A 64219-nucleotide genomic window follows, 5' to 3' on the forward strand; every position below is an offset into this window, starting at 1 on the left:
CTTTAAAATTTTCATTCTAGTGTCTTTCGTTTGGGAGAAAAATGCAAAGGTACAATACAGTTTTTCCTTGCCGATATCTCTCTTTTGCAAAGAGATAGGCATTGGAAAATTCAGGGCTATAACGTGTAGATGAAGCACTAACAGGAGGCTTTACAATTTTTATTCTAGTGTCTTTCGTTTGGGAGAAAAATGCAAAGGTACAATACAGCTTTTCCTTGCCGATATCTCTCTTTTGCAAAGAGATAGGCATTGGAAAATGCAGGGCTATAACGTGTAGATGAAGCACTAACAGGAGGCTTTAAAATTTTCATTCTAGTGTCTTTCGTTGGGAGAAAAATGCAAAGGTACAATACAGCATTTCCTTGCCGATATCTCTCTTTTCAAAGAGATAGGCATTGGAAAATTCAGGACTATTACGTGTAGATGAAGCACTAAAAGGAGGCTTTAAAATTTTCATTCTAGTGTCTTTCGTTTGGGAGAAAAATGCAAAAGTACAATGCAGCTTTTCCTTGCCGATATCTCTCTTTTGCAAAGAGATAGGCATTGGAAAATTCAGGGCTATAACGTGTAGATGAAGCACTAATAGGAGGCTTTAAAATTTTCAATCTAGTGTCCTTCGTTTGGGAGAAAAATGCAAAGGTACAATACAGCTTTTCCTTGCCAATATCTCTCTTTTGCAAAGAGCTAGGCATTGGAAAATGCAGGGCTATAACGTGTAGATGAAGCACTAACAGGAGGCTTTACAATTTTCATTCTAGTGTCTTTCGTTTGGGAGAAAAATGCAAAGGTACAATGCAGCTTTTCCTTGCCGATATCTCTCTTTTGCAAAGAGATAGGCATTGGAAAATGCAGGGCTATAACGTGTAGATGAAGCACTAACAGGAGGCTTTAAAATTTTCATTCTAGTGTCTTTCGTTTGGGAGAAAAATGCAAAGGTACAATACAGCATTTCCTTGCCGATATCTCTCTTTTGCACAGAGATAGGCATTGGAAAATTCAGGGCTATAACGTGTAGATGAAGCACTAACAGGAGGCTTTAAAATTTTCATTCTAGTGTCCTTCGTTTGGGAGAAAAATGCAAAGGTACAATACAGCTAATCCTTGCCGATATCTCTCTTTTGCAAAGAGATAGGCATTGGAAAATTCAGGGCTATAACGTGTAGATGAAGCACTAATAGGAGGCTTTAAAATTTTCAATCTAGTGTCCTTCGTTTGGGAGAAAAATGCAAAGGTACAATGCAGCTTTTCCTTGCCAATATCTCTCTTTTGCAAAGAGCTAGGCATTGGAAAATGCAGGGCTATAACGTGTAGATGAAGCACTAACAGGAGGCTTTACAATTTTCATTCTAGTGTCTTTCGTTTGGGAGAAAAATGCAAAGGTACAATACAGCTAATCCTTGCCGATATCTCTCTTTTGCAAAGAGATAGGCATTGGAAAATTCAGGGCTATAACGTGTAGATGAAGCACTAATAGGAGGCTTTAAAATTTTCAATCTAGTGTCCTTCGTTTGGGAGAAAAATGCAAAGGTACAATGCAGCTTTTCCTTGCCAATATCTCTCTTTTGCAAAGAGCTAGGCATTGGAAAATGCAGGGCTATAACGTGTAGATGAAGCACTAACAGGAGGCTTTACAATTTTCATTCTAGTGTCTTTCGTTTGGGAGAAAAATGCAAAGGTACAATACAGTTTTTCCTTGCCGATATCTCTCTTTTGCAAAGAGATAGGCATTGGAAAATTCAGGGCTATAACGTGTAGATGAAGCACTAATAGGAGGCTTTAAAATTTTCAATCTAGTGTCCTTCGTTTGGGAGAAAAATGCAAAGGTACAATACAGCTTTTCCTTGCCGATATCTCTCTTTTGCAAAGAGCTAGGCATTGGAAAATTCAGGCCTATAACGTGTAGATGAAGCACTAACAGGAGGCTTTAAAATTTTCATTCTAGTGTCTTTCGTTTGGGAGAAAAATGCAAAGGTACAATACAGTTTTTCCTTGCCGATATCTCTCTTTTGCAAAGAGATAGGCATTGGAAAATTCAGGGCTATAACGTGTAGATGAAGCACTAACAGGAGGCTTTACAATTTTCATTCTAGTGTCTTTCGTTTGGGAGAAAAATGCAAAGGTACAATACAGCTTTTCCTTGCCGATATCTCTCTTTTGCAAAGAGATAGGCATTGGAAAATGCAGGGCTATAACGTGTAGATGAAGCACTAACAGGAGGCTTTAAAATTTTCATTCTAGTGTCTTTCGTTTGGGAGAAAAATGCAAAGGTACAATACAGCATTTCCTTGCCGATATCTCTCTTTTGCACAGAGATAGGCATTGGAAAATTCAGGGCTATAACGTGTAGATGAAGCACTAACAGGAGGCTTTAAAATTTTCATTCTAGTGTCTTTCGTTTGGGAGAAAAATGCAAAGGTACAATACAGCTTTTCCTTGCCGATATCTCTCTTTTGCAAAGAGATAGGCATTGGAAAATTCAGGGCTATAACGTGTAGATGAAACACTAATAGGAGGCTTTAAAATTTTCAATCTAGTGTCCTTCGTTTGGGAGAAAAATGCAAAGGTACAATACAGCTTTTCCTTGCCAATATCTCTCTTTTGCAAAGAGCTAGGCATTGGAAAATGCAGGGCTATAACGTGTAGATGAAGCACTAACAGGAGGCTTTACAATTTTCATTCTAGTGTCTTTCGTTTGGGAGAAAAATGCAAAGGTACAATGCAGCTTTTCCTTGCCGATATCTCTCTTTTGCAAAGAGATAGGCATTGGAAAATGCAGGGCTATAACGTGTAGATGAAGCACTAACAGGAGGCTTTAAAATTTTCATTCTAGTGTCTTTCGTTTGGGAGAAAAATGCAAAGGTACAATACAGCATTTCCTTGCCGATATCTCTCTTTTGCACAGAGATAGGCATTGGAAAATTCAGGGCTTTAACGTGTAGATGAAGCACTAACAGGAGGCTTTAAAATTTTCATTCTAGTGTCTTTCGTTTGGGAGAAAAATGCAAAGGTACAATACAGCTTTTCCTTGCCGATATCTCTCTTTTGCAAAGAGATAGGCATTGGAAAATTCAGGGCTATAACGTGTAGATGAAGCACTAACAGGAGGCTTTAAAATTTTCATTCTAGTGTCCTTCGTTTGGGAGAAAAATGCAAAGGTACAATACAGCTTTTCCTTGCCGATATCTCTCTTTTGCAAAGAGATAGGCATTGGAAAATTCAGGGCTATAACGTGTAGATGAAGCACTAATAGGAGGCTTTAAAATTTTCAATCTAGTGTCCTTCGTTTGGGAGAAAAATGCAAAGGTACAATACAGCTTTTCCTTGCCAATATCTCTCTTTTGCAAAGAGCTAGGCATTGGAAAATTCAGGGCTATAACGTGCAGATGAAGCACTAACAGGAGGCTTTAAAATTTTCATTCTAGTGTCTTTCGTTTGGGAGAAAAATGCAAAGGTACAATACAGTTTTTCCTTGCCGATATCTCTCTTTTGCAAAGAGATAGGCATTGGAAAATTCAGGGCTATAACGTGTAGATGAAGCACTAACAGGAGGCTTTACAATTTTCATTCTAGTGTCTTTCGTTTGGGAGAAAAATGCAAAGGTACAATACAGCTTTTCCTTGCCGATATCTCTCTTTTGCAAAGAGATAGGCATTGGAAAATTCAGGGCTATAACGTGTAGATGAAGCACTAACAGGAGGCTTTACAATTTTCATTCTAGTGTCTTTCGTTTGGGAGAAAAATGCAAAGGTACAATACAGCTTTTCCTTGCCGATATCTCTCTTTTGCAAAGAGATAGGCATTGGAAAATGCAGGGCTATAACGTGTAGATGAAGCACTAACAGGAGGCTTTAAAATTTTCATTCTAGTGTCTTTCGTTTGGGAGAAAAATGCAAAGGTACAATACAGCATTTCCTTGCCGATATCTCTCTTTTGCAAAGAGATAGGCATTGGAAAATTCAGGACTATTACGTGTAGATGAAGCACTAAAAGGAGGCTTTAAAATTTTCATTCTAGTGTCTTTCGTTTGGGAGAAAAATGCAAAAGTACAATGCAGCTTTTCCTTGCCGATATCTCTCTTTTGCAAAGAGATAGGCATTGGAAAATTCAGGGCTATAACGTGTAGATGAAGCACTAATAGGAGGCTTTAAAATTTTCAATCTAGTGTCCTTCGTTTGGGAGAAAAATGCAAAGGTACAATACAGCTTTTCCTTGCCAATATCTCTCTTTTGCAAAGAGCTAGGCATTGGAAAATGCAGGGCTATAACGTGTAGATGAAGCACTAACAGGAGGCTTTACAATTTTCATTCTAGTGTCTTTCGTTTGGGAGAAAAATGCAAAGGTACAATGCAGCTTTTCCTTGCCGATATCTCTCTTTTGCAAAGAGATAGGCATTGGAAAATGCAGGGCTATCACGTGTAGATGAAGCACTAACAGGAGGCTTTAAAATTTTCATTCTAGTGTCTTTCGTTTGGGAGAAAAATGCAAAGGTACAATACAGCATTTCCTTGCCGATATCTCTCTTTTGCACAGAGATAGGCATTGGAAAATTCAGGGCTTTAACGTGTAGATGAAGCACTAACAGGAGGCTTTAAAATTTTCATTCTAGTGTCTTTCGTTTGGGAGAAAAATGCAAAGGTACAATACAGCTTTTCCTTGCCGATATCTCTCTTTTGCAAAGAGATAGGCATTGGAAAATTCAGGGCTATAACGTGTACATGAAGCACTAACAGGAGGCTTTAAAATTTTCATTCTAGTGTCCTTCGTTTGGGAGAAAAATGCAAAGGTACAATACAGCTTTTCCTTGCCGATATCTCTCTTTTGCAAAGAGATAGGCATTGGAAAATTCAGGGCTATAACGTGTAGATGAAGCACTAATAGGAGGCTTTAAAATTTTCAATCTAGTGTCCTTCGTTTGGGAGAAAAATGCAAAGGTACAATGCAGCTTTTCCTTGCCAATATCTCTCTTTTGCAAAGAGCTAGGCATTGGAAAATGCAGGGCTATAACGTGTAGATGAAGCACTAACAGGAGGCTTTACAATTTTCATTCTAGTGTCTTTCGTTTGGGAGAAAAATGCAAAGGTACAATACAGTTTTTCCTTGCCGATATCTCTCTTTTGCAAAGAGATAGGCATTGGAAAATTCAGGGCTATAACGTGTAGATGAAGCACTAATAGGAGGCTTTAAAATTTTCAATCTAGTGTCCTTCGTTTGGGAGAAAAATGCAAAGGTACAATACAGCTTTTCCTTGCCAATATCTCTCTTTTGCAAAGAGCTAGGCATTGGAAAATTCAGGCCTATAACGTGTAGATGAAGCACTAACAGGAGGCTTTAAAATTTTCATTCTAGTGTCTTTCGTTTGGGAGAAAAATGCAAAGGTACAATACAGTTTTTCCTTGCCGATATCTCTCTTTTGCAAAGAGATAGGCATTGGAAAATTCAGGGCTATAACGTGTAGATGAAGCACTAACAGGAGGCTTTACAATTTTCATTCTAGTGTCCTTCGTTTGGGAGAAAAATGCAAAGGTACAATACAGCTTTTCCTTGCCGATATCTCTCTTTTGCAAAGAGATAGGCATTGGAAAATGCAGGGCTATAACGTGTAGATGAAGCACTAACAGGAGGCTTTAAAATTTTCATTCTAGTGTCTTTCGTTTGGGAGAAAAATGCAAAGGTACAATACAGCATTTCCTTGCCGATATCTCTCTTTTGCAAAGAGATAGGCATTGGAAAATTCAGGACTATTACGTGTAGATGAAGCACTAAAAGGAGGCTTTAAAATTTTCATTCTAGTGTCTTTCGTTTGGGAGAAAAATGCAAAAGTACAATGCAGCTTTTCCTTGCCGATATCTCTCTTTTGCAAAGAGATAGGCATTGGAAAATTCAGGGCTATAACGTGTAGATGAAGCACTAACAGGAGGCTTTACAATTTTCATTCTAGTGTCTTTCGTTTGGGAGAAAAATGCAAAGGTACAATGCAGCTTTTCCTTGCCGATATCTCTCTTTTGCAAAGAGATAGGCATTGGAAAATGCAGGGCTATAACGTGTAGATGAAGCACTAACAGGAGGCTTTAAAATTTTCATTCTAGTGTCTTTCGTTTGGGAGAAAAATGCAAAGGTACAATACAGCTTTTCCTTGCCGATATCTCTCTTTTGCAAAGAGATAGGCATTGGAAAATTCAGGGCTATAACGTGTAGATGAAGCACTAACAGGAGGCTTTAAAATTTTCATTCTAGTGTCTTTCGTTTGGGAGAAAAATGCAAAGGTACAATACAGTTTTTCCTTGCCGATATCTCTCTTTTGCAAAGAGATAGGCATTGGAAAATTCAGGGCTATAACGTGTAGATGAAGCACTAACAGGAGGCTTTACAATTTTCATTCTAGTGTCTTTCGTTTGGGAGAAAAATGCAAAGGTACAATGCAGCTTTTCCTTGCCGATATCTCTCTTTTGCAAAGAGATAGGCATTGGAAAATGCAGGGCTATAACGTGTAGATGAAGCACTAACAGGAGGCTTTAAAATTTTCATTCTAGTGTCTTTCGTTTGGGTGAAAAATGCAAAGGTACAATACAGCATTTCCTTGCCGATATCTCTCTTTTGCACAGAGATAGGCATTGGAAAATTCAGGGCTATAACGTGTAGATGAAGCACTAACAGGAGGCTTTAAAATTTTCATTCTAGTGTCTTTCGTTTGGGAGAAAAATGCAAAAGTACAATGCAGCTTTTCCTTGCCGATATCTCTCTTTTGCAAAGAGATAGGCATTGGAAAATTCAGGGCTATAACGTGTAGATGAAGCACTAATAGGAGGCTTTAAAATTTTCAATCTAGTGTCCTTCGTTTGGGAGAAAAATGCAAAGGTACAATGCAGCTTTTCCTTGCCGATATCTCTCTTTTGCAAAGAGATAGGCATTGGAAAATGCAGGGCTATAACGTGTAGATGAAGCACTAACGGGAGGCTTTAAAATTTTCATTCTAGTGTCTTTCGTTTGGGAGAAAAATGCAAAGGTACAATACAGCATTTCCTTGCCGATATCTCTCTTTTGCACAGAGATAGGCATTGGAAAATTCAGGGCTATAACGTGTAGATGAAGCACTAACAGGAGGCTTTAAAATTTTCATTCTAGTGTCTTTCGTTTGGGAGAAAAATGCAAAGGTACAATACAGCTTTTCCTTGCCGATATCTCTCTTTTGCAAAGAGATAGGCATTGGAAAATTCAGGGCTATAACGTGTAGATGAAGCACTAACAGGAGGCTTTAAAATTTTCATTCTAGTGTCCTTCGTTTGGGAGAAAAATGCAAAGGTACAATACAGCTTTTCCTTGCCGATATCTCTCTTTTGCAAAGAGATAGGCATTGGAAAATGCAGGGCTATAACGTGTAGATGAAGCACTAACAGGAGGCTTTAAAATTTTCATTCTAGTGTCTTTCGTTTGGGAGAAAAATGCAAAGGTACAATACAGCATTTCCTTGCCGATATCTCTCTTTTGCAAAGAGATAGGCATTGGAAAATTCAGGACTATTACGTGTAGATGAAGCACTAAAAGGAGGCTTTAAAATTTTAATTCTAGTGTCTTTCGTTTGGGAGAAAAATGCAAAAGTACAATGCAGCTTTTCCTTGCCGATATCTCTCTTTTGCAAAGAGATAGGCATTGGAAAATTCAGGGCTATAACGTGTAGATGAAGCACTAACAGGAGGCTTTACAATTTTCATTCTAGTGTCTTTCGTTTGGGAGAAAAATGCAAAGGTACAATGCAGCTTTTCCTTGCCGATATCTCTCTTTTGCAAAGAGATAGGCATTGGAAAATGCAGGGCTATAACGTGTAGATGAAGCACTAACAGGAGGCTTTAAAATTTTCATTCTAGTGTCTTTCGTTTGGGAGAAAAATGCAAAGGTACAATACAGCTTTTCCTTGCCGATATCTCTCTTTTGCAAAGAGATAGGCATTGGAAAATTCAGGGCTATAACGTGTAGATGAAGCACTAACAGGAGGCTTTAAAATTTTCATTCTAGTGTCTTTCGTTTGGGAGAAAAATGCAAAAGTACAATGCAGCTTTTCCTTGCCGATATCTCTCTTTTGCAAAGAGATAGGCATTGGAAAATTCAGGGCTATAACGTGTAGATGAAGCACTAACAGGAGGCTTTACAATTTTCATTCTAGTGTATTTCGTTTGGGAGAAAAATGCAAAGGTACAATGCAGCTTTTCCTTGCCGATATCTCTCTTTTGCAAAGAGATAGGCATTGGAAAATGCAGGGCTATAACGTGTAGATGAAGCACTAACAGGAGGCTTTAAAATTTTCATTCTAGTGTCTTTCGTTTGGGAGAAAAATGCAAAAGTACAATGCAGCTTTTCCTTGCCGATATCTCTCTTTTGCAAAGAGATAGGCATTGGAAAATTCAGGGCTATAACGTGTAGATGAAGCACTAGCAGGAGGCTTTACAATTTTCATTCTAGTGTCTTTCGTTTGGGAGAAAAATGCAAAGGTACAATGCAGCATTTCCTTGCCGATATCTCTCTTTTGCAAAGAGATAGGCATTGGAAAATGCAGGGCTATAACGTGTAGATGAAGCACTAACAGGAGGCTTTAAAATTTTCATTCTAGTGTCTTTCGTTTGGGAGAAAAATGCAAAAGTACAATGCAGCTTTTCCTTGCCGATATCTCTCTTTTGCAAAGAGATAGGCATTGGAAAATTCAGGGCTATAACGTGTAGATGAAGCACTAATAGGAGGCTTTAAAATTTTCAATCTAGTGTCCTTCGTTTGGGAGAAAAATGCAAAGGTACAATGCAGCTTTTCCTTGCCGATATCTCTCTTTTGCAAAGAGATAGGCATTGGAAAATGCAGGGCTATAACGTGTAGATGAAGCACTAACGGGAGGCTTTAAAATTTTCATTCTAGTGTCTTTCGTTTGGGAGAAAAATGCAAAGGTACAATACAGCATTTCCTTGCCGATATCTCTCTTTTGCACAGAGATAGGCATTGGAAAATTCAGGGCTATAACGTGTAGATGAAGCACTAACAGGAGGCTTTAAAATTTTCATTCTAGTGTCTTTCGTTTGGGAGAAAAATGCAAAGGTACAATACAGCTTTTCCTTGCCGATATCTCTCTTTTGCAAAGAGATAGGCATTGGAAAATTCAGGGCTATAACGTGTAGATGAAGCACTAACAGGAGGCTTTAAAATTTTCATTCTAGTGTCCTTCGTTTGGGAGAAAAATGCAAAGGTACAATACAGCTTTTCCTTGCCGATATCTCTCTTTTGCAAAGAGATAGGCATTGGAAAATGCAGGGCTATAACGTGTAGATGAAGCACTAACAGGAGGCTTTAAAATTTTCATTCTAGTGTCTTTCGTTTGGGAGAAAAATGCAAAGGTACAATACAGCATTTCCTTGCCGATATCTCTCTTTTGCAAAGAGATAGGCATTGGAAAATTCAGGACTATTACGTGTAGATGAAGCACTAAAAGGAGGCTTTAAAATTTTAATTCTAGTGTCTTTCGTTTGGGAGAAAAATGCAAAGGTACAATACAGCTTTTCCTTGCCGATATCTCTCTTTTGCAAAGAGATAGGCATTGGAAAATTCAGGGCTATAACGTGTAGATGAAGCACTAACAGGAGGCTTTAAAATTTTCATTCTAGTGTCTTTCGTTTGGGAGAAAAATGCAAAGGTACAATACAGTTTTTCCTTGCCGATATCTCTCTTTTGCAAAGAGATAGGCATTGGAAAATTCAGGGCTATAACGTGTAGATGAAGCACTAACAGGAGGCTTTACAATTTTCATTCTAGTGTCTTTCGTTTGGGAGAAAAATGCAAAGGTACAATACAGCTTTTCCTTGCCGATATCTCTCTATTGCAAAGAGATAGGCATTGGAAAATGCAGGGCTATAACGTGTAGATGAAGCACTAACAGGAGGCTTTAAAATTTTCATTCTAGTGTCTTTCGATTGGGAGAAAAATGCAAAGGTACAATACAGCATTTCCTTGCCGATATCTCTCTTTTGCAAAGAGATAGGCATTGGAAAATTCAGGACTATTACGTGTAGATGAAGCACTAAAAGGAGGCTTTAAAATTTTCATTCTAGTGTCTTTCGTTTGGGAGAAAAATGCAAAAGTACAATGCAGCTTTTCCTTGCCGATATCTCTCTTTTGCAAAGAGATAGGCATTGGAAAATTCAGGGCTATAACGTGTAGATGAAGCACTAACAGGAGGCTTTACAATTTTCATTCTAGTGTCTTTCGTTTGGGAGAAAAATGCAAAGGTACAATGCAGCTTTTCCTTGCCGATATCTCTCTTTTGCAAAGAGATAGGCATTGGAAAATGCAGGGCTATAACGTGTAGATGAAGCACTAACAGGAGGCTTTAAAATTTTCATTCTAGTGTCCTTCGTTTGGGAGAAAAATGCAAAGGTACAATACAGCTTTTCCTTGCCGATATCTCTCTTTTGCAAAGAGATAGGCATTGGAAAATTCAGGGCTATAACGTGTAGATGAAGCACTAATAGGAGGCTTTAAAATTTTCAATCTAGTGTCCTTCGTTTGGGAGAAAAATGCAAAGGTAAAATACAGCTTTTCCTTGCCAATATCTCTCTTTTGCAAAGAGCTAGGCATTGGAAAATTCAGGGCTATAACGTGTAGATGAAGCACTAACAGGAGGCTTTAAAATTTTCATTCTAGTGTCTTTCGTTTGGGAGAAAAATGCAAAGGTACAATACAGTTTTTCCTTGCCGATATCTCTCTTTTGCAAAGAGCTAGGCATTGGAAAATTCAGGGCTATAACGTGTAGATGAAGCACTAACAGGAGGCTTTAAAATTTTCATTCTAGTGTCTTTCGTTTGGGAGAAAAATGCAAAGGTACAATACAGTTTTTCCTTGCCGATATCTCTCTTTTGCAAAGAGATAGGCATTGGAAAATTCAGGGCTATAACGTGTAGATGAAGCACTAACAGGAGGCTTTAAAATTTTAATTCTAGTGTCCTTCGTTTGGGAGAAAAATGCAAAGGTACAATACAGCTTTTCCTTGCCGATATCTCTCTTTTGCAAAGAGATAGGCATTGGAAAATTCAGGGCTATAACGTGTAGATGAAGCACTAACAGGAGGCTTTAAAATTTTCATTCTAGTGTCCTTCGTTTGGGAGAAAAATGCAAAGGTACAATACAGCTTTTCCTTGCCGATATCTCTCTTTTGCAAAGAGATAGGCATTGGAAAATTCAGGGCTATAACGTGTAGATGAAGCACTAATAGGAGGCTTTAAAATTTTCAATCTAGTGTCCTTCGTTTGGGAGAAAAATGCAAAGGTACAATACAGCTTTTCCTTGCCAATATCTCTCTTTTGCAAAGAGCTAGGCATTGGAAAATTCAGGGCTATAACGTGTAGATGAAGCACTAACAGGAGGCTTTAAAATTTTCATTCTAGTGTCTTTCGTTTGGGAGAAAAATGCAAAGGTACAATACAGCATTTCCTTGCCGATATCTCTCTTTTGCAAAGAGATAGGCATTGGAAAATTCAGGACTATTACGTGTAGATGAAGCACTAAAAGGAGGCTTTAAAATTTTCATTCTAGTGTCTTTCGTTTGGGAGAAAAATGCAAAAGTACAATGCAGCTTTTCCTTGACGATATCTCTCTTTTGCAAAGAGATAGGCATTGGAAAATTCAGGGCTATAACGTGTAGATGAAGCACTAACAGGAGGCTTTACAATTTTCATTCTAGTGTCTTTCGTTTGGGAGAAAAATGCAAAGGTACAATGCAGCTTTTCCTTGCCAATATCTCTCTTTTGCAAAGAGCTAGGCATTGGAAAATGCAGGGCTATAACGTGTAGATGAAGCACTAACAGGAGGCTTTACAATTTTCATTCTAGTGTCTTTCGTTTGGGAGAAAAATGCAAAGGTACAATGCAGCTTTTCCTTGCCGATATCTCTCTTTTGCAAAGAGATAGGCATTGGAAAATGCAGGGCTATAACGTGTAGATGAAGCACTAACAGGAGGCTTTAAAATTTTCATTCTAGTGTCTTTCGTTTGGGAGAAAAATGCAAAGGTACAATACAGCATTTCCTTGCCGATATCTCTCTTTTGCACAGAGATAGGCATTGGAAAATTCAGGGCTATAACGTGTAGATGAAGCACTAACAGGAGGCTTTAAAATTTTCATTCTAGTGTCTTTCGTTTGGGAGAAAAATGCAAAGGTACAATACAGCATTTCCTTGCCGATATCTCTCTTTTCAAAGAGATAGGCATTGGAAAATTCAGGACTATTACGTGTAGATGAAGCACTAAAAGGAGGCTTTAAAATTTTCATTCTAGTGTCTTTCGTTTGGGAGAAAAATGCAAAAGTACAATGCAGCTTTTCCTTGCCGATATCTCTCTTTTGCAAAGAGATAGGCATTGGAAAATTCAGGGCTATAACGTGTAGATGAAGCACTAATAGGAGGCTTTAAAATTTTCAATCTAGTGTCCTTCGTTTGGGAGAAAAATGCAAAGGTACAATACAGCTTTTCCTTGCCAATATCTCTCTTTTGCAAAGAGCTAGGCATTGGAAAATGCAGGGCTATAACGTGTAGATGAAGCACTAACAGGAGGCTTTACAATTTTCATTCTAGTGTCTTTCGTTTGGGAGAAAAATGCAAAGGTACAATGCAGCTTTTCCTTGCCGATATCTCTCTTTTGCAAAGAGATAGGCATTGGAAAATGCAGGGCTATAACGTGTAGATGAAGCACTAACAGGAGGCTTTAAAATTTTCATTCTAGTGTCTTTCGTTTGGGAGAAAAATGCAAAGGTACAATACAGCATTTCCTTGCCGATATCTCTCTTTTGCACAGAGATAGGCATTGGAAAATTCAGGGCTATAACGTGTAGATGAAGCACTAACAGGAGGCTTTAAAATTTTCATTCTAGTGTCTTTCGTTTGGGAGAAAAATGCAAAGGTACAATACAGTTTTTCCTTGCCGATATCTCTCTTTTGCAAAGAGATAGGCATTGGAAAATTCAGGGCTATAACGTGTAGATGAAGCACTAACAGGAGGCTTTACAATTTTTATTCTAGTGTCTTTCGTTTGGGAGAAAAATGCAAAGGTACAATACAGCTTTTCCTTGCCGATATCTCTCTTTTGCAAAGAGATAGGCATTGGAAAATGCAGGGCTATAACGTGTAGATGAAGCACTAACAGGAGGCTTTAAAATTTTCATTCTAGTGTCTTTCGTTTGGGAGAAAAATGCAAAGGTACAATACAGCATTTCCTTGCCGATATCTCTCTTTTCAAAGAGATAGGCATTGGAAAATTCAGGACTATTACGTGTAGATGAAGCACTAAAAGGAGGCTTTAAAATTTTCATTCTAGTGTCTTTCGTTTGGGAGAAAAATGCAAAAGTACAATGCAGCTTTTCCTTGCCGATATCTCTCTTTTGCAAAGAGATAGGCATTGGAAAATTCAGGGCTATAACGTGTAGATGAAGCACTAATAGGAGGCTTTAAAATTTTCAATCTAGTGTCCTTCGTTTGGGAGAAAAATGCAAAGGTACAATACAGCTTTTCCTTGCCAATATCTCTCTTTTGCAAAGAGCTAGGCATTGGAAAATGCAGGGCTATAACGTGTAGATGAAGCACTAACAGGAGGCTTTACAATTTTCATTCTAGTGTCTTTCGTTTGGGAGAAAAATGCAAAGGTACAATGCAGCTTTTCCTTGCCGATATCTCTCTTTTGCAAAGAGATAGGCATTGGAAAATGCAGGGCTATAACGTGTAGATGAAGCACTAACAGGAGGCTTTAAAATTTTCATTCTAGTGTCTTTCGTTTGGGAGAAAAATGCAAAGGTACAATACAGCATTTCCTTGCCGATATCTCTCTTTTGCACAGAGATAGGCATTGGAAAATTCAGGGCTATAACGTGTAGATGAAGCACTAACAGGAGGCTTTAAAATTTTCATTCTAGTGTCCTTCGTTTGGGAGAAAAATGCAAAGGTACAATACAGCTAATCCTTGCCGATATCTCTCTTTTGCAAAGAGATAGGCATTGGAAAATTCAGGGCTATAACGTGTAGATGAAGCACTAATAGGAGGCTTTAAAATTTTCAATCTAGTGTCCTTCGTTTGGGAGAAAAATGCAAAGGTACAATGCAGCTTTTCCTTGCCAATATCTCTCTTTTGCAAAGAGCTAGGCATTGGAAAATGCAGGGCTATAACGTGTAGATGAAGCACTAACAGGAGGCTTTACAATTTTCATTCTAGTGTCTTTCGTTTGGGAGAAAAATGCAAAGGTACAATACAGCTAATCCTTGCCGATATCTCTCTTTTGCAAAGAGATAGGCATTGGAAAATTCAGGGCTATAACGTGTAGATGAAGCACTAATAGGAGGCTTTAAAATTTTCAATCTAGTGTCCTTCGTTTGGGAGAAAAATGCAAAGGTACAATGCAGCTTTTCCTTGCCAATATCTCTCTTTTGCAAAGAGCTAGGCATTGGAAAATGCAGGGCTATAACGTGTAGATGAAGCACTAACAGGAGGCTTTACAATTTTCATTCTAGTGTCTTTCGTTTGGGAGAAAAATGCAAAGGTACAATACAGTTTTTCCTTGCCGATATCTCTCTTTTGCAAAGAGATAGGCATTGGAAAATTCAGGGCTATAACGTGTAGATGAAGCACTAATAGGAGGCTTTAAAATTTTCAATCTAGTGTCCTTCGTTTGGGAGAAAAATGCAAAGGTACAATACAGCTTTTCCTTGCCGATATCTCTCTTTTGCAAAGAGCTAGGCATTGGAAAATTCAGGCCTATAACGTGTAGATGAAGCACTAACAGGAGGCTTTAAAATTTTCATTCTAGTGTCTTTCGTTTGGGAGAAAAATGCAAAGGTACAATACAGTTTTTCCTTGCCGATATCTCTCTTTTGCAAAGAGATAGGCATTGGAAAATTCAGGGCTATAACGTGTAGATGAAGCACTAACAGGAGGCTTTACAATTTTCATTCTAGTGTCTTTCGTTTGGGAGAAAAATGCAAAGGTACAATACAGCTTTTCCTTGCCGATATCTCTCTTTTGCAAAGAGATAGGCATTGGAAAATGCAGGGCTATAACGTGTAGATGAAGCACTAACAGGAGGCTTTAAAATTTTCATTCTAGTGTCTTTCGTTTGGGAGAAAAATGCAAAGGTACAATACAGCATTTCCTTGCCGATATCTCTCTTTTGCACAGAGATAGGCATTGGAAAATTCAGGGCTATAACGTGTAGATGAAGCACTAACAGGAGGCTTTAAAATTTTCATTCTAGTGTCTTTCGTTTGGGAGAAAAATGCAAAGGTACAATACAGCTTTTCCTTGCCGATATCTCTCTTTTGCAAAGAGATAGGCATTGGAAAATTCAGGGCTATAACGTGTAGATGAAGCACTAATAGGAGGCTTTAAAATTTTCAATCTAGTGTCCTTCGTTTGGGAGAAAAATGCAAAGGTACAATACAGCTTTTCCTTGCCAATATCTCTCTTTTGCAAAGAGCTAGGCATTGGAAAATGCAGGGCTATAACGTGTAGATGAAGCACTAACAGGAGGCTTTACAATTTTCATTCTAGTGTCTTTCGTTTGGGAGAAAAATGCAAAGGTACAATGCAGCTTTTCCTTGCCGATATCTCTCTTTTGCAAAGAGATAGGCATTGGAAAATGCAGGGCTATAACGTGTAGATGAAGCACTAACAGGAGGCTTTAAAATTTTCATTCTAGTGTCTTTCGTTTGGGAGAAAAATGCAAAGGTACAATACAGCATTTCCTTGCCGATATCTCTCTTTTGCACAGAGATAGGCATTGGAAAATTCAGGGCTTTAACGTGTAGATGAAGCACTAACAGGAGGCTTTAAAATTTTCATTCTAGTGTCTTTCGTTTGGGAGAAAAATGCAAAGGTACAATACAGCTTTTCCTTGCCGATATCTCTCTTTTGCAAAGAGATAGGCATTGGAAAATTCAGGGCTATAACGTGTAGATGAAGCACTAACAGGAGGCTTTAAAATTTTCATTCTAGTGTCCTTCGTTTGGGAGAAAAATGCAAAGGTACAATACAGCTTTTCCTTGCCGATATCTCTCTTTTGCAAAGAGATAGGCATTGGAAAATTCAGGGCTATAACGTGTAGATGAAGCACTAATAGGAGGCTTTAAAATTTTCAATCTAGTGTCCTTCGTTTGGGAGAAAAATGCAAAGGTACAATACAGCTTTTCCTTGCCAATATCTCTCTTTTGCAAAGAGCTAGGCATTGGAAAATTCAGGGCTATAACGTGCAGATGAAGCACTAACAGGAGGCTTTAAAATTTTCATTCTAGTGTCTTTCGTTTGGGAGAAAAATGCAAAGGTACAATACAGTTTTTCCTTGCCGATATCTCTCTTTTGCAAAGAGATAGGCATTGGAAAATTCAGGGCTATAACGTGTAGATGAAGCACTAATAGGAGGCTTTAAAATTTTCAATCTAGTGTCCTTCGTTTGGGAGAAAAATGCAAAGGTACAATACAGCTTTTCCTTGCCGATATCTCTCTTTTGCAAAGAGCTAGGCATTGGAAAATTCAGGCCTATAACGTGTAGATGAAGCACTAACAGGAGGCTTTAAAATTTTCATTCTAGTGTCTTTCGTTTGGGAGAAAAATGCAAAGGTACAATACAGTTTTTCCTTGCCGATATCTCTCTTTTGCAAAGAGATAGGCATTGGAAAATTCAGGGCTATAACGTGTAGATGAAGCACTAACAGGAGGCTTTACAATTTTCATTCTAGTGTCTTTCGTTTGGGAGAAAAATGCAAAGGTACAATACAGCTTTTCCTTGCCGATATCTCTCTTTTGCAAAGAGATAGGCATTGGAAAATGCAGGGCTATAACGTGTAGATGAAGCACTAACAGGAGGCTTTAAAATTTTCATTCTAGTGTCTTTCGTTTGGGAGAAAAATGCAAAGGTACAATACAGCATTTCCTTGCCGATATCTCTCTTTTGCACAGAGATAGGCATTGGAAAATTCAGGGCTATAACGTGTAGATGAAGCACTAACAGGAGGCTTTAAAATTTTCATTCTAGTGTCTTTCGTTTGGGAGAAAAATGCAAAGGTACAATACAGCTTTTCCTTGCCGATATCTCTCTTTTGCAAAGAGATAGGCATTGGAAAATTCAGGGCTATAACGTGTAGATGAAGCACTAATAGGAGGCTTTAAAATTTTCAATCTAGTGTCCTTCGTTTGGGAGAAAAATGCAAAGGTACAATACAGCTTTTCCTTGCCAATATCTCTCTTTTGCAAAGAGCTAGGCATTGGAAAATGCAGGGCTATAACGTGTAGATGAAGCACTAACAGGAGGCTTTACAATTTTCATTCTAGTGTCTTTCGTTTGGGAGAAAAATGCAAAGGTACAATGCAGCTTTTCCTTGCCGATATCTCTCTTTTGCAAAGAGATAGGCATTGGAAAATGCAGGGCTATAACGTGTAGATGAAGCACTAACAGGAGGCTTTAAAATTTTCATTCTAGTGTCTTTCGTTTGGGAGAAAAATGCAAAGGTACAATACAGCATTTCCTTGCCGATATCTCTCTTTTGCACAGAGATAGGCATTGGAAAATTCAGGGCTTTAACGTGTAGATGAAGCACTAACAGGAGGCTTTAAAATTTTCATTCTAGTGTCTTTCGTTTGGGAGAAAAATGCAAAGGTACAATACAGCTTTTCCTTGCCGATATCTCTCTTTTGCAAAGAGATAGGCATTGGAAAATTCAGGGCTATAACGTGTAGATGAAGCACTAACAGGAGGCTTTAAAATTTTCATTCTAGTGTCCTTCGTTTGGGAGAAAAATGCAAAGGTACAATACATCTTTTCCTTGCCGATATCTCTCTTTTGCAAAGAGATAGGCATTGGAAAATTCAGGGCTATAACGTGTAGATGAAGCACTAATAGGAGGCTTTAAAATTTTCAATCTAGTGTCCTTCGTTTGGGAGAAAAATGCAAAGGTACAATACAGCTTTTCCTTGCCAATATCTCTCTTTTGCAAAGAGCTAGGCATTGGAAAATTCAGGGCTATAACGTGCAGATGAAGCACTAACAGGAGGCTTTAAAATTTTCATTCTAGTGTCTTTCGTTTGGGAGAAAAATGCAAAGGTACAATACAGTTTTTCCTTGCCGATATCTCTCTTTTGCAAAGAGATAGGCATTGGAAAATTCAGGGCTATAACGTGTAGATGAAGCACTAACAGGAGGCTTTACAATTTTCATTCTAGTGTCTTTCGTTTGGGAGAAAAATGCAAAGGTACAATACAGCTTTTCCTTGCCGATATCTCTCTTTTGCAAAGAGATAGGCATTGGAAAATGCAGGGCTATAACGTGTAGATGAAGCACTAACAGGAGGCTTTAAAATTTTCATTCTAGTGTCTTTCGTTTGGGAGAAAAATGCAAAGGTACAATACAGCATTTCCTTGCCGATATCTCTCTTTTGCAAAGAGATAGGCATTGGAAAATTCAGGACTATTACGTGTAGATGAAGCACTAAAAGGAGGCTTTAAAATTTTCATTCTAGTGTCTTTCGTTTGGGAGAAAAATGCAAAGGTACAATACAGCATTTCCTTGCCGATATCTCTCTTTTGCAAAGAGATAGGCATTGGAAAATTCAGGACTATTACGTGTAGATGAAGCACTAAAAGGAGGCTTTAAAATTTTCATTCTAGTGTCTTTCGTTTGGGAGAAAAATGCAAAAGTACAATGCAGCTTTTCCTTGCCGATATCTCTCTTTTGCAAAGAGATAGGCATTGGAAAATTCAGGGCTATAACGTGTAGATGAAGCACTAATAGGAGGCTTTAAAATTTTCAATCTAGTGTCCTTCGTTTGGGAGAAAAATGCAAAGGTACAATACAGCTTTTCCTTGCCAATATCTCTCTTTTGCAAAGAGCTAGGCATTGGAAAATGCAGGGCTATAACGTGTAGATGAAGCACTAACAGGAGGCTTTACAATTTTCATTCTAGTGTCTTTCGTTTGGGAGAAAAATGCAAAGGTACAATGCAGCTTTTCCTTGCCGATATCTCTCTTTTGCAAAGAGATAGGCATTGGAAAATGCAGGGCTATAACGTGTAGATGAAGCACTAACAGGAGGCTTTAAAATTTTCATTCTAGTGTCTTTCGTTTGGGAGAAAAATGCAAAGGTACAATACAGCATTTCCTTGCCGATATCTCTCTTTTGCACAGAGATAGGCATTGGAAAATTCAGGGCTATAACGTGTAGATGAAGCACTAACAGGAGGCTTTAAAATTTTCATTCTAGTGTCTTTCGTTTGGGAGAAAAATGCAAAGGTACAATACAGCTTTTCCTTGCCGATATCTCTCTTTTGCAAAGAGATAGGCATTGGAAAATTCAGGGCTATAACGTGTACATGAAGCACTAACAGGAGGCTTTAAAATTTTCATTCTAGTGTCCTTCGTTTGGGAGAAAAATGCAAAGGTACAATACAGCTTTTCCTTGCCGATATCTCTCTTTTGCAAAGAGATAGGCATTGGAAAATTCAGGGCTATAACGTGTAGATGAAGCACTAATAGGAGGCTTTAAAATTTTCAATCTAGTGTCCTTCGTTTGGGAGAAAAATGCAAAGGTACAATGCAGCTTTTCCTTGCCAATATCTCTCTTTTGCAAAGAGCTAGGCATTGGAAAATGCAGGGCTATAACGTGTAGATGAAGCACTAACAGGAGGCTTTACAATTTTCATTCTAGTGTCTTTCGTTTGGGAGAAAAATGCAAAGGTACAATACAGTTTTTCCTTGCCGATATCTCTCTTTTGCAAAGAGATAGGCATTGGAAAATTCAGGGCTATAACGTGTAGATGAAGCACTAATAGGAGGCTTTAAAATTTTCAATCTAGTGTCCTTCGTTTGGGAGGAAAATGCAAAGGTACAATACAGCTTTTCCTTGCCAATATCTCTCTTTTGCAAAGAGCTAGGCATTGGAAAATTCAGGCCTATAACGTGTAGATGAAGCACTAACAGGAGGCTTTAAAATTTTCATTCTAGTCTCTTTCGTTTGGGAGAAAAATGCAAAGGTACAATACAGTTTTTCCTTGCCGATATCTCTCTTTTGCAAAGAGATAGGCATTGGAAAATTCAGGGCTATAACGTGTAGATGAAGCACTAACAGGAGGCTTTACAATTTTCATTCTAGTGTCTTTCGTTTGGGAGAAAAATGCAAAGGTACAATACAGCATTTCCTTGCCGATATCTCTCTTTTGCAAAGAGATAGGCATTGGAAAATTCAGGGCTATTACGTGTAGATGAAGCACTAAAAGGAGGCTTTAAAATTTTCATTCTAGTGTCTTTCGTTTGGGAGAAAAATGCAAAAGTACAATGCAGCTTTTCCTTGCCGATATCTCTCTTTTGCAAAGAGATAGGCATTGGAAAATTCAGGGCTATAACGTGTAGATGAAGCACTAAAAGGAGGCTTTAAAATTTTCAATCTAGTGTCCTTCGTTTGGGAGAAAAATGCAAAGGTACAATACAGCTTTTCCTTGCCAATATCTCTCTTTTGCAAAGAGCTAGGCATTGGAAAATGCAGGGCTATAACGTGTAGATGAAGCACTAACAGGAGGCTTTACAATTTTCATTCTAGTGTCTTTCGTTTGGGAGAAAAATGCAAAGGTACAATGCAGCTTTTCCTTGCCGATATCTCTCTTTTGCAAAGAGATAGGCATTGGAAAATGCAGGGCTATAACGTGTAGATGAAGCACTAACAGGAGGCTTTAAAATTTTCATTCTAGTGTCTTTCGTTTGGGAGAAAAATGCAAAGGTACAATACAGCATTTCCTTGCCGATATCTCTCTTTTGCACAGAGATAGGCATTGGAAAATTCAGGGCTATAACGTGTAGATGAAGCACTAACAGGAGGCTTTAAAATTTTCATTCTAGTGTCTTTCGTTTGGGAGAAAAATGCAAAGGTACAATACAGCTTTTCCTTGCCGATATCTCTCTTTTGCAAAGAGATAGGCATTGGAAAATTCAGGGCTATAACGTGTACATGAAGCACTAACAGGAGGCTTTAAAATTTTCATTCTAGTGTCCTTCGTTTGGGAGAAAAATGCAAAGGTACAATACAGCTTTTCCTTGCCGATATCTCTCTTTTGCAAAGAGATAGGCATTGGAAAATTCAGGGCTATAACGTGTAGATGAAGCACTAATAGGAGGCTTTAAAATTTTCAATCTAGTGTCCTTCGTTTGGGAGAAAAATGCAAAGGTACAATGCAGCTTTTCCTTGCCAATATCTCTCTTTTGCAAAGAGCTAGGCATTGGAAAATGCAGGGCTATAACGTGTAGATGAAGCACTAACAGGAGGCTTTACAATTTTCATTCTAGTGTCTTTCGTTTGGGAGAAAAATGCAAAGGTACAATACAGTTTTTCCTTGCCGATATCTCTCTTTTGCAAAGAGATAGGCATTGGAAAATTCAGGGCTATAACGTGTAGATGAAGCACTAATAGGAGGCTTTAAAATTTTCAATCTAGTGTCCTTCGTTTGGGAGAAAAATGCAAAGGTACAATACAGCTTTTCCTTGCCAATATCTCTCTTTTGCAAAGAGCTAGGCATTGGAAAATTCAGGCCTATAACGTGTAGATGAAGCACTAACAGGAGGCTTTAAAATTTTCATTCTAGTGTCTTTCGTTTGGGAGAAAAATGCAAAGGTACAATACAGTTTTTCCTTGCCGATATCTCTCTTTTGCAAAGAGATAGGCATTGGAAAATTCAGGGCTATAACGTGTAGATGAAGCACTAACAGGAGCATGGCCGGATTAACAATGGGGCGGATGGAGCTGCAGCTCCAAGCCCCCCATTGAAAATAGGCCCACAGAGTGCAGTGCAGGCAGTGGCCAGTGCTGACAGAAAAAAAAAAACATTTCCTGTCAGCACATACAGCAGCTCACTCACTCTCTCCTTCGGCTGCCCATTCACCCCCACCCCCACCCCAAACTGGTCAGCCAGTGTTCCGACCGCTTCTTGTCACAAGGGGGCGGGGCTTCGGACGAGCAAGGGGCGGGGTTTCGGACGGGCAAGGGGGCGGGGCCACGCAAATAGTTCCGAGACAGCAGCCTCCTGTCAAGACCCTTCCCCTCTTGCATGAGGCATGTTAATGTTGGGAAGCTGCAGCAGGAGTGGTATGCTGCAGCAAAAGCAATTATGTTTTGATGTGCGAGGGGGCGGGGCTTCGGATGGGTATGGGGACGGAGCCTCTGAGATATCTCCGAGGCTCCGCCCCCGAACCGATCCGAAGCTCCGCCCACTTGTCCATCAAAACGTAAATGTTTTTGCTGCAGCATACCACTCCTGCTGCAGCTTCCCAACAATAACATGCCTCATGCAAGAGGGAAGGGTCTGTGCAGGAGGCTGCTGCAGTGCTGTCTTTTAGGAGAGCTGGGTCCCTGGATGTCAGAGCTGAGGGGGCATGCAAAACCATGTGAGTAGCAGCCCACACCAGGCCCTGAGGTCTCCTATGTAAGTGGTGTCTATGTCAGTAAGTCTTGGGGGTGGGTGGGGGATGATTTGTGTGTGTGTGTGTCGCTAAGTAAGTAGTGTCTGTCAGTAAGTAGTGTCGGTGTCAGTGTGTGTTTCAGTAAGGGGTTCACTACGATATGCCGGCGGTCGGGCTCCCGGCGACCAGCATACCGGCGCCGGGAGCCCGACCGCCAGCTTACCGACAGTGTGGCGAGCGCAAATTAGCCCCTTGCGGGCTCGCTGCGCTCGCCACACTACGGGCACGGTGGCGCTTCGCGCGCCACACTATTTTATTCTCCCTCCAGGGGGGTCGTGGACCCCCATGAAGGAGAATAAGTGTCGGTATGCCGGCTGTCGGGATCCCGGCACCGGTATACTGTGCGCCGAGATCCCGTCAGTCGGCATACTGAAGACCACACGTCAGTAAGTAGTGTCAGTAAGTTTTGCATTGTGTCTGTGTCTAAGTTTTGTGTTGTGTCGTGTGTGTCAATATGTTTTGCATTGTGTGTGTGTTAGTCAGTCCTGCAAGTGTGGCGTACCATTAAGAATGTGTCCGCCAGTACGCCATACCCTCGCCACACTGTAAAACACCACCACCAAGCTCCTAGATCTTAACTCGGAGGCGCCGCCAGCACCTTCTTCCTTTTCCAGGAAAAGGACTGCTGGGAGCATGAAGGTGATGTCATCACCCTCCCGCACCTGGCAGACAGACAGAGAAAAAGTGACGATGGGGGCCGGGCCAGCGGTGTGTGGGTGGTATTCAGTATACCAGTTGTTGGGATCCTGGCGCACAGTATACCGGCGCCGGAATCCCGACAACCGGCATACCGACACATTTTCTCCCTCTTGGGGGTCCACGAACACCCTGGAGAGAGGATAGCGTTGCGCTTAGGCGCGCCACTGTGCCCGCAGTGAGCCCGCAAGGGGCTCATTTGTGCTCGCCCTGCTGTCGGGAAGCCGGCAGTCTGGATCCCGGCGCCAGTATGCTGGCCGCCGGCAGCTCATACTACACCCCGGTGAGTAACTCTAATGGTCGGGACCCCTCACAAGTACAATGAGGCGACACTCCCGAGTTTTGCTGATGCAGTAAGATTTATTGATCCAGAATCTTACTAAATAAATCTTACTGCACCAGCAAGACTCGGGAGTGCAGCCTCATTGTACTCTGTCCACAGCTTGAAAAACCGAAGGAGGGCACTGGAGCAAAAATTCACATTATAACAGGATGAGTGCTGGCTACACAGCTTACATATATTTTTTATTCTATAACAAGTGTCACATCCTGCTGTCCTTGTCTCTGTAGTCCGCAGGGACAGGCGGTGTCTCTGCCATGGATTCACATAATATATAACCACTCCACCTAGTGTCACATGGTCACATCCCTTAATGACATGTGACCACGCCCACAGCGCGCAGGCACTGTGTGCACCACTGGTGTCAGTAAGTAGTGTTTGTGTCAGTACATTTTGCATGGTGTCTGTGTCAGTAAGTTTTGTGTGTGTCAGTAAGTAGTGTCTGTCAGTAGGTTTTGTACTGTGTGTGTCAGTAAGTAGTGTCTGTCAGAAAGTGGTGGGTGTCTGTGTCAGTAATACCCCTTTCACATCGCAAAAATAACCTGGTATAGACTGGGTATATTGCTGGGTCGACACGTTCCGATGTGTGTTGTGAAAGGGGTCATGGGCGAATTCTGGATTGCCTGACCTGGTAATTCAACCCGGGAATAAAGAAGGGTTATTCCCGGGTTAAATACCAGGTCCGGTGCAGTGTGAATGGGTCACCCAGGTCGATGCAACCCGGGACCCGTTCACTGCATAGGGATGATCTCATCTCCCAGCGCTGCTTCCGCACCTGGTGCCAACTCCATCTCCGCCCACAGATGGCAACCCGAACCGGCAAATTGCCGGGTCAGGTTGGTGGTGTGTAGGGTCAAATGCCAGGTCCCACCCAGGAATGGACCCATTTCCAATTCTCGGGTGGTACCCGGCATTGTGATGTGAGAGCGGTATAAGTATTGTGTTGTGTGTGTGTCAGTAAGTAGTGTCTGTGTCAGTAAGTTTATCTGTGTTGTGCGTGTGTGTCAGTCAGTAATATCTATCAGTAAGTGGTGTCTGATACGGTAAGTTCTGTGTTGTGAGTGTGTGTGTTAGTAAATATTGTCTGTCAGTAAGTGGTGATTGTGTCAGTAAGCTTTGTGTTTTGTGTGTGTGTCAGTAAGTAGTGTCTGTCAGTAAGTGTTGATTGTGTCACTCACATGGCATTGGCCACACACCCTAATTAGACCACACCCACACTGATCACACCCCCACATCACTAGTCACACCACCGCAGCGCTTGTCACATCTCCTGCCGAGGCACACAATAGGCCCTTCCTAAATTTCAGCTCCAGGCCCATATGGACCTTAATCTGGCACTGAACAGGAGGCTTTACAATTTTCATTCTAGTGTCTTTCGTTTGGGAGAAAAATGCAAAGGTACAATACAGCTTTTCCTTGCCGATATCTCTCTTTTGCAAAGAGATAGGCATTGGAAAATGCAGGGCTATAACGTGTAGATGAAGCACTAACAGGAGGCTTTAAAATTTTCATTCTAGTGTCTTTCGTTTGGGAGAAAAATGCAAAGGTACAATACAGCATTTCCTTGCCGATATCTCTCTTTTGCACAGAGATAGGCATTGGAAAATTCAGGGCTATAACGTGTAGATGAAGCACTAAAAGGAGGCTTTAAAATTTTCATTCTAGTGTCTTTCGTTTGGGAGAAAAATGCAAAAGTACAATGCAGCTTTTCCTTGCCGATATCTCTCTTTTGCAAAGAGATAGGCATTGGAAAATTCAGGGCTATAACGTGTAGATGAAGCACTAATAGGAGGCTTTAAAATTTTCAATCTAGTGTCCTTCGTTTGGGAGAAAAATGCAAAGGTACAATACAGCTTTTCCTTGCCAATATCTCTCTTTTGCAAAGAGCTAGGCATTGGAAAATGCAGGGCTATAACGTGTAGATGAAGCACTAACAGGAGGCTTTACAATTTTCATTCTAGTGTCTTTCGTTTGGGAGAAAAATGCAAAGGTACAATGCAGCTTTTCCTTGCCGATATCTCTCTTTTGCAAAGAGATAGGCATTGGAAAATTCAGGGCTATAACGTGTAGATGAAGCACTAATAGGAGGCTTTAAAATTTTCAATCTAGTGTCCTTCGTTTGGGAGAAAAATGCAAAGGTACAATACAGCTTTTCCTTGCCAATATCTCTCTTTTGCAAAGAGCTAGGCATTGGAAAATGCAGGGCTATAACGTGTAGATGAAGCACTAACAGGAGGCTTTACAATTTTCATTCTAGTGTCTTTCGTTTGGGAGAAAAATGCAAAGGTACAATGCAGCTTTTCCTTGCCGATATCTCTCTTTTGCAAAGAGATAGGCATTGGAAAATGCAGGGCTATAACGTGTAGATGAAGCACTAACAGGAGGCTTTAAAATTTTCATTCTAGTGTCTTTCGTTTGGGAGAAAAATGCAAAGGTACAATACAGCATTTCCTTGCCGATATCTCTCTTTTGCACAGAGATAGGCATTGGAAAATTCAGGGCTATAACGTGTAGATGAAGCACTAACAGGAGGCTTTAAAATTTTCATTCTAGTGTCTTTCGTTTGGGAGAAAAATGCAAAGGTACAATACAGCTTTTCCTTGCCGATATCTCTCTTTTGCAAAGAGATAGGCATTGGAAAATTCAAGGCTATAACGTGTAGATGAAGCACTAACAGGAGGCTTTAAAATTTTCATTCTAGTGTCCTTCGTTTGGGAGAAAAATGCAAAGGTACAATACAGCTAATCCTTGCCGATATCTCTCTTTTGCAAAGAGATAGGCATTGGAAAATTCAGGGCTATAACGTGTAGATGAAGCACTAATAGGAGGCTTTAAAATTTTCAATCTAGTGTCCTTCGTTTGGGAGAAAAATGCAAAGGTACAATGCAGCTTTTCCTTGCCAATATCTCTCTTTTGCAAAGAGCTAGGCATTGGAAAATGCAGGGCTATAACGTGTAGATGAAGCACTAACAGGAGGCTTTACAATTTTCATTCTAGTGTCTTTCGTTTGGGAGAAAAATGCAAAGGTACAATACAGTTTTTCCTTGCCGATATCTCTCTTTTGCAAAGAGATAGGCATTGGAAAATTCAGGGCTATAACGTGTAGATGAAGCACTAATAGGAGGCTTTAAAATTTTCAATCTAGTGTCCTTCGTTTGGGAGAAAAATGCAAAGGTACAAAACAGCTTTTCCTTGCCAATATCTCTCTTTTGCAAAGAGCTAGGCATTGGAAAATGCAGGGCTATAACGTGTAGATGAAGCACTAACAGGAGGCTTTACAATTTTCATTCTAGTGTCTTTCGTTTGGGAGAAAAATGCAAAGGTACAATGCAGCTTTTCCTTGCCGATATCTCTCTTTTGCAAAGAGATAGGCATTGGAAAATGCAGGGCTATAACGTGTAGATGAAGCACTAACAGGAGGCTTTAAAATTTTCATTCTAGTGTCTTTCGTTTGGGAGAAAAATGCAAAGGTACAATACAGCATTTCCTTGCCGATATCTCTCTTTTGCACAGAGATAGGCATTGGAAAATTCAGGGCTATAACGTGTAGATGAAGCACTAACAGGAGGCTTTAAAATTTTCAATCTAGTGTCCTTCGTTTGGGAGAAAAATGCAAAGGTACAATGCAGCTTTTCCTTGCCAATATCTCTCTTTTGCAAAGAGCTAGGCATTGGAAAATGCAGGGCTATAACGTGTAGATGAAGCACTAACAGGAGGCTTTACAATTTTCATTCTAGTGTCTTTCGTTTGGGAGAAAAATGCAAAGGTACAATACCGTTTTTCCTTGCCGATATCTCTCTTTTGCAAAGAGATAGGCATTGGAAAATTCAGGGCTATAACGTGTAGATGAAGCACTAACAGGAGGCTTTACAATTTTCATTCTAGTGTCTTTCGTTTGGGAGAAAAATGCAAAGGTACAATACAGCTTTTCCTTGCCGATATCTCTCTTTTGCAAAGAGATAGGCATTGGAAAATGCAGGGCTATAACGTGTAGATGAAGCACTAACAGGAGGCTTTAAAATTTTCATTCTAGTGTCTTTCGTTTGGGAGAAAAATGCAAAGGTACAATACAGCATTTCCTTGCCGATATCTCTCTTTTGCAAAGAGATAGGCATTGGAAAATTCAGGACTATTACGTGTAGATGAAGCACTAAAAGGAGGCTTTAAAATTTTCATTCTAGTGTCTTTCGTTTGGGAGAAAAATGCAAAGGTACAATACAGCATTTCCTTGCCGATATCTCTCTTTTGCAAAGAGATAGGCATTGGAAAATTCAGGGCTATAACGTGTAGATGAAGCACTAATAGGAGGCTTTAAAATTTTCAATCTAGTGTCCTTCGTTTGGGAGAAAAATGCAAAGGTACAATACAGCTTTTCCTTGCCAATATCTCTCTTTTGCAAAGAGCTAGGCATTGGAAAATGCAGGGCTATAACGTGTAGATGAAGCACTAACAGGAGGCTTTACAATTTTCATTCTAGTGTCTTTCGTTTGGGAGAAAAATGCAAAGGTACAATGCAGCTTTTCCTTGCCGATATCTCTCTTTTGCAAAGAGATAGGCATTGGAAAATGCAGGGCTATAACGTGTAGATGAAGCACTAACAGGAGGCTTTAAAATTTTCATTCTAGTGTCTTTCGTTTGGGAGAAAAATGCAAAGGTACAATACAGCATTTCCTTGCCGATATCTCTCTTTTGCACAGAGATAGGCATTGGAAAATTCAGGGCTATAACGTGTAGATGAAGCACTAACAGGAGGCTTTAAAATTTTCATTCTAGTGTCTTTCGTTTGGGAGAAAAATGCAAAGGTACAATACAGCTTTTCCTTGCCGATATCTCTCTTTTGCAAAGAGATAGGCATTGGAAAATTCAGGGCTATAACGTGTACATGAAGCACTAACAGGAGGCTTTAAAATTTTCATTCTAGTGTCCTTCGTTTGGGAGAAAAATGCAAAGGTACAATACAGCTTTTCCTTGCCGATATCTCTCTTTTGCAAAGAGATAGGCATTGGAAAATTCAGGGCTATAACGTGTAGATGAAGCACTAATAGGAGGCTTTAAAATTTTCAATCTAGTGTCCTTCGTTTGGGAGAAAAATGCAAAGGTACAATGCAGCTTTTCCTTGCCAATATCTCTCTTTTGCAAAGAGCTAGGCATTGGAAAATGCAGGGCTATAACGTGTAGATGAAGCACTAACAGGAGGCTTTACAATTTTCATTCTAGTGTCTTTCGTTTGGGAGAAAAATGCAAAGGTACAATACAGTTTTTCCTTGCCGATATCTCTCTTTTGCAAAGAGATAGGCATTGGAAAATTCAGGGCTATAACGTGTAGATGAAGCACTAATAGGAGGCTTTAAAATTTTCAATCTAGTGTCCTTCGTTTGGGAGAAAAATGCAAAGGTACAATACAGCTTTTCCTTGCCAATATCTCTCTTTTGCAAAGAGCTAGGCATTGGAAAATTCAGGCCTATAACGTGTAGATGAAGCACTAACAGGAGGCTTTAAAATTTTCATTCTAGTGTCTTTCGTTTGGGAGAAAAATGCAAAGGTACAATACAGTTTTTCCTTGCCGATATCTCTCTTTTGCAAAGAGATAGGCATTGGAAAATTCAGGGCTATAACGTGTAGATGAAGCACTAACAGGAGGCTTTACAATTTTCATTCTAGTGTCTTTCGTTTGGGAGAAAAATGCAAAGGTACAATACAGCTTTTCCTTGCCGATATCTCTCTTTTGCAAAGAGATAGGCATTGGAAAATGCAGGGCTATAACGTGTAGATGAAGCACTAACAGGAGGCTTTAAAATTTTCATTCTAGTGTCTTTCGTTTGGGAGAAAAATGCAAAGGTACAATACAGCATTTCCTTGCCGATATCTCTCTTTTGCACAGAGATAGGCATTGGAAAATTCAGGGCTATAACGTGTAGATGAAGCACTAACATGAGGCTTTAAAATTTTCATTCTAGTGTCTTTCGTTTGGGAGAAAAATGCAAAGGTACAATACAGCTTTTCCTTACCGATATCTCTCTTTTGCAAAGAGATAGGCATTGGAAAATTCAGGGCTATAACGTGTAGATGAAGCACTAATAGGAGGCTTTAAAATTTTCAATCTAGTGTCCTTCGTTTGGGAGAAAAATGCAAAGGTACAATACAGCTTTTCCTTGCCAATATCTCTCTTTTGCAAAGAGCTAGGCATTGGAAAATGCAGGGCTATAACGTGTAGATGAAGCACTAACAGGAGGCTTTACAATTTTCATTCTAGTGTCTTTCGTTTGGGAGAAAAATGCAAAGGTACAATGCAGCTTTTCCTTGCCGATATCTCTCTTTTGCAAAGAGATAGGCATTGGAAAATGCAGGGCTATAACGTGTAGATGAAGCACTAACAGGAGGCTTTAAAATTTTCATTCTAGTGTCTTTCGTTTGGGAGAAAAATGCAAAGGTACAATACAGCATTTCCTTGCCGATATCTCTCTTTTGCACAGAGATAGGCATTGGAAAATTCAGGGCTATAACGTGTAGATGAAGCACTAACAGGAGGCTTTAAAATTTTCATTCTAGTGTCTTTCGTTTGGGAGAAAAATGCAAAGGTACAATACAGCTTTTCCTTGCCGATATCTCTCTTTTGCAAAGAGATAGGCATTGGAAAATTCAGGGCTATAACGTGTAGATGAAGCACTAACAGGAGGCTTTAAAATTTTCATTCTAGTGTCCTTCGTTTGGGAGAAAAATGCAAAGGTACAATACAGCTTTTCCTTGCCGATATCTCTCTTTTGCAAAGAGATAGGCATTGGAAAATTCAGGGCTATAACGTGTAGATGAAGCACTAATAGGAGGCTTTAAAATTTTCAATCTAGTGTCCTTCGTTTGGGAGAAAAATGCAAAGGTACAATACAGCTTTTCCTTGCCAATATCTCTCTTTTGCAAAGAGCTAGGCATTGGAAAATTCAGGGCTATAACGTGTAGATGAAGCACTAACAGGAGGCTTTAAAATTTTCATTCTAGTGTCTTTCGTTTGGGAGAAAAATGCAAAGGTACAATACAGTTTTTCCTTGCCGATATCTCTCTTTTGCAAAGAGATAGGCATTGGAAAATTCAGGGCTATAACGTGTAGATGAAGCACTAACAGGAGGCTTTACAATTTTCATTCTAGTGTCTTTCGTTTGGGAGAAAAATGCAAAGGTACAATACAGCTTTTCCTTGCCGATATCTCTCTTATGCAAAGAGATAGGCATTGGAAAATGCAGGGCTATAACGTGTAGATGAAGCACTAACAGGAGGCTTTAAAATTTTCATTCTAGTGTCTTTCGTTTGGGAGAAAAATGCAAAGGTACAATACAGCATTTCCTTGCCGATATCTCTCTTTTGCAAAGAGATAGGCATTGGAAAATTCAGGACTATTACGTGTAGATGAAGCACTAAAAGGAGGCTTTAAAATTTTCATTCTAGTGTCTTTCGTTTGGGAGAAAAATGCAAAAGTACAATGCAGCTTTTCCTTGCCAATATCTCTCTTTTGCAAAGAGCTAGGCATTGGAAAATTCAGGGCTATAACGTGTAGATGAAGCACTAATAGGAGGCTTTAAAATTTTCAATGTAGTGTCCTTCGTTTGGGAGAAAAATGCAAAGGTACAATACAGCTTTTCCTTGCCAATATCTCTCTTTTGCAAAGAGCTAGGCATTGGAAAATGCAGGGCTATAACGTGTAGATGAAGCACTAACAGGAGGCTTTACAATTTTCATTCTAGTGTCTTTCGTTTGGGAGAAAAATGCAAAGGTACAATGCAGCTTTTCCTTGCCGATATCTCTCTTTTGCAAAGAGATAGGCATTGGAAAATGCAGGGATATAACGTGTAGATGAAGCACTAACAGGAGGCTTTAAAATTTTCATTCTAGTGTCTTTCGTTTGGGAGAAAAATGCAAAGGTACAATACAGCATTTCCTTGCCGATATCTCTCTTTTGCAAAGAGATAGGCATTGGAAAATTCAGGACTATTACGTGTAGATGAAGCACTAAAAGGAGGCTTTAAAATTTTCATTCTAGTGTCTTTCGTTTGGGAGAAAAATGCAAAAGTACATTGCAGCTTTTCCTTGCCGATATCTCTCTTTTGCAAAGAGATAGGCATTGGAAAATGCAGGGCTATAACGTGTAGATGAAGCACTAATAGGAGGCTTTACAATTTTCAATCTAGTGTCCTTCGTTTGGGAGAAAAATGCAAAGGTACAATACAGCTTTTCCTTGCCAATATCTCTCTTTTGCAAAGAGCTAGGCATTGGAAAATGCAGGGCTATAACGTGTAGATGAAGCACTAACAGGAGGCTTTAAAATTTTCATTCTAGTGTCTTTCGTTTGGGAGAAAAATGCAAAGGTACAATACAGAATTTCCTTGACGATATCTCTCTTTTGCAAAGAGATAGGCATTGGAAAATTCAGGACTATTACGTGTAGATGAAGCACTAAAAGGAGGCTTTAAAATTTTCATTCTAGTGTCTTTCGTTTGGGAGAAAAATGCAAAAGTACATTGCAGCTTTTCCTTGCCGATATCTCTCTTTTGCAAAGAGATAGGCATTGGAAAATGCAGGGCTATAACGTGTAGATGAAGCACTAATAGGAGGCTTTAAATTTTTCAATCTAGTGTCCTTCGTTTGGGAGAAAAATGCAAAGGTACAATACAGCTTTTCCTTGCCAATATCTCTCTTTTGCAAAGAGCTAGGCATTGGAAAATGCAGGGCTATAACGTGTAGATGAAGCACTAACAGGAGGCTTTACAATTTTCATTCTAGTGTCTTTCGTTTGGGAGAAAAATGCAAAGGTACAATACAGTTTTTCCTTGCCGATATCTCTCTTTTGCAAAGAGATAGGCATTGGAAAATTCAGGGCTATAACGTGTAGATGAAGCACTAACAGGAGGCTTTACAATTTTCATTCTAGTGTCTTTCGTTTGGGAGAAAAATGCAAAGGTACAATACAGCTTTTCCTTGCCGATATCTCTCTTTTGCAAAGAGATAGGCATTGGAAAATGCAGGGCTATAACGTGTAGATGAAGCACTAACAGGAGGCTTTAAAATTTTCATTCTAGTGTCTTTCGTTTGGGAGAAAAATGCAAAGGTACAATACAGCATTTCCTTGCCGATATCTCTCTTTTGCAAAGAGATAGGCATTGGAAAATTCAGGACTATTACGTGTAGATGAAGCACTAAAAGGAGGCTTTAAAATTTTCATTCTAGTGTCTTTCGTTTGGGAGAAAAATGCAAAAGTACAATGCAGCTTTTCCTTGCCGATATCTCTCTTTTGCAAAGAGCTAGGCATTGGAAAATTCAGGGCTATAACGTGTAGATGAAGCACTAACAGGAGGCTTTAAAATTTTCATTCTAGTGTCTTTCGTTTGGGAGAAAAATGCAAAGGTACAATACAGTTTTTCCTTGCCGATATCTCTCTTTTGTAAAGAGATAGGCATTGGAAAATTCAGGGCTATAACGTGTAGATGAAGCACTAACAGGAGGCTTTACAATTTTCATTCTAGTGTCTTTCGTTTGGGAGAAAAATGCAAAGGTACAATACAGCTTTTCCTTGCCGATATCTCTCTTTTGCAAAGAGATAGGCATTGGAAAATGCAGGGCTATAACGTGTAGATGAAGCACTAAAAGGAGGCTTTAAAATTTTCATTCTAGTGTCTTTCGTTTGGGAGAAAAATGCAAAAGTACAATGCAGCTTTTCCTTGCCGATATCTCTCTTTTGCAAAGAGATAGGCATTGGAAAATTCAGGGCTATAACGTGTAGATGAAGCACTAATAGGAGGCTTTAAAATTTTCAATCTAGTGTCCTTCGTTTGGGAGAAAAATGCAAAGGTACAATACAGCTTTTCCTTGCCAATATCTCTCTTTTGCAAAGAGCTAGGCATTGGAAAATGCAGGGCTATAACGTGTAGATGAAGCACTAACAGGAGGCTTTACAATTTTCATTCTAGTGTCTTTCGTTTGGGAGAAAAATGCAAAGGTACAATACAGTTTTTCCTTGCCGATATCTCTCTTTTGCAAAGAGATAGGCATTGGAAAATTCAGGGCTATAACGTGTAGATGAAGCACTAACAGGAGGCTTTACAATTTTCATTCTAGTGTCTTTCGTTTGGGAGAAAAATGCAAAGGTACAATACAGCTTTTCCTTGCCGATATCTCTCTTTTGCAAAGAGATAGGCATTGGAAAATGCAGGGCTATAACGTGTAGATGAAGCACTAACAGGAGGCTTTAAAATTTTCATTCTAGTGTCTTTCGTTTGGGAGAAAAATGCAAAGGTACAATACAGCATTTCCTTGCCGATATCTCTCTTTTGCAAAGAGATAGGCATTGGAAAATTCAGGACTATTACGTGTAGATGAAGCACTAAAAGGAGGCTTTAAAATTTTCATTCTAGTGTCTTTCGTTTGGGAGAAAAATGCAAAGGTACAATGCAGCTTTTCCTTGCCGATATCTCTCTTTTGCAAAGAGATAGGCATTGGAAAATTCAGGGCTATAACGTGTAGATGAAGCACTAATAGGAGGCTTTAAAATTTTCATTCTAGTGTCTTTCGTTTGGGAGAAAAATGCAAAGGTACAATACAGTTTTTCCTTGCCGATATCTCTCTTTTGCAAAGAGATAGGCATTGGAAAATTCAGGGCTATAACGTGTAGATGAAGCACTAACAGGAGGCTTTACAATTTTCATTCTAGTGTCTTTCGTTTGGAGAAAAATGCAAAGGTACAATACAGTTTTTCCTTGCCGATATCTCTCTTTTGCAAAGAGATAGGCATTGGAAAATTCAGGGCTATAACGTGTAGATGAAGCACTAATAGGAGGCTTTAAAATTTTCAATCTAGTGTCCTTCGTTTGGGAGAAAAATGCAAAGGTACAATACAGCTTTTCCTTGCCAATATCTCTCTTTTGCAAAGAGCTAGGCATTGGAAAATTCAGGGCTATAACGTGTAGATGAAGCACTAACAGGAGGCTTTAAAATTTTCATTCTAGTGTCTTTCGTTTGGGAGAAAAATGCAAAGGTACAATACAGTTTTTCCTTGCCGATATCTCTCTTTTGCAAAGAGATAGGCATTGGAAAATTCAGGGCTATAACGTGTAGATGAAGCACTAACAGGAGGCTTTACAATTTTCATTCTAGTGTCTTTCGTTTGGGAGAAAAATGCAAAGGTACAATACAGCTTTTCCTTGCCGATATCTCTCTTTTGCAAAGAGATAGGCATTGGAAAATTCAGGGCTATAACGTGTAGATGAAGCACTAACAGGAGGCTTTAAAATTTTCATTCTAGTGTCCTTCGTTTGGGAGAAAAATGCAAAGGTACAATACAGCTTTTCCTTGCCGATATCTCTCTTTTGCAAAGAGCTAGGCATTGGAAAATTCAGGGCTATAACGTGTAGATGAAGCACTAACAGGAGGCTTTAAAATTTTCATTCTAGTGTCTTTCGTTTGGGAGAAAAATGCAAAGGTACAATACAGTTTTTCCTTGCCGATATCTCTCTTTTGCAAAGAGATAGGCATTGGAAAATTCAGGGCTATAACGTGTAGATGAAGCACTAACAGGAGGCTTTACAATTTTCATTCTAGTGTCTTTCGTTTGGGAGAAAAATGCAAAGGTACAATACAGCTTTTCCTTGCCGATATCTCTCTTTTGCAAAGAGATAGGCATTGGAAAATGCAGGGCTATAACGTGTAGATGAAGCACTAATAGGAGGCTTTAAAATTTTCAATCTAGTGTCCTTCGTTTGGGAGAAAAATGCAAAGGTACAATACAGCTTTTCCTTGCCAATATCTCTCTTTTGCAAAGAGCTAGGCATTGGAAAATTCAGGGCTATAACGTGTAGATGAAGCACTAACAGGAGGCTTTAAAATTTTCATTCTAGTGTCTTTCGTTTGGGAAAAAAATGCAAAGGTACAATACAGTTTTTCCTTGCCGATATCTCTCTTTTGCAAAGAGATAGGCATTGGAAAATTCAGGGCTATAACGTGTAGATGAAGCACTAACAGGAGGCTTTACAATTTTCATTCTAGTGTCTTTCGTTTGGGAGAAAAATGCAAAGGTACAATACAGCTTTTCCTTGCCGATATCTCTCTTTTGCAAAGAGATAGGCATAGGAAAATGCAGGGCTATAACGTGTAGATGAAGCACTAACAGGAGGCTTTAAAATTTTCATTCTAGTGTCTTTCGTTTGGGAGAAAAATGCAAAGGTACAATACAGCATTTCCTTGCCGATATCTCTCTTTTGCAAAGAGATAGGCATTGGAAAATTCAGGACTATTACGTGTAGATGAAGCACTAAAAGGAGGCTTTAAAATTTTCATTCTAGTGTCTTTCGTTTGGGAGAAAAATGCAAAAGTACAATGCAGCTTTTCCTTGCCGATATCTCTCTTTTGCAAAGAGATAGGCATTGGAAAATTCAGGGCTATAACGTGTAGATGAAGCACTAATAGGAGGCTTTAAAATTTTCAACCTAGTGTCCTTCGTTTGGGAGAAAAATGCAAAGGTACAATACAGCTTTTCCTTGCCAATATCTCTCTTTTGCAAAGAGCTAGGCATTGGAAAATGCAGGGCTATAACGTGTAGATGAAGCACTAACAGGAGGCTTTACAATTTTCATTCTAGTGTCTTTCGTTTGGGAGAAAAATGCAAAGGTACAATGCAGCTTTTCCTTGCCGATATCTCTCTTTTGCAAAGAGATAGGCATTGGAAAATACAGGGCTATAACGTGTAGATGAAGCACTAACAGGAGGCTTTAAAATTTTCATTCTAGTGTCTTTCGTTTGGGAGAAAAATGCAAAGGTACAATACAGCATTTCCTTGCCGATATCTCTCTTTTGCACAGAGATAGGCATTGGAAAATTCAGGGCTATAACGTGTAGATGAAGCACTAACAGGAGGCTTTAAAATTTTCATTCTAGTGTCTTTCGTTTGGGAGAAAAATGCAAAGGTACAATACAGCTATTCCTTGCCGATATCTCTCTTTTGCAAAGAGATAGGCATTGGAAAATTCAGGGCTATAACGTGTAGATGAAGCACTAACAGGAGGCTTTAAAATTCATCTGCTGCAGGCCTTCCCCCAGGAATGCTTGCACTAGTTGTTGCATTTGGTTTGTTGTTTGGGGGTGCTTCAGTATTAGGCAGCCTTCTGCCCTCCCATGTTCATCTGAAAATATGTGTTCTCCCTGCAGTTGTTGTCCCCAGATGAGAGTTCCCTTGTGCTGCCTCAGTTGAATCTCCTTTACTTGACAGAGATGTGCCTGAGCAGCGGCCCTCCCCAGCCCTATCCCAAATCATACTTATTTTGCATAGGAGATACCATGGTCATGAAGATTGTTCTCCCAGGGTGAGGTTCATTCATTGTATTCTGGGTATGCTGACCCCTGTGATTTCCCCAAATGTGGGAAACTCGACTGCATTATTTGTGGTAGTGGGGGACTGTGTTTGTGCTTTCCTCTGGTCAGCTCTGGTAAAAGTCAGATTTATTTGTCTCAGATCTTCCTCTAGCCTTGTTCTTCTTTCGAGAGTTCCCTTGTGCTGCCTCAGTTGGATCTCTTTCACTTGACAGGGGGGTGCCCGAGCAGCGACCCTCCCCAGCTCTAGCCCAACTCCTACTTACCTGCCAGGTGAGATACTATGATCATAAAGGTGCTTCTCCCAGGGCAAGGCTCACCCATTGCACTCTGATTTCCCCAAATGTGGGAAGCTTGACTGCATAATTTGTGTTTCCCCTGGTCGGCTCTCGTATAATTCAGATCTCTTTGTCTCAGGTCTCTCTCCAGCCTAGTTTGCTGTCTGTTTCCACTTCTTTTTTCATGAGCCCCTCCCTTTTATACCCTTGTGCACTATCCTGACTTCTCCTCCTGTCTGCTTACTTTGTGCCTTCCAATGCACAATGCAAACTACAGGTAGTGCTGCAGGGCCCACACCCTTTTACTTGCCGTACAGAGCAGCTCTGGAGCTGTTACAGTGCCCAGCTGCTGCAAGAAATCAGCTTGAATGCTTCAGGGGCTGGGGCATAGCCAACATGAGCCCCACACCGAAGGAGGGTGGAGGTGTTTAATGCGAACTAGGGGTCATCCAAGCGCCGCAAAAGGCTGCCATGCCCTGCACGCCCCTTTTCTCTTTTCATATGCAGACGAGGGTTGAAGCCAACTTTGACCCACTGCTTGGATGACATCACCGTATGCAAATCCATCTGCTGCAGGCCTTCCCCCAGGAATGCTTGCACTAGTTGTTGCATTTGGTTTGTTGTTTGGGGGTGCTTCAGTATTAGGCAGCCTTCTGCCCTCCCATGTTCATCTGAAAATATGTGTTCTCCCTGCAGTTGTTGTCCCCAGATGAGAGTTCCCTTGTGCTGCCTCAGTTGAATCTCCTTTACTTGACAGAGATGTGCCTGAGCAGCGGCCCTCCTCAGCCCTATCCTAAATCATACTTATTTTGCATAGGAGATACCATGGTCATGAAGATTGTTCTCCCAGGGTGAGGTTCATTCATTGCATTCTGGGTATGCTGACCCCTGTGATTTTCCCAAATTTGGGGAAACTCGACTGCATTATTTGTGGTAGTGGGGGACTGTGTTTGTGCTTTCCTCTGGTCAGCTCTGGTAAAAGTCAGATTTCTTTGTCTCAGATCTTCCTCTAGCCTTGTTCTTCTTTCGAGAGTTTCCTTGTGCTGCCTCAGTTGGATCTCCTTCACATGACAGGGGGGTGCCCGAGCAGCGACCCTCCCAAGCTCTAGCCCAACTCCTACTTACCTGCCAGGTGAGATACTATAATCAGGAAGGTGCTTCTCCCAGGGCAAGGCTCACCCATTGCACTCTGGGTGTGCTGCTCCTGCGATTTCCCCAAATGTGGGAAACTTGACTGCATAATTTGTGTTTCCCCTGGTCGGCTCTCGTATAATTCAGATCTCTTTGTCTCAGGTCTCTCTCCAGCCTAGTTTGCTGTCTGTTTCAACTTCTCTTTTCTTGAGCCGCTCCCTTCTATGCCCTTGCGCACTATCCTGACTTCTCCCGTCTGCTTACTTTGTGCCTTCCAATGCACAATGCAAACTACAGGTAGTGCTGCAGGGCCCACACCCTTTTACTTGCCGTTCAGAGCAGCTCTGGAGCTGTTACAGTGCCCAGCTGCTGCAATAAATCAGCTTGAATGCTTCAGGGGATGGGGCATGGCAAACATGAGCCCCACACCAAAGGAGGGTGGGGGTGTTTAATGCGAACTAGGGGTCATCCAAGCACCGCAAAAGGCCGCCATGCCCTGCACGCCCCTTTTCTCTTTTCATATGCAGATGAGGGTTGAAGCCAACTTTGACCCACTGCTTGGATGACATCACCGTATGCAAATCCGTCTTCTGCAGAACTTCCCCCAGGAATGCTTGCACTAGTTGTTGCATTTGGTTTGTTGTTTGGGGGTGCTTCAGTATTAGGCAGCCTTCTGCCCTCCCATGTTCATCTGAAAATATGTGTTCTCCCTGCAGTTGTTGTCCCCAGATGAGAGTTCCCTTGTGCTGCCTCAGTTGAATCTCCTTTACTTGACAGAGATGTGCATGAGCAGCGGCCCTCCCCAGCCCTATCCCAAATCATACTTATTTTGCATAGGAGATACCATGGTCATGAAGATTACTCTCCCAGGGTGAGGTTCATTCATTGCATTCTGGGTATGCTGACCCCTGTGATTTCCCCAAATGTGGGAAACGCGACTGCTTTATTTGTTGGTAGTGGGGGACTGTGTTTGTGTTTTCCTCTGGTCAGCTCTGGTAAAAGTCAAATTTCTTTGTTTCAGATCTTCCTCTAGCCTTGTTCTTCTTTCGAGAGTTTCCTTGTGCTGCCTCAGTTGGATCTCCTTCACTTGACAGGGGGGTGCCCGAGCAGCGACCCTCCCCAGCTCTAGCCCAACTCCTACTTACCTGCCAGGTGAGATACTATGATCATGAAGGTGCTTCTCCCAGGGCAAGGCTCACCCATTGCACTCTGGGTGTGCTGCCCCTGCGATTTCCCCAAATGTGGGAAACTTGACTGCATAATTTGTGTTTCCCCTGGTCAGGTCTCGTATAATTCAGATCTCTTTGTCTCAGGTCTCTCTCCAGCCTAGTTTGCTGTCTGTTTCAACTTCTCTTTTCTTGAGCCGCTCCCTTTTATACCCTTGTGCACTATCCTGACTTCTCCTCCTGTCTGCTTACTTTGTGCCTTCCAATGCGCAATGCAAACTACAGGTAGTGCTGCAGGGCCCACACCCTTTTACTTGCCTTACTGAACAGCTCTGGAGCTGTTACAGTGCCAAGCTGCTGCAAGAAATCAGCTTGAATGCTTCAGGGGATGGGGCATGGCCAACATGAGCCCCACACCGAAGGAGGGTGGAGGTGTTTAATGCGAACTAAGGGTCATCCAAGCGCCGCAAAAGGCCGCCATGCCCTGCATACCCCTTTTCTCTTTTCATATGCAGATGAGGGTTCCAGCCAACTTTGGCCCACTGCTTGGATGACATCACCGTATGCAATTCCGTCTTCTGCAGAACTTCCCCCAGGAATGCTTGTACTAGTTGTTGCATTTGGTTTGTTGTTTGGGGGTGCTTCAGTATTAGGCAGCCTTCTGCCCTCCCATGTTCATCTGAAAATATGTGTTCTCCCTGCAGTTGTTGTCCCCAGATGAGAGTTTCCTTGTGCTGCCTCAGTTGAATCTCCTTTACTTGACAGAGATGTGCATGAGCAGCGGCCCTCCCCAGCCCTATCCCAAATCATACTTATTTTGCATAGGAGATACCATGGTCATGAAGATTGTTCTCCCAGGGTGAGGTTCATTCATTGCATTTTGGGTATGCTGACCCCTGTGATTTCCCCAAATGTGGGAAACTCGACTGCATTATTTGTGGTAGTGGGGGACTGTGTTTGTGCTTTCCTCTGGTCAGCTCTGGAAAAAGTCAGATTTCTTTGTCTCAGATCTTCCTCTAGCCTTGTTCTTCTTTCGAGAGTTCCCTTGTGCTGCCTCAGTTGGATCTCTTTCACTTGACAGGGGGGTGCCCGAACAGCGACTTTCCCCAGCTCTAGCCCAACTCCTACTTACCTGCCAGGTGAGATACTATGATCATGAAGGTGCTTCTCCCAGGGCAAGGCTCACCCATTGCACTCTGAGTGTGCTGCCCCTGCGATTTCCCCAAATGTGGGAAACTTGACTGCATAATTTGTGTTTCCCCTGGTCGGCTCTCGTATAATTCAGATCTCTTTGTCTCAGGTCTCTCTCCAGCCTAGTTTGCTGTCTGTTTCCACTTCTCTTTTCTTCAGCCGCTCCCTTCTATACCCTTGTGCACTATCCTGACTTCTCCTCCCGTCTGCTTACTTTGTGCCTTCCAATGCACAATGCACACTACATGTAGTGCTGCAGGGCCCACACCCTTTTACTTGCCTTACAGAGCAGCTCTGGAGCTGTTACAGTGCCCAGCTGCTGCAAGAAATCAGCTTGAATGCTTCAGGGGATGGGGCATGGCCAACATGAGCCCCACACCAAAGGAGGGTGGAGGTGTTTAATGCGAACTAGGGGTCATCCAAGCACCGCAAAAGGCCGCCATGCCCTGCACGCCCCTTTTCTCTTTTCATATGCAGATGAGGGTTGAAGCCAACTTTGACCCACTGCTTGGATGACATCACCGTATGCAAATCCGTCTTCTGCAGAACTTCCCCCAGGAATGCTTGCACTAGTTGTTGCATTTGGTTTGTTGTTTGGGGGTGCTTCAGTATTAGGCAGCCTTTTGCCCTCCCATGTTCATCTGAAAATATGTGTTCTCCCTGCAGTTGTTGTCCCAAGATGAGAGTTCCCTTGTGCTGCCTCAGTTGAATCTCCTTTACTTGACAGAGATGTGCATGAGCAGCGGCCCTCCCCAGCCCTATTCCAAATCATACTTATTTTGCATAGGAGATACCATGGTCATGAAGATTTTTCTCCCAGGGTGAGGTTCATTCATTGCATTTTGGGTATGCTGACCCCTGTGATTTCCCCAAATGTGGGAAACTTGACTGCATTATTTGTGGTAGTGGGAGACTGTGTTTGTGCTTTCCTCTGGTCAGCTCTGGTAAAAGTCAGATTTCTTTGTCTCAGATTTTCCTTTAGCCTTGTTCTTCTTTCGAGAGTTCCCTTGTGCTGCCTCAGTTGGATCTCCTTCACTTTACAGGGGGGTACCCGAGCAGCGACCCTCCCCAGCTCTAGCCCAACTCCTACTTACCTGCCAGGTGAGATACTATGATCATGAAGGTGCTTCTCCCAGGGCAAGGCTCACCCATTGTACTCTGGGTGTGCTGCTCCTGCGATTTCCCCAAATGTGGGAAACTTGACTGCATAATTTGTGTTTCCCCTGGTCGGCTCTCGTATAATTCAGATCTCTTTGTCTCAGGTCTCTCTCCAGCCTAGTTTGCTGTCTGTTTCCACTTCTCTTTTCTTCAGCCGCTCCCTTCTATACCCTTGTGCACTATCCTGACTTCTCCTCCCGTCTGCTTACTTTGTGCCTTCCAATGCACAATGCAAACTACAGGTAGTGCTGCAGGGCCCACACCCTTTTACTTGCCTTACAGAGCAGCTCTGGAGCTGTTACAGTGCCCAGCTGCTGCAAGAAATCAGCTTGAATGCTTCAGGGGCTGGGGCATAGCCAACATGAGCCCCACACCGAAGGAGGGTGGAGGTGTTTAATGCAAACTAGGGGTCAGACAAGCGCCGCAAAAGGCCACCATGCCCTGCACGCCCCTTTTCTGTTTTCATATGCAGACGAGGGTTGAAGCCAACTTTGACCCACTGCTTGGATGACATCACCATATGCAAATCCATCTGCGGCAGGCCTTCCCCCAGGAATGCTTGCACTAGTTGTTGCATTTGGTTTGTTGTTTGGAGGTGCTTCAGTATTAGGCAGCCTTCTGCCCTCCCATGTTCATCTGAAAATATGTGTTCTCCCTGCAGTTGTTGTCCCAAGATGAGAGTTCCCTTGTGCTGCCTCAGTTGAATCTCCTTTACTTGACAGAGATGTGCATGAGCAGCGGCCCTCCCCAGCCCTATTCCAAATCATACTTATTTTGCATAGGAGATACCATGGTCATGAAGATTTTTCTCCCAGGGTGAGGTTCATTCATTGCATTTTGGGTATGCTGACCCCTGTGATTTCCCCAAATGTGGGAAACTTGACTGCATTATTTGTGGTAGTGGGAGACTGTGTTTGTGCTTTCCTCTGGTCAGCTCTGGTAAAAGTCAGATTTCTTTGTCTCAGATTTTCCTTTAGCCTTGTTCTTCTTTCGAGAGTTCCCTTGTGCTGCCTCAGTTGGATCTCCTTCACTTTACAGGGGGGTACCCGAGCAGCGACCCTCCCCAGCTCTAGCCCAACTCCTACTTACCTGCCAGGTGAGATACTATGATCATGAAGGTGCTTCTCCCAGGGCAAGGCTCACCCATTGTACTCTGGGTGTGCTGCTCCTGCGATTTCCCCAAATGTGGGAAACTTGACTGCATAATTTGTGTTTCCCCTGGTCGGCTCTCGTATAATTCAGATCTCTTTGTCTCAGGTCTCTCTCCAGCCTAGTTTGCTGTCTGTTTCCACTTCTCTTTTCTTCAGCCGCTCCCTTCTATACCCTTGTGCACTATCCTGACTTCTCCTCCCGTCTGCTTACTTTGTGCCTTCCAATGCACAATGCAAACTACAGGTAGTGCTGCAGGGCCCACACCCTTTTACTTGCCTTACAGAGCAGCTCTGGAGCTGTTACAGTGCCCAGCTGCTGCAAGAAATCAGCTTGAATGCTTCAGGGGATGGGGCATGGCCAACATGAGCCCCACACCAAAGGAAGGTGGAGGTGTTTAATGCGAACTAGGGGTCATCCAAGCACCGCAAAAAGCCGCCATGCCCTGCACGCCCCTTTTCTCTTTTCATATGCAGATGAGGGTTGAAGCCAACTTTGACCCACTGCTTGGATGACATCACCGTATGCAAATCCGTCTTCTGCAGAACTTCCCCCAGGAATGCTTGCACTAGTTGTTGCATTTGGTTTGTTGTTTGGGGGTGCTTCAGTATTAGGCAGCCTTCTGCCCTCCCATGTTCATCTGAAAAGATGTGGTCTCCCTGCAGTTGTTGTCCCCAGATGAGAGTTCCCTTGTGCTGCCTCAGTTGAATCTCCTTAACTTGACAGAGATGTGCCTGAGCAGCGGCCCACCCCAGCTCTATCCCAAATCATACTTATTTTGCATAGGACATACCATGGTCATGAAGATTATTCTCCCAGGGTGAGGTTCATTCATTGCATTCTGGGTATGCTGACCCCTGTGATTTCCCCAAATGTGGGAAACTCGACTGCTTTATTTGTGGTAGTGGGGGACTGTGTTTGTGTTTTCCTCTGGTCAGCTCTGGTAAAAGTCAGATTTCTTTGTTTCAGATCTTCCTCTAGCCCTGTTCTTCTTTTGAGAGTTCCCTTGTGCTGCCTCAGTTGGATCTCCTTCACTTGACAGGGGGGTGCCCGAGCAGAGACCCTCCCCAGCTCTAGCCCAACTCCTACTTACCTGCCAGGTGAGATACTATGATCATGATGGTGCTTCTCCCAGGGCAAGGCTCACCCATTGCACTCTGGGTGTGCTGCCCCTGCGATTTCCCCAAATGTGGGAAACTTGACTGCATAATTTGTGTTTCCCCTGGTCGGCTCTCGTATAATTCAGATCTCTTTGTCTCAGGTCTCTCTCCAGCCTAGTTTGCTGTCTGTTTCCACTTCTCTTTTCTTCAGCCGCTCCCTTCTATAACCTTGTGCACTATCCTGACTTCTCCTCCCGTCTGCTTACTTTGTGCCTTCCAATGCACAATGCAAACTACAGGTAGTGCTGCAGGGCCCACACCCTTTTACTTGCCTTACAGAGCAGCTCTGGAGCTGTTACAGTGCCCAGCTGCTGCAAGAAATCTGCTTGAATGCTTCAGGGGATGGGGCATGGCCAACATGAGCCCCACACCAAAAGAGGGTGGAGGTGTTTAATGCGAACTAGGGGTCATCCAAGCACCGCAAAAGGCCGCCATGCCCTGCACGCCCCTTTTCTCTTTTCATATGCAGACGAGGGTTGAAGCCAACTTTGACCCACTGCTTGGATGACATCACCATATGCAAATCCATCTGCGGCAGGCCTTCCCCCAGGAATGCTTGCACTAGTTGTTGCATTTGGTTTGTTGTTTGGGGGTGCTTCAGTATTAGGCAGCCTTCTGCCCTCCCATGTTCATCTGAAAATATATGTTCTCCCTGCAGTTGTTGTCCCCAGATGAGAGTTCCCTTGTGTTGCCTCAGTTAAATCTCCTTTACTTGACAGAGATGTGCATGAGCAGCGGCCCTCCCCAGCCCTATTCCAAATCATACTTATTTTGCATAGGAGATACCATGGTCATGAAGATTTTTCTCCCAGGGTGAGGTTTATTCATTGCATTTTGGGTATGCTGACCCCTGTGATTTCCCCAAATGTGGGAAACTTGACTGCATTATTTGTGGTAGTGGGAGGCTGTGTTTGTGATTTCTTCTGGTCAGCTCTGGTAAAAGTCAGATTTCTTTGTCTCAGATTTTCCTTTAGCCTTGTTCTTCTTTCGAGAGTTCCCTTGTGCTGCCTCAGTTGGATCTCCTTCACTTTACAGGGGGGTACCCGAGCAGCGACCCTCCCCAGCTCTAGCCCAACTCCTACTTACCTGCCAGGTGAGATACTATGATCATGAAGGTGCTTCTCCCAGGGCAAGGCTCACCCATTGTACTCTGGGTGTGCTGCTCCTGCGATTTCCCCAAATGTGGGAAACTTGACTGCATAATTTGTGTTTCCCCTGGTCGGCTCTCGTATAATTCAGATCTCTTTGTCTCAGGTCTCTCTCCAGCCTAGTTTGCTGTCTGTTTCCACTTCTCTTTTCTTCAGCCGCTCCCTTCTATACCCTTGTGCACTATCCTGACTTCTCCCGTCTGCTTACTTTGTGCCTTCCAATGCACAATGCAAACTACAGGTAGTGCTGCAGGGCCCACACCCTTTTACTTGCCTTACAGAGCAGCTCTGGAGCTGTTACAGTGGCCAGCTGCTGCAAGAAATCAGCTTGAATGCTTCAGGGGCTGGGGCATAGCCAACATGAGCCCCACACCGAAGGAGGGTGGAGGTGTTTAATGCAAACTAGGGGTCAGTCAAGCGCCGCAAAAGGCCACCATGCCCTGCACGCCCCTTTTCTGTTTTTATATGCAGACGAGGGTTGAAGCCACCTTTGACCCACTGCTTGGATGACATCACCATATGCAAATCCATCTGCGGCAGGCCTTCCCCCAGGAATGCTTGCACTAGTTGTTGCATTTGGTTTGTTGTTTGGGGGTGCTTCAGTATTAGGCAGCCTTCTGCTCCACCCTCCTTTGGTGTGGGGCTCATGTTGGCCATGTCCCATCCCCTGAAGCATTCAAGCAGATTTCTTGCAGCAGCTGGGCACTGTAACAGCTCCAGAGACGCTCTGTAAGGCAAGTAAAAGGGTGTGGGCCCTGCAGCACTACCTGTAGTTTGCATTGTGCATTGGAAGGCACAAAGTAAGCAGACGGGAGGAGAAGTCAGGATAGTGCACAAGGGTATAGAAGGGAGCGGCTGAAGAAAAGAGAAGTGGAAACAGACAGCAAACTAGGCTGGAGAGAGATCTGAGACAAAGAGATCTGAATTATACGAGAGCCGACCAGGGGAAACACAAATTATGCAGTCAAGTTTCCCACATTTGGGGAAATCGCAGGGGCAGCACACCCAGAGTGCAATGGGTGAGCCTTGCCCTGGGAGAAGCACCTTCATGATCATAGTATCTCACCTGGCAGGTAAGTAGGAGTTGGGCTAGAGCTAGGGAGGGTCGCTGCTCGGGCACCCCCCTGTTAAGTGAAGGAGATCCAACTGAGGCAGCACAAGGGAACTCTCGAAAGAAGAACAAGGCTAAAGGAAAATCTGAAACAAAGAAATCTGACTTTTACCAGAGCTGACCAGAAGAAATCACAAACACAGCCTCCCACTACCACAAATAATGCAGTCGAGTTTCCCACATTTGGGGAAATCACAGGGGTCAGCATACCCAAAATGCAATGAATGAACCTCACCCTGGGAGAAAAATCTTCATGACCATGGTATCTCCTATGCAAAATAAGTATGATTTGGAAGAGGGCTGGGGAGGGCCGCTGCTCATGCACATCTCTGTCAAGTAAAGGAGATTCAACTGAGGCAGCACAAGGGAACTCTCATCTTGGGACAACAACTGCAGGGAGAACATATATTTTCAGATGAACATGGGAGGGCAGAAGGCTGCCTAATACTGAAGCACCCCCAAACAACAAACCAAATGCAACAACTAGTGCAAGCATTCCTGGGGGAAGGCCTGCCGCAGATGGATTTGCATATGGTGATGTCATCCAAGCAGTTGGTCAAAGTTGGCTTCAACCCTCGTCTGCATATGAAAAGAGAAAAGGGGCGTGCAGGGCATGGTGGCCTTTTGCGGCGCTTGGCTGACCCCTAGTTTGCATTAAACACCTCCACCCTCCTTTGGTGTGGGGCTCATGTTGGCTATGCCCCAGCCCCTGAAGCATTCAAGCTGATTTCTTGCAGCAGCTGGGCACTGTAACAGCTCCAGAGCTGCTCTGTAAGGCAAGTAAAAGGGTGTGGGCCCTGCAGCACTACCTGTAGTTCGCATTGTGCGTTGGAAGGCACAAAGTAAGCAGACAGGAGGAGAAGTCAGGATAGTGCGCAAGGGCATAGAAGGGAGCGGCTCAAGAAAAGAGAAGTGGAAACAGACAGCAAACTAGGCTGGAGAGAGACCTGAGACAAAGAGATCTGAATTATACGAGAGCCGACCAGGGGAAACACAAATTATGCAGTCAAGTTTCCCACATTTGGGGAAATCGCAGGGGCAGCACACTCAGAGTGCAATGGGTGAGCCTTGCCCTGGGAGAAGCACCTTCATGATCATAGTATCTCACCTGGCAGGTAAGTAGGAGTTGGGCTAGAGCTGGGGAGGGTCGCTGCTCGGGTACCCCCCTGTAAAGTGAAGGAGATCCAACTGAGGCAGCACAAGGGAACTCTCGAAAGAAGAACAAGGCTAGAGGAAAATCTGAGACAAAGAAATCTGACTTTTACCAGAGCTGACCAGAGGAAAGCACAAACACAGTCCCCCACTACCACAAATAATGCAGTCAAGTTTCCCACATTTGGGGAAATCACAGAGGTCAGCATACCCAAAATGCAATGAATGAACCTCACCCTGGGAGAACAATCTTCATGACCATGGTATCTCCTATGCAAAATAAGTATGATTTGGAATAGGGCTGGGAAGGGCCGCTGCTCATGCACATCTCTGTCAAGTAAAGGAGATTCAACTGAGGCAGCACAAGGGAACTCTCATCTGGGGACAACAACTGCAGGGAGAACACATATTTTCAGATGAACATGGGAGGGCAGAAGGCTGCCTAATACTGAAGCACCCCCAAACAACAAACCAAATGCAACAACTAGTGCAAGCATTCCTGGGGGAAGTTCTGCAGAAGATGGATTTGCATACGGTGATGTCATCCAAGCAGTGGGTCAAAGTTGGCTTCAACCCTCATCTGCATATGAAAAGAGAAAAGGGGCGTGCAGGGCATGGCGGCCTTTTGCGGTGCTTGGATGACCCCTAGTTCGCATTAAACACCTCCACCCTCCTTCGGTGTGGGGCTCATGTTGGCTATGCCCCAGCCCCTGAAGCATTCAAGCTGATTTCTTGCAGCAGCTGGGCACTGTAACAGCTCCAGAGCTGCTCTGTAAGGCAAGTAAAAGGGTGTGGGCCCTGCAGCACTACCTGTAGTTTGCATTGTGCATTGGAAGGCACAAAGTAAGCAGATGGGAGGAGAAGTCAGGATAGTGCACAAGGGTATAGAAGGGAGCGGCTGAAGAAAAGAGAAGTGGAAACAGACAGCAAACTAGGCTGGAGAGAGACCTGAGACAAAGAGATCTGAATTATACGTGAGCCGACCAGGGGAAACACAAATTATGCAGTCAAGATTCCCACATTTGGGGAAATCGCAGGAGCATCACACCCAGAGTACAATGGGTGAGCCTTGCCCTGGGAGAAGCACCTTCATGATCATAGTATCTCACCTGGCAGGTAAGTAGGAGTTGGGCTAGAGCTGGGGAGGGTCGCTGCTCGGGTACCCCCCTGTAAAGTGAAGGAGATCCAACTGAGGCAGCACAAGGGAACTCTCGAAAGAAGAACAAGGCTAAAGGAAAATCTGAGACAAAGAAATCTGACTTTTACCAGAGCTGACCAGAGGAAAGCACAAACACAGTCTCCCACTACCACAAATAATGCAGTCAAGTTTCCGACATTTGGGGAAATCACAGGGGTCAGCATACCCAAAATGCAATGAATGAACCTCACCCTGGGAGAAAAATCTTCATGACCATGGTATCTCCTATGCAAAATAAGTATGATTTGGAATAGGGCTGGGGAGGGCCGCTGCTCATGCACATCTCTGTCAAGTAAAGGAGATTCAACTGAGGCAGCACAAGGGAACTCTCATCTTGGGACAACAACTGCAGGGAGAACATATATTTTCAGATGAACATGGGAGGGCAGAAGGCTGCCTAATACTGAAGCACCCCCAAACAACAAACCAAATGCAACAACTAGTGCAAGCATTCCTGGGGGAAGGCCTGCCGCAGATGGATTTGCATATGGTTATGTCATCCAAGCAGTGGGTCAAAGTTGGCTTCAACCCTCGTCTGCATATGAAAAGAGAAAAGGGGCGTGCAGGGCATGGTGGCCTTTTGCGGCGCTTGGCTGACCCCTAGTTTGCATTAAACACCTCCACCCTCCTTTGGTGTGGGGCTCATGTTGGCTATGCCCCAGCCCCTGAAGCATTCAAGCTGATTTCTTGCAGCAGCTGGGCACTGTAACAGCTCCAGAGCTGCTCTGTAAGGCAAGTAAAAGGGTGTGGGCCCTGCAGCACTACCTGTAGTTCGCATTGTGCATTGGAAGGCACAAAGTAAGCAGACGGGAGGAGAAGTCAGGATAGTGCACAAGGGTATAGAAGGGAGCGGCTGAAGAAAAGAGAAGTGGAAACAGACAGCAAACTAGGCTGGAGAGAGACCTGAGACAAAGAGATCTGAATTATACGAGAGCCGACCAGGGGAAACACAAATTATGCAGTCAAGTTTCCCACATTTGGGGAAATCGCAGGGGCAGCACACCCAGAGTGCAATGGGTGAGCCTTGCCCTGGGAGAAGCACCTTCATGATCATAGTATCTCACCTGGCAGGTAAGTAGGAGTTGGGCTAGAGCTGGGGAGGGTCGCTGCTCGGGTTCCCCCCTGTGAAGTGAAGGAGATCCAACTGAGGCAGCACCAGGGAACTCTCGAAAGAAGAACAAGGCTAGAGGAAGATCTGAGACAAAGAAATCTGACTTTTACCAGAGCTGACCAGAGGAAAGCACAAACACAGTCCCCCACTACCACAAATAATGCAGTCGAGTTTCCCACATTTGGGAAAATCACAGGGGTCAGCATACCCAGAATGCAATGAATGAACCTCACCCTGGGAGAACAATCTTCATGACCATGGTATCTCCTATGCAAAATAAGTATGATTTGGGATAGGGCTGGTGAGGGCCGCTGCTCAGGCACATCTCTGTCAAGCAAAGGAGATTCAACTGAGGCAGCACAAGGGAACTCTCATCTGGGGACAACAACTGCAGGGAGACCACATCTTTTCAGATGAACATGGGAGGGCGGAAGGCTGCCTAATACTGAAGCACCATCAAATATCAAACCATATGCAACAACTAGTACAAGCACTCCTGGGGGAAGGTCTGCAGCAGACGGATTTGCATATGGTGATGTTATCCAAGCAGTGGGCCAAAGTTGACTGGAACCCTCATCTGCATATGAAAAGAGAAAAGGGGCATGCAGGGCATGGCGGCCTTTTGCAGTGCTTGGATGACCCCTAGTTCGCATTAAACACCCCCACCCTCCTTTGGTGTGGGGCTCATGTTGGCCATGCCCCATCCCCTGAAGCATTCAAGCTGATTTCTTGCAGCAGCTGGGCACTGTAACAGCTCCAGAGCTGCTCTGTAAGGCAAGTAAAAGGGTGTGGGCCCTGAAGCACTACCTGTAGTTTGCATTGTGCATTGGAAGGCACAAAGTAAGCAGACGGGAGGAGAAGTCAGGATAGTGCACAAGGGTATAGAAGGGAGCGGCTGAAGAAAAGAGAAGTGGAAACAGACAGCAAACTAGGCTGGAGAGAGACCTGAGACAAAGAGATCTGAATTATACGAGAGCCGACCAAGGGAAACACAAATTATGCAGTCAAGTTTCCCACATTTGGGGAAATCGCAGGGGCAGCACACCCAGAGTGCAATGGGTGAGCCTTGCCCTGGGAGAAGCACCTTCATGATCATAGTATCTCACCTGGCAGGTAAGTAGGAGTTGGGCTAGAGCTGGGGAGGGTCGCTGCTCGGGTACCCCCCTGTAAAGTGAAGGAGATCCAACTGAGGCAGCACAAGGGAACTCTCGAAAGAAGAACAAGGCTAGAGGAAAATCTGAGACAAAGAAATCTGACTTTTACCAGAGCTGACCAGAGGAAAGCACAAACACAGTCCCCCACTACCACAAATAATGCAGTCAAGTTTCCCACATTTGGGGAAATCACAGGGGTCAGCATACCCAAAATGCAATGAATGAACCTCACCCTGGGAGAACAATCTTCATGACCATGGTATCTCCTATGCAAAATAAGTATGATTTGGAATAGGGCTGGGGAGGGCCGCTGCTCATGCACATCTCTGTCAAGTAAAGGAGATTCAACTGAGGCAGCACAAGGGAACTCTCATCTGGGGACAACAACTGCAGGGAGAACACATATTTTCAGATGAACATGGGAGGGCAGAAGGCTGCCTAATACTGAAGCACCCCCAAACAACAAACCAAATGCAACAACTAGTGCAAGCATTCCTGGGGGAAGTTCTGCAGAAGACGGATTTGCATACGGTGATGTCATCCAAGCAGTGGGTCAAAGTTGGCTTCAACCCTCATCTGCATATGAAAAGAGAAAATGGGCGTGCAGGGCATGGCGGCCTTTTGCGGTGCTTGGATGACCCCTAGTTCGCATTAAACACCTCCACCCTCCTTTGGTGTGGGGCTCATGTTGGCCATGCCCCATCCCCTGAAGCATTCAAGCTGATTTCTTGCAGCAGCTGGGCACTGTAACAGCTCCAGAGCTGCTCTGTAAGGCAAGTAAAAGGGTGTGGGCCCTGCAGCACTTCCTGTAGTTTGCATTGTGCATTGGAAGGCACAAAGTAAGCAGACTGGAGGAGAAGTCAGGATAGTGCACAAGGGTATAGAAGGGAGCGGCTGAAGAAAAGAGAAGTGGAAACAGACAGCAAACTAGGCTGGAGAGAGACCTGAGACAAAGAGATCTGAATTATACGAGAGCCGACCAGGGGAAACACAAATTATGCAGTCAAGTTTCCCACATTTGGGGAAATCGCAGGGGCAGCACACCCAGAGTGCAATGGGTGAGCCTTGCCCTGGGAGAAGCACCTTCATGTTAGCATAAAAATAAAGCCAGAAAATGAAGAGCTGTTTAATCAGTCAATTGGATTTTTTTGCCAGCATATTTCTTTTTTCTCTGCAACCCACTGCTAAATTGTGCTTCCTAGCTGTTTTTATAAAATCACTGAATCAAATCTAACTCTGATTACATCAGAGAAGGCCAGGTACCCTACACCATAACAGGGGTTTTCGAAATTTTGACTTGTCTACTTAAATATCACCAAAATCTGATCACAAGGTCAATTACGTCCCTGGGTGGGATTGAACCACCAACCTTTTGATTAATAGCTGAACACACTAACCGATTGCGCCACAGAGACACTTTGCAAAAAGTACATACTGACAAAGACTAATAAGCATTCATCTAGAACGTTTCCTAGAAAAACTTTAAAAAGTCAATAATCTGGAGAGTTTTTGTAAGATGTTTCTTCCAGCAACCAATGAAGAAACACATTGGTACTTTCGCATGATGAGTGAGTGCTTCAGGATCTCTTGCACTTACATGTGCAGCAGAGTACTGCACTGGAAGCATGCTGGGCCCATAACCCAGAGGTAGGCAGATTGAAACTATCCTTTGCTATATGCATTTTTTTTTTGTTCATTAAAGTAATCCAAAACTGGGATTGATATTTTAGCTTTTATTTTTACTTAAAGTACAATAACTTTTACCATTTTAATTTTTTTTAATAGTATATTGACAGTATTGTTTTCTTTCAAAAATCCAATTAATTTTCTTTACCCGATTATTAAAATGGTAATTGACAAAAACAAACTACATTGTCACCAGAAGAGCAATACAAAATGTACAAGTGATATATTAAAATCATCTTTTCAGCTTGAATTTCAATGATGCATTGGGGCAACGATTTTGTGAGAAACATCTTCACCCTTAAATAAAGATTTTCTTAATTCCTTACCTGTGTGCTAATTAGATATCACCTTGTTTTCACATTAAACAGACTTCCACATGAGAAAGCAGCAAGGATGCAGTGGCGTTAATGTTTCCTGGTGTCAACCTGTATTATTTCAGTAGATATTGAAATGAGGATGCATCTTGCTGCCTTTCCAATGAAGCAAGTTTAATTTAGTAATAGGTGAAAAACCATCACTACAAATATGTTAATCAGATACTTGGCTTTGTGGACACTTTTCAGAGAACAAATTAGTTAGCATAAAAATAAAGCCAGAAAATGAAGAGCTGTTTAATCATTCAATTGGATTTTTCTGCCAGCATATTTCTTTTTCTCTGCAACCCACTGCTAAATTGTGCTTCCTAGCTGTTTTTATAACATCACTGAATCAAATCTAACTCTGATTACATCAGAGAAGGCCAGGTACCCTACACCATAAGAGGGGGTTTGCAATTTTGACTTGTCTACTTAAATATCACCAAAATCTGATCACAAGGTCAATTACGTCCCTGGGTGGGATTGAACCACCAACCTTTTGATTAATAGCTGCACACACTAACCGATTGCGCCACAGAGACACTTTGCGAAAAGTATATACTGACAAAGACTAATAAGCATTCATCTAGAACGTTTCCTAGAAAAACTTTAAAAAGTCAATAATCTGGAGAGTGTTTGTAAGATGTTTCTTCCAGCAACCAATGAAGAAACACATTGGTACTTTCGCATGATGAGTGAGTGCTTCAGGATCTCTTGCACTTACATGTGCAGCAGAGTACTGCAATGGAAGCATGCTGGGTCCATAACCCAGAGGTAGGCAGATTGAAACTATCCTTTGCTATATGCATTTTTTTTTGTTCATTAAAGTAATCCAAAACTGGGATTGATATTTTAGCTTTTATTTTTACTTAAAGTACAATAACTTTTACCATTTTAATTTGTTTTAATAGTATATTGACAGTATTGTTTTCTTTCAAAAATCCACTTAATTTTCTTTACCCTATTATTAAAATGGTAATTGACAAAAACAAACTACATTGTCACCAGAAGAGCAATACAAAATGTACAAGTGATATATTAAAATCATCTTTCCAGCTTGAATTTCAATGATGCATTGGGGCAACGATTTTGTGAGAAACATCTTCACCCTTAAATAAAGATTTTCTTAATTCCTTACCTGTGTGCTAATTAGATATCACCTTGTTTTCACATTAAACAGACTTCCACATGAGAAAGCAGCAAGGATGCAGTGGCGTTAATGTTTCCTGGTGTCAACCTGTATTATTTCAGTAGATATTGAAATGAGGATGCATCTTGCTGCCTTTCCAATGAAGCAAGTTTAATTTAGTAATAGGTGAAAAACCATCCCTACAAATATGTTAATCAGATACTTGGCTTTGTGGACACTTTTCAGAGAACAAATTAGTTAGCATAAAAATAAAGCCAGAAAATGAAGAGCTGTTTAATCACTCAATTGGATTTTTCTGCCAGCATTTTTCTTTTTCTCTGCAACCCACTGCTAAATTGTGCTTCCTAGCTGTTTTTATAAAATCACTGAATCAAATCTAACTCTGATTACATCAGAGAAGGCCAGGTACCCTACACCATAACAGGGGGTTTGAAATTTTGACTTGTCTACTTAAAGATCACCAAAATCTGATAACAAGGTCAATTAAGTCCCTGGGTGGGATTGAACCACCAACCTTTTGGTTAATAGCCTTACACACTAACTGATTGCGCCACCGCGACACTTTGCAAAAGTACATACTGACAAAGGCTAATAAGCATTCATCTAGAACGATTCCTAGAAACATTTTAAAAAGTCAATAATGTGGAGAGTTTTTGTATGATGTTTCTTCCATCAACCAATGAAGAAACACATTGGTACTTTCCCATGATGAGTGAGTGCTTCAGGATCTCTTGCACTTACATGTGCAGCAGAGTACTGTAATGGAAGCATGCTGGGTCCATAACCCAGAGGTAGGCAGATTGAAACTATCCTCTGCTATATGCATTTTTTTTTGTTAATTAAAGTAATCCAAAACTGGGATTGATATTTTTGCTCTTTTATTTTTACTTAAAGTACAATAACTTTTACCATTTTAATTTGTTTTAATAGTATATTGACAGTATTGTTTTCTTTCAAAAATCCAATTAATTTTCTTTACCCGATTATTAAAATGGTTATTGACAAAAGCAAACTACATTGTCACCAGAAGAGCAATACAAAATGTACAAGTGATATATTAAAATCATCTTTCCAGCTTGAATTTCAATGATGCATTGGGGCAACGATTTTGTGAGAAACATCTTCACCCTTAAATAAAGATTTTCTTAATTCCTTACCTGTGTGCTAATTAGATATCACCTTGTTTTCACATTAAACAGACTTCCACATGAGAAAGCAGCAAGGATGCAGTGGCGTTAATGTTTCCTGGTGTCAACCTGTATTATTTCAGTAGATATTGAAATGAGGATGCATCTTGCTGCCTTTCCAATGAAGCAAGTTTAATTTAGTAATAGGTGAAAAACCATCCCTACAAAGATGTTAATCAGATACTTGGCTTTGTGGACACTTTTCAGAGAACAAATTTGTTAGCATAAAAATAAAGCCAGAAAATGAAGAGCTGTTTAATCAGTCAATTGGATTTTTTTGCCAGCATATTTCTTTTTCTCTGCAACCCACTGCTAAATTGTGCTTCCTAGCTGTTTTTATAAAATCACTGAATCAAATCTAACTCTGATTACATCAGAGAAGGCCAGGTACCCTACACCATAACAGGGGTTTTCGAAATTTTGACTTGTCTACTTAAATATCACCAAAATCTGATCACAAGGTCAATTACATCCCTGGGTGGGATTGAACCACCAACCTTTTGATTAATAGCTGAACACACTAACCGATTGCGCCACAGAGACACTTTGCAAAAAGTACATACTGACAAAGACTAATAAGCATTCATCTAGAACGTTTCCTAGAAAAACTTTAAAAAGTCAATAATCTGGAGAGTTTTTGTAAGATGTTTCTTCCAGCAACCAATGAAGAAACACATTGGTACTTTCGCATGATGAGTGAGTGCTTCAGGATCTCTTGCACTTACATGTGCAGCAGAGTACTTCACTGGAAGCATGCTGGGCCCATAACCCAGAGGTAGGCAGATTGAAACTATCCTTTGCTATATGCATTTTTTTTTTGTTCATTAAAGTAATCCAAAACTGGGATTGATATTTTAGCTTTTATTTTTACTTAAAGTACAATAACTTTTACCATTTTAATTTGTTTTAATAGTATATTGACAGTATTGTTTTCTTTCAAAAATCCAATTAATTTTCTTTACCCGATTATTAAAATGGTAATTGACAAAAACAAACTACATTGTCACCAGAAGAGCAATACAAAATGTACAAGTGATATATTAAAATCATCTTTCCAGCTTGAATTTCAATGATGCATTGGGGCAACGATTTTGTGAGAAACATCTTCACCCTTAAATAAAGATTTTCTTAATTCCTTACCTGTGTGCTAATTAGATATCACCTTGTTTTCACATTAAACAGACTTCCACATGAGAAAGCAGCAAGGATGCAGTGGCGTTAATGTTTCCTGGTGTCAACCTGTATTATTTCAGTAGATATTGAAATGAGGATGCATCTTGCTGCCTTTCCAATGAAGCAAGTTTAATTTAGTAATAGGTGAAAAACCATCCCTACAAAGATGTTAATCAGATACTTGGCTTTGTGGACACTTTTCAGAGAACAAATTTGTTAGCATAAAAATAAAGCCAGAAAATGAAGAGCTGTTTAATCAGTCAATTGGATTTTTTTGCCAGCATATTTCTTTTTCTCTGCAACCCACTGCTAAATTGTGCTTCCTAGCTGTTTTTATAAAATCACTGAATCAAATCTAACTCTGATTACATCAGAGAAGGCCAGGTACCCTACACCATAACAGGGGTTTTCGAAATTTTGACTTGTCTACTTAAATATCACCAAAATCTGATCACAAGGTCAATTACGTCCCTGGGTGGGATTGAACCACCAACCTTTTGATTAATAGCTGAACACACTAACCGATTGCGCCACAGAGACACTTTGCAAAAAGTACATACTGACAAAGACTAATAAGCATTCATCTAGAACGTTTCCTAGAAAAACTTTAAAAAGTCAATAATCTGGAGAGTTTTTGTAAGATGTTTCTTCCAGCAACCAATGAAGAAACACATTGGTACTTTCGCATGATGAGTGAGTGCTTCAGGATCTCTTGCACTTACATGTGCAGCAGAGTACTGCACTGGAAGCATGCTGGGCCCATAACCCAGAGGTAGGCAGATTGAAACTATCCTTTGCTATATGCATTTTTTTTTTGTTCATTAAAGTAATCCAAAACTGGGATTGATATTTTAGCTTTTATTTTTACTTAAAGTACAATAACTTTTACCATTTTAATTTGTTTTAATAGTATATTGACAGTATTGTTTTCTTTCAAAAATCCAATTAATTTTCTTTACCCGATTATTAAAATGGTAATTGACAAAAACAAACTACATTGTCACCAGAAGAGCAATACAAAATGTACAAGTGATATATTAAAATCATCTTTCCAGCTTGAATTTAAATGATGCATTGGGGCAACGATTTTGTGAGAAACATCTTCACCCTTAAATAAAGATTTTCTTAATTCCTTACCTGTGTGCTAATTAGATATCACCTTGTTTTCACATTAAACAGACTTCCACATGAGAAAGCAGCAAGGATGCAGTGGCGTTAATGTTTCCTGGTGTCAACCTGTATTATTTCAGTAGATATTGAAATGAGGATGCATCTTGCTGCCTTTCCAATGAAGCAAGTTTAATTTAGTAATAGGTGAAAAACCATCACTACAAATATGTTAATCAGATACTTGGCTTTGTGGACACTTTTCAGAGAACAAATTAGTTAGCATAAAAATAAAGCCAGAAAATGAAGAGCTGTTTAATCACTCAATTGGATTTTTCTGCCAGCATATTTCTTTTTCTCTGCAACCCACTGCTAAATTGTGCTTCCTAGCTGTTTTTATAAAATCACTGAATCAAATCTAACTCTGATTACATCAGAGAAGGCCAGGTACCCTACACCATAACAGGGGGTTTGAAATTTTGACTTGTCTACTTAAAGATCACCAAAATCTGATAACAAGGTCAATTAAGTCCCTGGGTGGGATTGAACCACCAACCTTTTGGTTAATAGCCTTACACACTAACTGATTGCGCCACAGCGACACTTTGCAAAACTATATACTGACAAAGGCTAATAAGCATTCATCTAGAACGATTCCTAGAAACATTTTAAAAAGTCAATAATGTGGAGAGTTTTTGTAAGATGTTTCTTCCATCAACCAATGAAGAAACACATTGGTACTTTCCCAAGATGAGTGAGTGCTTCAGGATCTCTTGCACTTACATGTGCAGCAGAGTACTGTAATGGAAGCATGCTGGGTCCATAACCCAGAGGTAGGCAGATTGAAACTATCCTCTGCTATATGCATTTTTTTTGTTAATTAAAGTAATCCAAAACTGGGATTGATATTTTTGCTCTTTTATTTTTACTTAAAGTACAATAACTTTTACCATTTTAATTTGTTTTAATAGTATATTGACAGTATTGTTTTCTTTCAAAAATCCAATTAATTTTCTTTACCCGATTATTAAAATGGTAATTGACAAAAACAAACTACATTGTCACCAGAAGAGCAATACAAAATGTACAAGTGATATATTAAAATCATCTTTCCAGCTTGAATTTCAATGATGCATTGGGGCAACGATTTTGTGAGAAACATCTTCACCCTTAAATAAAGATTTTCTTAATTCCTTACCTGTGTGCTAATTAGATATCACCTTGTTTTCACATTAAACAGACTTCCACATGAGAAAACAGCAAAGATGCAGTGGCGTTAATGTTTCCTGGTGTCAACCTGTATTATTTCCGTAGATATTGAAATGAGGATGCATCTTGCTGCCTTTCCAATGAAGCAAGTTTAATTTAGTAATAGGTGAAAAACCATCCCTACAAAGATGTTAATCAGATACTTGGCTTTGTGGACACTTTTCAGAGAACAAATTTGTTATCATAAAAATAAAGCCAGAAAATGAAGAGCTGTTTAATCACTCAATTGGATTTTTCTGCCAGCATTTTTCTTTTTCTCTGCAACCCACTGCTAAATTGTGCTTCCTAGCTGATTTTTTATAAAATCACTTAATCAAATCTAACTCTGATTACATCAGAGAAGGCCAGGTACCCTACACCATAAGAGGGGGTTTGCAATTTTGACTTGTCTACTTAAATATCACCAAAATCTGATCACAAGGTCAATTACGTCCCTGGGTGGGATTGAACCACCAACCTTTTGACTAATAGCTGAACACACTAACCGATTGCGCCACAGAGACACTTTGCAAAAAGTCCATACTGACAAAGACTAATAAGCATTCATCTAGAACGTTTCCTAGAAAAACTTTAAAAAGTCATTAATCTGGAGAGTTTTTGTAAGATGTTTCTTCCAGCAACCAATGAAGAAACACATTGGTACTTTCCCATGATGAGTGAGTGCTTGAGGATCTCTTGCACTTACATGTGCAGCAGAGTACTGTAATGGAAGCATGCTGGGTCCATAACCCAGAGGTAGGCAGATTGAAACTATCCTCTGCTATATGCATTTTTTTTTTGTTAATTAAAGTAATCCAAAACTGGGATTGATATTTTTGCTCTTTTATTTTTACTTAAAGTACAATAACTTTTACCATTTTAATTTGTTTTAATAGTATATTGACAGTATTGTTTTCTTTCAAAAATCCAATTAATTTTCTTTACCCAATTATTAAAATGGTAATTGACAAAAGCAAACTACATTGTCACCAGAAGAGCAATACAAAATGTACAAGTGATATATTAAAATCATCTTTCCAGCTTGAATTTCAATGATGCATTGGGGCAACGATTTTGTGAGAAACATCTTCACCCTTAAATAAAGATTTTCTTAATTCCTTACCTGTGTGCTAATTAGATATCACCTTGTTTTCACATTAAACAGACTTCCACATGAGAAAGCAGCAAGGATGCAGTGGCGTTAATGTTTCCTGGTGTCAACCTGTATTATTTCAGTAGATATTGAAATGAGGATGCATCTTGCTGCCTTTCCAATGAAGCAAGTTTAATTTAGTAATAGGTGAAAAACCATCCCTACAAAGATGTTAATCAGATACTTGGCTTTGTGGACACTTTTCAGAGAACAAATTTGTTAGCATAAAAATAAAGCCAGAAAATGAAGAGCTGTTTAATCAGTCAATTGGATTTTTTTGCCAGCATATTTCTTTTTCTCTGCAACCCACTGCTAAATTGTGCTTCCTAGCTGTTTTTATAAAATCACTGAATCAAATCTAACTCTGATTACATCAGAGAAGGCCAGGTACCCTACACCATAAGAGGGGGTTTGCAATTTTGACTTGTCTACTTAAATATCACCAAAATCTGATCACAAGGTCAATTACGTCCCTGGGTGGGATTGAACCACCAACCTTTTGATTAATAGCTGAACACACTAACCGATTGCGCCACAGAGACACTTTGCAAAAAGTACATACTGACAAAGACTAATAAGCATTCATCTAGAACGTTTCCTAGAAAAACTTTAAAAAGTCAATAATCTGGAGAGTTTTTGTAAGATGTTTCTTCCAGCAACCAATGAAGAAACACATTGGTACTTTCGCATGATGAGTGAGTGCTTCAGGATCTCTTGCACTTACATGTGCAGCAGAGTACTGCACTGGAAGCATGCTGGGCCCATAACCCAGAGGTAGGCAGATTGAAACTATCCTTTGCTATATGCATTTTTTTTTGTTCATTAAAGTAATCCAAAACTGGGATTGATATTTTAGCTTTTATTTTTACTTAAAGTACAATAACTTTTACCATTTTAATTTTTTTTAATAGTATATTGACAGTATTGTTTTCTTTCAAAAATCCAATTAATTTTCTTTACCCGATTATTAAAATGGTAATTGACAAAAACAAACTACATTGTCACCAGAAGAGCAATACAAAATGTACAAGTGATATATTAAAATCATCTTTCCAGCTTGAATTTCAATGATGCATTGGGGCAACGATTTTGTGAGAAACATCTTCACCCTTAAATAAAGATTTTCTTAATTCCTTACCTGTGTGCTAATTAGATATCACCTTGTTTTCACATTAAACAGACTTCCACATGAGAAAGCAACAAGGATGCAGTGGCGTTAATGTTTCCTGGTGTCAACCTGTATTATTTCAGTAGATATTGAAATGAGGATGCATCTTGCTGCCTTTCCAATGAAGCAAGTTTAATTTAGTAATAGGTGAAAAACCATCACTACAAATATGTTAATCAGATACTTGGCTTTGTGGACACTTTTCAGAGAACAAATTAGTTAGCATAAAAATAAAGCCAGAAAATGAAGAGCTGTTTAATCACTCAATTGGATTTTTCTGCCAGCATATTTCTTTTTCTCTGCAACCCACTGCTAAATTGTGCTTCCTAACTGTTTTTATAAAATCACTGAATCAAATCTAACTCTGATTACATCAGAGAAGGCCAGGTACCCTACACCATAAGAGGGGGTTTGCAATTTTGACTTGTCTACTTAAACATCACCAAAATCTGATCACAAGGTCAATTACGTCCCTGGGTGGGATTGAACCACCAACCTTTTGATTAATAGCTGAACACACTAACCGATTGCGCCACAGAGACACTTTGCAAAAAGTATATACTGACAAAGACTAATAAGCATTCATCTAGAACGTTTCCTAGAAAAACTTTAAAAAGTCAATAATCTGGAGAGTGTTTGTAAGATGTTTCTTCCAGCAACCAATGAAGAAACACATTGGTACTTTCGCATGATGAGTGAGTGCTTCAGGATCTCTTGCACTTACATGTGCAGCAGAGTACTGCAATGGAAGCATGCTGGGTCCATAACCCAGAGGTAGGCAGATTGAAACTATCCTTTGCTATATGCATTTTTTTTTGTTCATTAAAGTAATCCAAAACTGGGATTGATATTTTAGCTTTTATTTTTACTTAAAGTACAATAACTTTTACCATTTTAATTTGTTTTAATAGTATATTGACAGTATTGTTTTCTTTCAAAAATCCACTTAATTTTCTTTACCCTATTATTAAAATGGTAATTGACAAAAACAAACTACATTGTCACCAGAAGAGCAATACAAAATGTACAAGTGATATATTAAAATCATCTTTCCAGCTTGAATTTCAATGATGCATTGGGGCAACGATTTTGTGAGAAACATCTTCACCCTTAAATAAAGATTTTCTTAATTCCTTACCTGTGTGCTAATTAGATATCACCTTGTTTTCACATTAAACAGACTTCCACATGAGAAAGCAGCAAGGATGCAGTGGCGTTAATGTTTCCTGGTGTCAACCTGTATTATTTCAGTAGATATTGAAATGAGGATGCATCTTGCTGCCTTTCCAATGAAGCAAGTTTAATTTAGTAATAGGTGAAAAACCATCCCTACAAATATGTTAATCAGATACTTGGCTTTGTGGACACTTTTCAGAGAACAAATTAGTTAGCATAAAAATAAAGCCAGAAAATGAAGAGCTGTTTAATCACTCAATTGGATTTTTCTGCCAGCATTTTTCTTTTTCTCTGCAACCCACTGCTAAATTGTGCTTCCTAGCTGTTTTTATAAAATCACTGAATCAAATCTAACTCTGATTACATCAGAGAAGGCCAGGTACCCTACACCATAACAGGGGGTTTGAAATTTTGACTTGTCTACTTAAAGATCACCAAAATCTGATAACAAGGTCAATTAAGTCCCTGGGTGGGATTGAACCACCAACCTTTTGGTTAATAGCCTTACACACTAACTGATTGCGCCACCGCGACACTTTGCAAAAGTACATACTGACAAAGGCTAATAAGCATTCATCTAGAACGATTCCTAGAAACATTTTAAAAAGTCAATAATGTGGAGAGTTTTTGTATGATGTTTCTTCCATCAACCAATGAAGAAACACATTGGTACTTTCCCATGATGAGTGAGTGCTTCAGGATCTCTTGCACTTACATGTGCAGCAGAGTACTGTAATGGAAGCATGCTGGGTCCATAACCCAGAGGTAGGCAGATTGAAACTATCCTCTGCTATATGCATTTTTTTTTTGTTAATTAAAGTAATCCAAAACTGGGATTGATATTTTTGCTCTTTTATTTTTACTTAAAGTACAATAACTTTTACCATTTTAATTTGTTTTAATAGTATATTGACAGTATTGTTTTCTTTCAAAAATCCAATTAATTTTCTTTACCCGATTATTAAAATGGTAATTGACAAAAACAAACTACATTGTCACCAGAAGAGCAATACAAAATGTACAAGTGATATATTAAAATCATCTTTCCAGCTTGAATTTCAATGATGCATTGGGGCAACGATTTTGTGAGAAACATCTTCACCCTTAAATAAAGATTTTCTTAATTCCTTACCTGTGTGCTAATTAGATATCACCTTGTTTTCACATTAAACAGACTTCCACATGAGAAAGCAGCAAGGATGCAGTGGCGTTAATGTTTCCTGGTGTCAACCTGTATTATTTCAGTAGATATTGAAATGAGGATGCATCTTGCTGCCTTTCCAATGAAGCAAGTTTAATTTAGTAATAGGTGAAAAACCATCCCTACAAAGATGTTAATCAGATACTTGGCTTTGTGGACACTTTTCAGAGAACAAATTTGTTAGCATAAAAATAAAGCCAGAAAATGAAGAGCTGTTTAATCAGTCAATTGGATTTTTTTGCCAGCATATTTCTTTTTCTCTGCAACCCACTGCTAAATTGTGCTTCCTAGCTGTTTTTATAAAATCACTGAATCAAATCTAACTCTGATTACATCAGAGAAGGCCAGGTACCCTACACCATAACAGGGGTTTTCGAAATTTTGACTTGTCTACTTAAATATCACCAAAATCTGATCACAAGGTCAATTACGTCCCTGGGTGGGATTGAACCACCAACCTTTTGATTAATAGCTGAACACACTAACCGATTGCGCCACAGAGACACTTTGCAAAAAGTACATACTGACAAAGACTAATAAGCATTCATCTAGAACGTTTCCTAGAAAAACTTTAAAAAGTCAATAATCTGGAGAGTTTTTGTAAGATGTTTCTTCCAGCAACCAATGAA

At 41.1% G+C, this 64219-nt stretch overlaps 24 non-coding genes and 1 pseudogene across 24 annotated transcripts; 15 read left to right on the plus strand and 10 right to left on the minus strand.

Annotated features, from left to right (window-relative positions):
* Positions 1 to 36820: 36820 nt before the first annotated feature.
* Positions 36821 to 36984, plus strand: LOC135011689 (U1 spliceosomal RNA). Its single transcript, XR_010210737.1, has one exon. It is a non-coding gene; the product is annotated as a U1 spliceosomal RNA (small nuclear RNA).
* Positions 36985 to 37956: 972 nt separating this feature from the next.
* On the plus strand, positions 37957 to 38121 carry LOC135012093 (U1 spliceosomal RNA). Its single transcript, XR_010211106.1, has one exon. It is a non-coding gene; the product is annotated as a U1 spliceosomal RNA (small nuclear RNA).
* A 152-nt stretch (positions 38122 to 38273) lies between these two features.
* Positions 38274 to 38436, plus strand: LOC135011926 (U1 spliceosomal RNA). The gene has a single exon (XR_010210961.1). It is a non-coding gene; the product is annotated as a U1 spliceosomal RNA (small nuclear RNA).
* Positions 38437 to 39107: 671 nt separating this feature from the next.
* LOC135011879 (U1 spliceosomal RNA) lies at positions 39108 to 39272 on the plus strand. Its single transcript, XR_010210918.1, has one exon. It is a non-coding gene; the product is annotated as a U1 spliceosomal RNA (small nuclear RNA).
* Positions 39273 to 39424: 152 nt separating this feature from the next.
* LOC135011862 (U1 spliceosomal RNA) lies at positions 39425 to 39587 on the plus strand. Its single transcript, XR_010210902.1, has one exon. It is a non-coding gene; the product is annotated as a U1 spliceosomal RNA (small nuclear RNA).
* A 674-nt stretch (positions 39588 to 40261) lies between these two features.
* LOC135011761 (U1 spliceosomal RNA) lies at positions 40262 to 40425 on the plus strand. Its single transcript, XR_010210807.1, has one exon. It is a non-coding gene; the product is annotated as a U1 spliceosomal RNA (small nuclear RNA).
* Positions 40426 to 40577: 152 nt separating this feature from the next.
* On the plus strand, positions 40578 to 40740 carry LOC135011931 (U1 spliceosomal RNA). The gene has a single exon (XR_010210966.1). It is a non-coding gene; the product is annotated as a U1 spliceosomal RNA (small nuclear RNA).
* A 674-nt stretch (positions 40741 to 41414) lies between these two features.
* LOC135011777 (U1 spliceosomal RNA) lies at positions 41415 to 41578 on the plus strand. The gene has a single exon (XR_010210822.1). It is a non-coding gene; the product is annotated as a U1 spliceosomal RNA (small nuclear RNA).
* Positions 41579 to 41730: 152 nt separating this feature from the next.
* Positions 41731 to 41893, plus strand: LOC135011896 (U1 spliceosomal RNA). The gene has a single exon (XR_010210931.1). It is a non-coding gene; the product is annotated as a U1 spliceosomal RNA (small nuclear RNA).
* A 674-nt stretch (positions 41894 to 42567) lies between these two features.
* LOC135011778 (U1 spliceosomal RNA) lies at positions 42568 to 42731 on the plus strand. The gene has a single exon (XR_010210823.1). It is a non-coding gene; the product is annotated as a U1 spliceosomal RNA (small nuclear RNA).
* A 152-nt stretch (positions 42732 to 42883) lies between these two features.
* On the plus strand, positions 42884 to 43046 carry LOC135011897 (U1 spliceosomal RNA). The gene has a single exon (XR_010210932.1). It is a non-coding gene; the product is annotated as a U1 spliceosomal RNA (small nuclear RNA).
* A 674-nt stretch (positions 43047 to 43720) lies between these two features.
* Positions 43721 to 43884, plus strand: LOC135011793 (U1 spliceosomal RNA). The gene has a single exon (XR_010210837.1). It is a non-coding gene; the product is annotated as a U1 spliceosomal RNA (small nuclear RNA).
* Positions 43885 to 44036: 152 nt separating this feature from the next.
* LOC135011888 (U1 spliceosomal RNA) lies at positions 44037 to 44199 on the plus strand. The gene has a single exon (XR_010210927.1). It is a non-coding gene; the product is annotated as a U1 spliceosomal RNA (small nuclear RNA).
* A 674-nt stretch (positions 44200 to 44873) lies between these two features.
* On the plus strand, positions 44874 to 45037 carry LOC135011782 (U1 spliceosomal RNA). Its single transcript, XR_010210827.1, has one exon. It is a non-coding gene; the product is annotated as a U1 spliceosomal RNA (small nuclear RNA).
* A 152-nt stretch (positions 45038 to 45189) lies between these two features.
* LOC135011899 (U1 spliceosomal RNA) lies at positions 45190 to 45352 on the plus strand. The gene has a single exon (XR_010210934.1). It is a non-coding gene; the product is annotated as a U1 spliceosomal RNA (small nuclear RNA).
* Positions 45353 to 46177: 825 nt separating this feature from the next.
* LOC135011854 (U1 spliceosomal RNA) lies at positions 46178 to 46340 on the minus strand. The gene has a single exon (XR_010210894.1). It is a non-coding gene; the product is annotated as a U1 spliceosomal RNA (small nuclear RNA).
* A 152-nt stretch (positions 46341 to 46492) lies between these two features.
* Positions 46493 to 46656, minus strand: LOC135011786 (U1 spliceosomal RNA). The gene has a single exon (XR_010210831.1). It is a non-coding gene; the product is annotated as a U1 spliceosomal RNA (small nuclear RNA).
* A 674-nt stretch (positions 46657 to 47330) lies between these two features.
* On the minus strand, positions 47331 to 47493 carry LOC135011933 (U1 spliceosomal RNA). Its single transcript, XR_010210968.1, has one exon. It is a non-coding gene; the product is annotated as a U1 spliceosomal RNA (small nuclear RNA).
* Positions 47494 to 47645: 152 nt separating this feature from the next.
* Positions 47646 to 47809, minus strand: LOC135011732 (U1 spliceosomal RNA). The gene has a single exon (XR_010210778.1). It is a non-coding gene; the product is annotated as a U1 spliceosomal RNA (small nuclear RNA).
* Positions 47810 to 48494: 685 nt separating this feature from the next.
* LOC135012000 (U1 spliceosomal RNA) lies at positions 48495 to 48646 on the minus strand (annotated as a pseudogene).
* A 152-nt stretch (positions 48647 to 48798) lies between these two features.
* Positions 48799 to 48962, minus strand: LOC135011811 (U1 spliceosomal RNA). The gene has a single exon (XR_010210854.1). It is a non-coding gene; the product is annotated as a U1 spliceosomal RNA (small nuclear RNA).
* A 674-nt stretch (positions 48963 to 49636) lies between these two features.
* On the minus strand, positions 49637 to 49799 carry LOC135011855 (U1 spliceosomal RNA). Its single transcript, XR_010210895.1, has one exon. It is a non-coding gene; the product is annotated as a U1 spliceosomal RNA (small nuclear RNA).
* Positions 49800 to 49951: 152 nt separating this feature from the next.
* Positions 49952 to 50115, minus strand: LOC135011976 (U1 spliceosomal RNA). Its single transcript, XR_010211004.1, has one exon. It is a non-coding gene; the product is annotated as a U1 spliceosomal RNA (small nuclear RNA).
* Positions 50116 to 50789: 674 nt separating this feature from the next.
* Positions 50790 to 50952, minus strand: LOC135011881 (U1 spliceosomal RNA). Its single transcript, XR_010210920.1, has one exon. It is a non-coding gene; the product is annotated as a U1 spliceosomal RNA (small nuclear RNA).
* Positions 50953 to 51104: 152 nt separating this feature from the next.
* On the minus strand, positions 51105 to 51268 carry LOC135011693 (U1 spliceosomal RNA). Its single transcript, XR_010210741.1, has one exon. It is a non-coding gene; the product is annotated as a U1 spliceosomal RNA (small nuclear RNA).
* Between the last annotated feature and the right edge of the window lie 12951 nt (positions 51269 to 64219).

This window comes from Pseudophryne corroboree, unplaced genomic scaffold (assembly GCF_028390025.1).
Source record: "Pseudophryne corroboree isolate aPseCor3 unplaced genomic scaffold, aPseCor3.hap2 scaffold_251, whole genome shotgun sequence".
NCBI lineage: Eukaryota > Metazoa > Chordata > Amphibia > Anura > Myobatrachidae > Pseudophryne > Pseudophryne corroboree.